Genomic DNA, 72089 nt, shown 5'->3' with positions numbered 1-72089 from the left:
AGGGGGCAGACTTCATTCACTGTGATAGAGTATACACCTGCACAAAGCTATGTGCTAATAGAGTATTTCCTAGTGCAAACAGTTTGTAAAGAGTAATGTAGACTATCACTCAAAACCAATGACCCATGACATGTAGGTTCAATACCATTTCCTTCATGTTTGCACTTTAAATTCATTTGTGTTGTTGTTTGAAGTTATGGGACTTTATAATACAATGCATGTAAACTAATGGGTTGGCAAAAATATAACACTTCCACACATGGCCCACTTAATTTCAAAGGCATGAGAGTATCTCTATAGTCATTAAACTAAACAGGTCTTTCATATTTTTCTTATTCCATCCTGAATGGCTAAGATTGGCTTCCAAAGTTTGCAGGAGTGCTTAGTTTTGAACAAAATGCCTCAAATCATGAACACAGCGTGCAATATTCATGAATGTTTGTTTATGGTTATGTCTGAGTCAAAATGACGTGGCCGTGGTCCTGCCTATATACTGTAGTAGGCCTATATGGGTATGTCTGAGTCAGAGTAGCCTCGATCTCCAGGCTTTTATTTTCCTTCGCGATTTGCTCAAAAAGAGTCAGAGTGACGTGGCTGTGGTCCGCCAGCCGCTGGCCCTCCCAGTAGCCAATTTTAAAGGTAGGCCTACATACGGTATAAGTGATATCTTTTGGTTAAAACAAAAAGCTTTATGTTAAAAGGTTAAAGCTCTATATTCTGATAGTAATCATTGCTATAGAGTGTTTGTTCAGTCACAGGGGTCTCCCTGTCTCTCCAGCTCTTTAATAAACAGAAAATGCATTTTCAGGTAGGTGAAAAGATTTCAGCCAATCAGGAGAGAGTACTCATTTATCAGCTTCATTTTGATAGTGATCCAGTTCCAATTTTGTCTGCTCATTTATGTGTGTCATCACTTCCAATTTCACTTGTTTAATCTGTATCCTGACTGAGTTCTCTATCCTGATTGGATCAAATTGGTGACGACTAAACGTCATTGGCTCACACGCCAATGACGAGATTGTGGTGTTTTCAATGGTTTATTATGATAGACATACATTTAAAGCATCCATGTGATGTATTTCTTTATTAGTTATTCTATTTATAGTGGCTCATAGGAATTTATAGACTACGTGACAACCAGGAATAGTTTGGTGACCACAGGAGAGACTGTTGACAGCCGGAATGTAGACGGCATCCCGGGAACAGTATGGGTTAGCGCCCCATGCTATGTCTTCCGTGAGGAAGAAGCCCAACAAACCCACGGTGAGGCCTTTAGGAGGGCCATTCCATTTCAGCGTACCGCAAGCGGAGCTAATACCATTAGACGGCCCAATCTAGTGGTACCGGCCCAAGGAACCATCACGCCAGAAGGAAATGTTTGGATCGGGGCGGTGCATCTGATCTGGCGCAGCGCTCAGGTCCTGGACCTGGTGAGACGAAGGAGGAGCCCGGCCAGGAGACAACCCACAGTGCCTAGTCCCTCCACGTGCCAGAGCCTCCCCGAGTCCCGGCAGAGTACTTCCGGAGAAGCGGACTGAGTGGCCCTGTCTTTCCCTATAGGACTGACCGTGGGTGCTACTGGGACGTAAGTCGGGGCTTGATCAACCCTGGCTGGGTCACCTGGGCGAGGGTGTATGTTGTATGTTGCGAGACCCGAAACACCCTATGACCCCAGGCTACAACACTGATGATGCGTCCCAGTTGCATCCATGTGATGTATTTCTTTATTATAAAGACAAACAATAATATATACAATAATATTTGTTTTTAAACCATCATATACAAGTATTAAGTGTACAGTTAACAGTGGGGGGGGTAATTTCCGGTGAGAAGCTTATCATTTCAGAATATGAGTCAACCGAAATGGTGTAATTATAACCAACAAACAATAACAGTGCAGTCTCTCCAGGTTTTTTTAAAAATATATATTTATGTATATAATTTATGCTATTTCAAAGGGACAAAACTACTTGTCCATCTAAAATATTATTTCAATGGTGTCTGTATTCATGTTACAGAGCAGCTTAGTTCTCAAAAAGCACACCTATTTGCTTCATTCATCGATAGCTAAAGATTGGCCAGGGAGACTTATGGCATTACTAGACTCATGTCTTGTTTCTTAATGGGTATTTCTCAGACTGTCAGTCTATCAGACACACTGACAGAGAAGAGAGTTAAATGATGGATCCCCAATGTCCCTCCTCTAATGCCAGTCAGTAGACCCCATGCAGTCTCCCTTCTACTATTTTGGCTTGCTCATGATTTCATGTTGTTGATTTCATGAACATTCACATTACACAACGACCAAAATGAAAAAGGGAGATGCAGAGTCATACCTGATTGTTTACCAAAATAGCTGATCACCTGTATCTACAGTACAGCTATTAATGGCAGATTGAAAGAAGTTTACTAGTCTTAGAGAGGCTTTCCATTCACCCATAACCACTTGCATCATACATCTCAGCAATAGGGCAATTGTAGTCCATTCATGATTACAGTACATGGTAACCGTGTCTTTCTTTTCAAAGTAAAGCTGTCCACCAGGCCTTCAAGCGAAATATGACCCTGCGTGCAATATCGACGTGGTTAATTGTTGTTTGTGAATAGACTTATGAATTAAGCCCTCACACAGTCAGCCACCCCGAAAGGTGTAGTGTGCATATCTGTTGTCCGTGTCCAGGAGACAGAAAACCATTGAACCTCTTAGCACAGGTCACGTCCTCTCCTAAAAGATAAATGTAATGATGGGCGTAGAGGAGAATTGATTCTATTCTTCATGACAACCAGCTCCCAGCGCCTCACTATATCCAAATACTAAATGATTCACCTAACGTGTAATTAGTTTGAGCTATGTGGCAGTGTGTTTTCTAGTGGTTAAGTATTCTCCTCTTACACACTTTGGACATTTCCCAATGGAGATGCAGCAGAGATACTTATCTTATTCCTTGAATGCCCCTATGTCTCGATTGTCGAGGCTTTTCCCCTAAAATTCAAACATGCAAACAAACACATGCATACAGGCACACCCACACACCCACGCACACGCACACGCACACGCACACACACACACACACACACACACACACACACACACACACACACACACACACACACACACACACACACACACACACACACAGTTATATTTACATAGTGACAGGTAATTGGATCTTGTTTATCTTGATACACGTATTCTTTTTAGCTCTTGCTCATTTGATTTCCCTATTTGTCTCATCTGTTTAAGAAAGTAGGTAGCTGATATATTGCACTTTTACCTTAGCGCTAGGTATACTCTTAGTTGCTTGTTTTAGAAGACAATGCACTTAAGACTTCTGGTGATTAGTAGTGTCCTTGCCTACCTATGTTGAATGCACTTAAGTCGCTTTGGATAAAAGCGTCTGCTAAATGGCTGTAATGTAATGTAATGTTCCTGTAAACCATGTTGTTGTTGATGATGGTGTTTACTTCACCAATAGCCACTGAAAATATGAAAAGCACGGTAAACTTGACATATGCATTGTTGATCCACAGCATCCTATGGTTAAGTGACAGCGTCCTTATTACAACATGCATGTTTGGAGTCACACTTGCGTTTAGATTTAAATTCATTTATAAAATTAAGATTTTTGAAATTGACTAATTGAAATGGACAAACTTGAAGAAAAATTGACGAATGTGCAGCCAGTTCCTAAAGAACTTAGACATCACATTGGCATAATGTGAAACTGAAATTATCCTTTCCAACTGCTACTCCATCATTTTATTTAGAATGTGAACACAACGGAATATGCCTTTAATACACCAATGTACTGTATATGCTGTTTTGCAGGTTTCTTCCCATAAAAAAGAAACATACATACAGATGCCTTGAGAAGGAAGGATTTCTGTCACCTGAGTTCTGCAGGTGCTTTGTGTCCTGTCCAAGAATTCTACATTCGGCGGGGGCCACAAAGAGGTAATTGTAGTCGGTGAGGCTTTATGGCTGGCAGAGAGAGAGGATTTGATTTCACATTGTGTTGAACAGAAACCAAGGGGCTCCCCCATACAATTACTTCTCAAGGCAGAGAAATCTCTCCCTACCCTCAGGAGCTAGCAAAGTCTTTATCCTATAACTTATTTTCGTAAATCTTTAATTGCTAGGTGTACAGTTTTGGTTAATCGTAGTCTAATCAACGGGTGTCAGCACTACAGTGTATTGTAACATAATATTGTGTTTTTGTTTGGTCTTCTTAACATTGCAATGATTCGAACTTTGCTCTGATTAGCTTATTTCTGTACCTTTTGAAAGTATAACTGCTCAAAAAAATAAAGGGAACACTTTGATCACTTAATTCTTTTTTTTCATGAACTGTGTACATACTGCTAACGAAAAAACTCAAAAGAATTAAGGGATCAAAGTGTTCCCTTTATTTTTTTGAGCAGTATATCATTTCACTAATTCAAATTCTTACAATAGATCTTCACCATTCATGTTCTCATAGGCACCCTGTCACGAAAACAGACATACTAGCGCAGTTAGCCATTATTATTTATCGTCTTGCACTTTGGCAGTGTAATAGTGAATATAATGTGATCTTCCAAGCCCCTGTGGACCCTTATGCATAGAGACAGCACTCAATACTTGTTTGACTACTTACATTATGTTTTATTTAAGTAGTCTAACATTACAGCTACATGTACTGTACACTGTGATGAATGAGTGGACCGATTCTGATATATGCCACATCATGAAAATCTAGCATTGTATGATGCAGTCACTGCTACTGTATAATTCATGTTAACCATGTTGAGAGTGTACGAATGAGAGTGTAGCCTACTAATGTAACCAAATGGACCATTATAGGTCCATTTGGTTCCATTTGTACACTCTCAGAGTTACATTATTTATTAATTAACTACATGAACCCTAGCGTCCCTCTTCTGGGGCTAACATTCAGCGAATGTACAAGCTTACAACACATCAAGTTATGACACTTTTTGAGCTTGTACATCGGCTATTTGTGATTAATAAGAAAAGATAGGGGACCAAGTATACACCGCTGGGGGACACCAGTCACTAAATTATATGGGGTTTAAGTGGTTAACTAATTATTTCCTCAGTTGAAGACTACATGGTTGAGCACAGCAGTTCTAATGACATCTCCCACAGAGCCACACAGCAACAGCAGGAATTGACAGTCTCCTCCTTTCCGACTGGGGATGCTTATGCAGGTGAGAGTTTCCAGTGGCTTGTCACTGGAGTGGAAAGGTAAGAAGGAGGTAGGCGGCAGAGCGAGCGCACAAGAGAAAGACTTGAAGAGACGGACCCTTCACTTCACCTACAGCTGACACAGACCCCAACAGGAGTCTCCTGGGAGCACAGCAACGGGTGAGTATGCCTTTATAGAAACTATTATGATTCACTGTAAATTATTGATATCGGGTGCAACTGCGTTACCATAGCCAGAGAGGATTAGTTCATCATCACTGTGTGAAGCAGCCTACCACATTTGTACATACAGAGTTAAGCTACACTCCAGATTTTGCAGTGTATCATAGTAGATTGATGACAAAGCAGTTGTTAAAAGTATTATATTTGAACTCTACAGTTTAAGGTATGAACCCCCCCCCCCCCTTTTTATGACAGCATCTATTTACTTTATGTTACTACTTCTTTGACAGTTTTGTTCTGAACTAACACCGTAGTGACTTAACAGCGCATCATGTTTAACTCTCTCAATACACAAACCAATTTTAGTTAGATACCATTGTTACCGTTTGTTTAAATAGTAGTGTGGCCTTTGGCTTAAAAATAAATAGTGTTACCATTAAAAAAATCAGTCACACACAAAAAAAAAAAGAAATAATTCAAGGTTTTGTTCTGAACACCTTTTAGTGTTTATTATGGATTTATTTAGTTTATTATGAAAATATTACACAGGTTGATCCTGCGGCTGGACATAATTTAAATGTTATAACTACATTCACTGAATGAACACCCTTCTTTTCATATCACCTCTTTTAAAGTTCTGAATAATCCCATGATACACCAAACATTTCTTTGGAATTGTTTGAATTTGTTTTATCATTTAAACCTTGATTTAGAGTTGAACAGTGCTTTGACTTTATATAGCCTATAATGATGATGATATAATGAGTTATATAATGACAAAAGAATGGTGTGAGTTACAGCGTGAAAACAGAACAGGAATGCAGCCTAGTATATTGAAATGTGATATATTCCAAAGAAATACCCACTCGCTTTAAAACATCACTCGATTTGGTGTTGAAGAGTGTGATGCTGGCCACTGTTGTCATTCAGTTACCAGGATGCAGAGCCCATAGAGGGCTGAGCCCTGGATCTAAGGGAGGGCGGAAAAAACAAGCCATGCTACTTAGCGGTGTCCCCCAGGGGTCCGTTCAAGGAACAAACACGTTTTAATTGTGTTCACCAGTAAGAGACCTTGGAATAATTGCTAATGTACAGGGGGGTTGACCATAGCAGGGATTTCTTCATCATTAGCAAATGTAGTCACCATTGCTAAACTCTCATCCTTAATCGTCATTTCAAATGGATTAATTTAGGGTTTCCTTTTTATTTGATATAGCATATCGTAGTAACAGTGCTTCCAAATCTTTCCTCTTTCCAGTTTTCCACTGTAGCCTCTGGTGATACTACCATGGTAGCTTGTCCAGACGATATACCCATCATCAGATCGGTTTCATCAGAACAATTAGAGAATTGTACACGGAGGAGATCACAGATGACACAGCTCCCATTGATCAAAGCAGCACCCCAGATGGGACATAATGAATGACCAGAGCCATTACCCAGACACCTATTACCATGCGTAATTAGAGTGTGATTGAGCCCACAGACCCTCATAGATAACTTATGACAACACGCAAATGAATGCAGCACATTATGGAGATCCGAGTTTTGATGTGGCAGATGATCTACAGTAGCAGCTATTGTCACTCAATGTGGATTGATGATGCTTAAACAGCGTAGTGGGGAAAATAAACAAATGGAACATCTCATTTTGCTTGCAGGCTGGACAAAGGACTCCTCTGCTTGAAGATGGCCTCCATTACTGCTATAAAAGGTCCAGGTAGGAGAGTGTGATTCACCATCACTTCACTGCTTACCATCGGCTATCTCATTTAAAGATATAAAACTGGAAAAATACTTTTCACTATCGTATAGAATAGCCATGATGACGATGGTGATTTGTAAGGGACATGTTGATATAGTCATTACATAATAATACCTTGGTAACTCCACTGTTCAATGTCCCTAATGAACAGAAAAGATGTCACTCTCTTATGAATAATAAGATGGTTGCATGGTAACTGTGCACTCACACCGCACAGGTCTACATAAAAACACACACACACACACACACACACACACACACACACACACACACACACACACACACACACACACACACACACACACACACACACACACACACACACACACTTTTCATTGTGTAATTGACCTCAGTCCGTCTAGCTAGCGCATAAGGAAAGTCTTGAGTTAAGTTTTTTTTTTAAATCATTCATCATTGGTTTCCTTAAAGTGGGGAAAGCATTTATGCATTGATGCTTAAGCGCATGGCATTGATGCTATGTGTAATGTGTTGTTGTAACCTTAATCCAAAGCAATGAGTACAGTACTTCTTGCGAGAGTGTGCAAGCTTACAGCCCCAGCACATATTTGTTTTATTGACTACTTTCACTGCTAAGTTAACCACCCATTTAGCAGAGTTGTAAAAAAAAAAAAAAAAAATCCCTATAATGAGCTGATCTTTGTGTCTGAACAATGAAACTATCTGTCTTTCTTCTGCCTGCACAGGGGTCCTCTACCCCTTCCTGGCAGGACTTCTTTTGTCACTGACACTTGTGTCCGGCCAGACAACCACATCAAGCCCCGCTAACTCCGCTAACTCCGCAACTCCAAATGGTACGAACACAACAACACATCGCTTTCATTCACCTCCACTGCGTCAGCCGCTGCTACAGCTGTGGCCCCTGCAGCCACTGTCAGCACAGCGACTACTGCCATGATGGTCTCACTATAAGCATCTTACTTTTTTTGAACAGGTACCACTTATTGGACTAGTAACTCCTGGACCTCAATGAGCATGGTGAGTGTTTACTTCACAGTTAGTTCATACCTTGTTCTACTCTCTATGTCCTTTGATCTTTGTTCTGTCCCTCTGAAACTCACAGATATCCTGCCCATCTTTCATCTGTAACTACTCAGATTGCAACGCTATGTACACCAGTCAGAATGCCAGCATGTGTTCAGGGGCCTACTGTGAGGTATGGAACTGACAGACAAAACATAATACATTATCATGCATTTAAAGGGGCATCACTGACAAATTACTGCTGGGTGGGAATGTACTGTATATGGTTTAGTAAAGGGACTTCATAACAAAGTATCCCAATCAATATCTCTGTATGGATTACAGACTGTGGTCCTCCTTGGAGAATCCATTACAGTGAAAGCTGTATGATTAGCGTATAAGTGAAATATCACTTTAACAAAACCATTTGAAATCACATGAATAAATATGATTTATTTGCAGCTAGTATAAGCAAGCATGGTCTGTTCAGGATTATGTGCTAGTTTTAAAATCTTTGATTAATGTTCGATACAATGAATATAAATGTGTGTGTGTGTGTGTGTGTGTGTGTGTGTGTGTGTGTGTGTGTGTGTGTGTGTGTGTGTGTGTGTGTGTGTGTGTGTGTGTGTGTGTGTGTGTGTGTGTGTGTGTGTGTGTGTGTGTGTGTGTGTGAATGTGTCATTCTCTCAGCTGATTAGACTCACGGATATATGCTACCAAGCCAACTGCACTGACGTTTGTTCATCAAATAAATGCATGAATGCAAATCAGACCGGCTGCTCTGTGGACTGCTGCAACTCCACCGACTGCCTCAATGCCACCTTTGCATCCATGATGCCGTCGGCGCCGATGCCGACAACCATAGGTAGACCATAGTGCTTCTTAAACCTTTTCAGGTCAAGGACCCCCAAATTAATACGTATTCACATTAACGACATGCCCGAAATAGAGACATCAGGGTTAAAGTGGTTGAAGTAATCTTTGGCTGACATTATAAGCATCTTACTTTTTTTAACAGGTCCTGCTATTACTGCCTGGAACTCATCATCAATGAGCAACTCATCATCAATGAACATCAGCTACAGCGTGAGTGTAGCTGATTTGTGGGAAGACACAAATAGATTTTACTTCACTGTTCATACCTTATTCTATATACTCTCTAAGTTCTTTGATCTTTGTTCTGTCCCTCTGCCACTCACAGATATCCTGCCCATCTTTCATCTGTAACTACTCCGATTGCAACACTATGTACACCAGTCAGAATGCCAGCATGTGTGCAGGGGCCTACTGTCAGGTATGGAACTGACAGACAAAACATAATACATTATCATCCATTTAATGGAGCATCACTGACAAATTACTGCTGGATGGGAAATGTATAGGCTTCAAACTGCTGAGTTGATCTATATAGTTTAGTAAAGGGACTTTGGTTTCAGAGAAAACAAAGTATTCCATTCAAATATCTCTGTATGGATTACAGACTGTGGTCCTTCTTGGAGAATCCATTACAGTGAATGCTGTATGATTATCGTATAAGTGAAATATCACCAAATATCAAATATCATCAAAAAAACATGTGAAATCACATGAATTAAAGCAAATTTTGTTTGCAGCTAGTATAAGCAAGCATGGTCTGTTCAGGATTATGTGCTTGTTTTAAAATCTTCGATTAATGTTAGATACAATGAATATAAATATGTGTGTGCATGCGTGTAACGCCTTTTGAATGTGTTATTCTCTCAGCTGATTAGACTCACGGATATAGGCTACAGTGCCAGCTGCACTGACTTTTGTGGAAATGCCTGCATCAATGCCTCGCAGACCGGCTGCTTTGTGGACTGCTGCAACTCCACCGACTGCCTCAATGCCACCTTTGCATCCATGATATCGTCAACGACGATAGCGACAACCATAGGAAGACAAACGGGTAGACCAGTGCTTCTCAAACCTTTTCATGTCAAGGACCCCCACATTTATATGTATTTGGCTGCAGAAAATACATCTATTTAGTGCCAGGGACCCCCGTGCAAGATTTGTGATTTTTTTTTTTAAAGGTGGGATTTGGGAACCCTGAGGTACACAACCATCAACGTATCCTATTGATGCTTTCCATTGTATTGTCAAATTGAAGTGACCTTTGTCACATTATTCTATAACGGTACATTGAATCCCTTGTGAATCATCATCATTTCTTCTTGCACCATCTCAGTGACTACACCATCATCTACCACTCGGACACCACCAGTGACCACTCGACCACCACCCACCACGACAACACCAGCTACCACTAAGCCTAAGCCTCAAATATACACAGTGGAAGAAATGGTTAGTAGAGGATTACGCTTGGCTACGTTTTTTTTCTGCAGGTCGCACGGCACTACATAATATAGAGTAACACGGTAGAACACACCACTGCTTGTGAGGGCCAAATGTCCCCACTCCCCAGTATAGCAGAATTTGAGAAATAGACATTGTGAGGACAATTTTCCTTTGAGCTTGCTTTGGCTTTAGGATTAGAATTAAAAAAAGAAGGCAAAGAAATTTGTAAAAATGGTATTCATAAGATTTTCCTCACATGTACAGTAATACAAATGTGGTTTGTGCATGCGTGCGTGCAATTCCTGATTTGATACTCATGTGACACCAAAGCAGTAAAAAAAACAACAGAAAATGTTATGTGATCTTGGTGTGAAGTGAGATTAACACAATCCTTTCCTTTTGTTGGTAGGGAAACAAATGCCACACAGCTACATGTGACGATACAGAATGCTATACGTCGTTTAGTGATGCACATGTTCAACCCTGTGCTCAATCCGAGATGCACTGTGAGGTAAGAACAACCTTAACATTCAGAATTATCATTTGACTCGGAGTTGTTAAATTAAGTTAAATGAACACTGAGGATCTTACTGTGTAGCTTCCCAAACCACACATACATAATTTAGATGCTCTAGACTAAATCCTATTATCCTATTAGTTCAGACTATAATAACACACCATGAGCATTTCACTTATTCTAAGAATGATCTTGATTTGTATCAATATACTCATTGCAAATTATGAATAGTAGCCACATGACAAATTGAATTGGGAAGGAAGATGTGACGAGTTTCATGTGTGTTTCATGTGTGTATGTCAGTCACACACACACACACACACACACACACACACACACACACACACACACACACACACACACACACACACACACACACTAGTTTCCCCACTCACCACTTTGTCATCTGTCCCTCATGCTTTTGTAGCTGAAGAGGAACAAGATGGGGGAGAGGGTGATGTGGACGGCCGGCTGCACCACTAGCTGTTCGAGTGGAACCTGGTGCCAATCCGATTCCAAACCCCCGTCCTGTCATCAAGAATGTTGCAATGCCACCACAACCTCATGTCTAAAGCTGGACGGCAAATTATACGTTCCCAACCTCGCCACAGGGGGTCCTCACTTCCACATCGAGCTGATAGGCTTTTTAATTTGCCTCCTCTGCTTCGGTTCACTGATGTAAAGTGGCCGTCCTGTGCCACTGTGCGTAGAAGTTCGAAACCCAGAGCCTTCATGTACTTACTTCTCTCTCCAGATAAAAGCTTAGCACTACACAGATTATCACTACACTACTGTTCAAATGTAACACATTGTTAAACCTTCCGCTTTGTGACTGCCTGTGTGTGTGTGTGTGTGTGTGTGTGTGTGTGTGTGTGTGTGTGTGTGTGTGTGTGTGTGTGTGTGTGTGTGTGTGTGTGTGTGTGTGTGTGTGCGTGTGTGTGAGAGAGAGAGTGTGTGTGTGTGTGTGTGTGTGTGTGTGTGTGTGTGTGTGTGTGTGTGTGTGTGTGTGTGTGTGCGTGCGCGCGCGCACGTGCGTGAGTGTCCAAGCAGGGTCTCATGATTGATGCATTGTGTATCTTGTCTAGATTTACAATGAGTTGCCCCCTTCAACTATGTTTAAGTTCATAACTGATGAGAAATGGCTTTAAACAGTATTTGTGGAAGATATGAACCTAACGCAGTAAAAAAAAATCCATCAGAGATCAGACCATGCCATCACATTTATAAGACAAAACACCCATGTTTTCTTTGTCATTGCAAGTCATTGCAGCTAGCTGGGTCATCCATTAAAACTCTTTATTGTATATATTTCTTTCTCTCTCCTTATGATTTAGAGACAATAATTTCCCCACTTTTTTATCCCAATTTAGTCATTATGCCAATTCCCCAGACACTTAGGTGCAGCAACAAAGATTGCCTTCACCACCTGGCTTCCCTCCTAAAGAACACGGGTAAAGCTGGAGGCACCACAGAGAATTCGAACCCATGGTCTATGGTGGTGGAGACGTACTTCACCCCTGTGCCACCCTAGTGCCCAATTACTTCATTGTATTAAAACATGTATCTGCTGAATATCTGATGAAGACAGCCTTCATCAGATATTCATCTGATTTAAGTAAGGTCGTTTTGGCCAAAACTTCATGTCTTTAATACAGTTTCTGCATTTTGAATAGAGAAATTGACAGCCTTACATTGCTTTTTCGATGGGATTTGAAGTCAGCATCTTGACTCTGACTATTTGAGTACAACATAACTAATGTCTGTATTAGTCATCCAAAATGTACTGTGTCCTTCCATAACAAATTGGTTGGGAATGTATTCTAACTTTACTTTAGCATTTAAGTACAACCTAAATAATGTCTGTGTTGGTTACCCAAAGATTTACTGCATGCCTGTCCATAACAAATTGGTTGGGAATGTATTCTAATTTTAGTTTTGCATTTGACTACAACCTAACGTCTGTGTTAGTTAAGCATTTATTGTGTGTCTGCAACAAATTGGTCGGGAATGTATTCTAATTTTAGTTTTGCATGAGTCTTGTTTGTAGCATAAACTTGGCATATATTTTCTGTTAGCAAAAAAGGAAAACATTTTCATAACTGAAAGCCATTGTGGGAATAATGCAGCAAGTGAATTTTCATAACTGAAAGCCATTGTGGGAATAATGCAGCAAGTGAATCTGTATGCACTTTATGAGAAACAAATCAGAGGGGCTGTTGTGCTTAATTTATACTATAAAGTATAAATCAGGCTTTACAGAGTGTTTTGAAGGTTTACTGAAGCATTTCTGTAAATGTGATCATAATGCACTGTAAAACAGTTTTTTTTTTACTGCAGTACAATAATACAACAATTCTGCTCTGTATAAAATGTGATAATTGCTTTTTAATTAAGATGAAACAACTATAATAAAATATCATGAAAATTAGACAGATTTGGGAACTCCCATGCAATTTGAAACACTGCTATGTGTTGAAAAAAGCGGCTTCACTTTTGTTTTTAATGTTATTTTCTTTAATAATTGTCTTTAGATATCCCTAGTTTCAAGTGTATAAAGTTTGAGCTAGATTGCAGCGGGCTGCCATGATACAAGATACATTTTATTTGTCACTGTAATTAGCCAGGGATATGATATAAAATAAAGCAACATTAAAAATAATGAAGAGAATGAGAAATAATGACATGACAATTCACAAGGGTTATGCTGTTCTAAAATAACTTGACTTAAGACGTGTAGTCTTCATGGTGGACATCATGGATACAACGGTGGCATTGAGGCAAACACACATTCGCATGGCACTCTCAATGCCCATTTGTGTGTATGCATGAATGCACATACTGTTTATCCCAAGCATGAACGCACACTTTGGACAAGAGGTCATCTATAATTCTGTTTATACAAAGAATTGTATTCATTTATTTACTTATGGGGTCAATAATGGTAACCATTGTATAATTTCTGATGGATATATTGAAGAGGATATTAGAAGATGGGGTAGGGGGATTGATAAGAGTAGATGTTATCAGATGGGTACCTTCCATCATTGATTGCTTGAAGGAGCACTTCACCCATTTTCAACCTTATCTTCATATAATTGGTCCTTACTAATAGTCATGGTGCCACTGCCATCATACAACTAGAAAGGTTTGCTCCTCTGACCACAGGTCTCCGCCAGGCATAAGCTGACAAATCATAATCTGCCAAATCTGACTGATACATCTTGATCACATGACCCGAGATAAATGTACTGATTCGTGTGAGTTTTGGATAAAAGCTGTAGTAGTAGCAAAAACACTGTTTTGAATAAAACACAACATGGCTAAAAAAGTCCGGAACAAATGGTCGGGCCTATGTGGGAGCTGATGTCACGATGATCCAAGGAATTCATGAAAAAAAAGGTTTTGATTGTATGACCTATGGTTCAAGAGTTATAGGCCAAACATGAAGTGGGTTGTTATAGCACCACCATGAGGCTAATTGAAAAGAAATGTGGGGTGGAGGACGAGGTTCTTCCTTGGCCTACTTGGAGTGTGCACAGTTCCAAGGAATCCAGGGGAAATACAGAGTTTTAGGCCAAAACGTAAAGGGCCCTGTTATAGCGCCACCATGAGACCAATTTAAAAAAGTTGCCTACTGGGAGTGTACGTGCAAAGTTTCACGCTGATCGGTCCAAAGGTGCTGGAGATAAGCTGCTCACAGACACACTGACGGACGGACTTACAGGGGCTGAACGGCCATCCGGCCGTCTGGCCTGACGGAGACAATACGATGACACCATTTTGTCTCAGAGGTGGGCCATCCTGTTTAGAACCAACGACAGAGCCTGCCTTCTTCACAAGCTTGTTCGGTCTGTTTCAGTCCATTTTGATGTAATCCCCAGTAGACAAATGCAAAAAGGACACTGGCAACAACAGCCTGATGCAGCCTCCTGTTGCACTCGCCAAAGGAGACTCCACAGGAATAACAGTTTGCTCTGGCCCTTCCTGTAGAGGGCATAAAGAAAAACAAGAACGATTAGTCATTTAGTCGACTGAAATTGGCCATTGCCTTGGGCTTAGTCGAGGTAGGCCTACATCTTAATCCAAATACAATTTCATTTACACATCAATAATAAATCAATAAAACAAAGTTTTCTCCCTTACATATAATACAACACAAGTTAAAAACAGTAGCAGACATTTGTGGGTACAATCAAAGTTTTAAATTGACCGTATGTTATAGGAGACCAGATCTTTAGTTTGAGCTGTAGGTCATTCCAAGCGGCTGGGGCACTAAAACAAAAGGCTGATTTTCCCGTTCAGTTTGTACTCATGGGACCTTCAGTGTGAGCCCTCTGAGTTGATTGAGTTGGTTGATTTGGTTGAGTTGGTTGAGTTGGTTGAGTTGGTTGCTGCACATTAGAACACTGTTCGATCAGGGGCAATAGTTTCCCCTGCTCATGAAGCTGCTTGGTGTCAGAGCCACCCCCAATGCAGCTGCCATTAATGAAGACTCTTGGTACCGTTCTAACACCGGTCATCCGAGCTAAAGCCTCTGCCAGCCTCCTCTCATCATTGTGCTCATCATCCAATTCAATCACTTTGTAAGTTGCACCAATTTCATTGAAAATATCCTTTGCCATTTGACAATGAGGGCATGTCGTCTTGGAGAATATTACAACACAGTTATGTGACACCACGGCCCGGGCATATAGCATCCATGGTGTAGATGCTGCTATAGATGACCAGAAATTCCCCATTCGTAAATTGATACCAAGTAGCCTGTTAATGAACATCTCAGTAGAATGTCAACATTACCTGTAAGCACACCGCTGACGTGTTTATATCACCAAATTCTCCCGAGTTGTTGCGTCACAGCTGCAAGCTGATTGGACAGACTATTTTGACAACATCAAGAGTCCTATGGTAACAGAGATCAAGCTGCACTAGGCTGTCTAGAAGAGGGTCTGTGAGTCTATGTATCTGCATTTGTGTGTGAGTTTGGGGCTAATCTCGCAAACCACTAGAGTCTAGTGACTAGACCGATCAGTGGTAGATGTCTTGTGCATGCATGCTGCCAGTAGGCCAAGGAAGTAAATCTGATTTCTTACGGCATGGCTCAAAGACCTCCAAGTTCCCAGGACCTAGGGCGGGTGGAAACCAAAAGTTGACATGTGACCAACTCGTACTGCAAGTTTGGTTCTACTAGCTCATGACTTGGCCAATGGGCTCGACTCACAGGCTCACGTATGGACGTAGTTTGTGATGTAGTAGGCGCATAATGGACACTAATCTGCATGCTGTATTCAATTCAAACCTTTATTTATTCTCTAAGGGACATTGAGGTTGCCCACATTTGCATGTGACGTCGAGATACATCTAAATCCAAATACAACTTAATTTACACATCAATAAAGAAATAAAACAAAGTTTATACAACAATACAACACAAGTAAAATACAGTAGCAGGCATTTGTGGGTAGGTCTGCAATCAAAGTTTTAAATTGAGCGTATGTTATAGGAGACCAGATCTTTGTTTGAGCTGTAGGTCATTCCAAGCGGCTGGGGCACTAAAACAAAAGGCAGTTTTTCCCAGTTCAGTTTGTACTCGGGGGATTCGGGGAACATTATTTGAGAGTGTCATACTGTATATGTTCCATGGTTCCAGTCTAGTAAAGATCTAACGTACAGTGGTAGTGTCCCGTCAACAGCCTCAAAAACAAACAGGTTACTTTGCCTGTCAGCCAAGGAAGGCCAACCCACTCTATCACACAGGATGCAGTGATGAGTCCCATAATGTTCACCAGACATAAAACCGAGAGAAGAATGATAAACGGGATCTAAGGGCTTGAGGATAGAGGGAGCAGCATTCTTATAAATGATTTCTGTAGGCTATAATAGTCTAACACAGAGATAAAGACCGCTTCTCTCTAGAGGCAGACTATCGCTTATATTACCCTTGCAGGGGTGGTAAGCACTGGGTGAGCAACCTTCAATGAAATGAGTGGGCGGCGGTTTGGAGTCATCACACATCAGATACAAGTTGACGTCACAGGCTGACCACATGAAGTCCACATTGGAGCCATGCTGTTCCCATGTGGATCCCGAGATGCATAATGATACATTTTTCCCACATTCTATATTGTTGCTGTCAGGTGGAAACGTTGTTTGTCCAAATCCGTTCCTTGTTTATTTTTTATTTTTTTAATGTTTTAGTGAAAATAGCCGATCTACAAGCTCACAACGAGTCACATCGCCATGCGTTGTGAGCTTGTAGATGTGCTATTTTCACTGCTTTCATGTGACACTCTTGAATGATGAAGTAGGGCATGAGAGTAACCCAAACCCCCTCCCCACAACCAGACAGTTAGGGAGATTTCTAACATCCTTTCTATAAAACAATTTTCATTGTATAGGTAATTTTTTAATGGTTCACACTCTTCCATTCTTCCATTGTAAATAGTGCATTTCTTATCAATTTGACAAGGTCTAATAACGGTGTGCCTTCCATGTGGATCTCTGACTTCATAGGGCTGTGACATCAGTCCTATCACCTATAATATGACGTCAGTACTATGATGTCATCTAAATGGGGCAGCTCACCAGTTTATCCCTTTGCCCGACCAGTATAGCCTACGTGTCGAAGTGTCCCAGAGCAAGACACTTAACCCCTGATAACGCCCGAGTGCTCATCACAACCGCCTGAGCAGCCATCAGCTGGGTGAAGCTAAAACTGAGTCTACTGGGATTGATAAAGGTCTAACATATCTCCATATTTGGGCAAGGCTTCAGACTGATTCGACCAGCATTATGAAATTTAAGTTTTGGAATCACAGACCCTCTACATGTCAAAAATAGTTTTCAGCCCTTTGGGCTTGACGCCTTAAAATAAAATAAAATAAAATAAAATAAAATAAAATAAAATAAAATAAAATAAAATAAAATAAAATAAAATAAAATAAAATAAAATAAAATAAAATAAAATAAAATAAAAGACAGGACAGGACAGGACAGGACAGGACAGGACAGGACAGGACAGGACAGGACAGGACAGGACAGGACAAGACAAGACAAGACAAGACAAGACAAGACAAGACAAGACAAGACAAGACAAGACAAGACAAGACAAGACAAGACAAGACAAAAATATAAATCTAATCACATCATAAGCCTATATCGTGGATACTTGAAAAGGTTATCCCGCCTTGAAGTCCAGGACAGACAGTGGTCTATTAGGTCTATTTAATCCTTTTGGGAGCAGCCAGGCCTAATCCAATAACGTTCTGCTGATGACAGCCCAAATCTGACGTCACACAGAGGTCCGAGAGAGGACCGGGGAGGACGGAGGAGTGTTACTCCACTATTGGTGACCTATTGAATTCTTTGACGCCAGAGGACAGTTAGAAAAAATAACTGCAGTCTGAAACGTTTTGGTTGCATTTTTCCCGTCAGCTCATTCATGTCATATCTTGACTTGATGGTTATTATTGTTACCAAGAATTGTGAAAAGCAGACAGGTAAGTCCAGTGGTGGTAAAAGTTACAACTCAAATGTTTTACTTATTAAAAGTAGCAATACCGCAATATATAGAAATGTTATAGTAAAAGTCTGGAATTCAAAATTAGTAGTGGTATCAAAATGTACTTAAAGTACCAACTGTAGAAAGTAGTCATTATGCAGAATGTCCATAAGTTTTCAAATGTATAAAATGTATAAACATATTTTGAAAATAGCAGATCTACAAGCTCACAATGCTTTGCAATGTGACACATTGAGCTTGTAGATCGGCTATTTACAAATGGCCGAAATGAAAATGTAATAGGTTATGTATGTTTTGCAATAATAATAAAAATCTACAAAGTAACTAGTAACTAAAGTTTTCAAATGATTGTAGTGGAGTAAAAAGTACAATATTTGCCTCTGAGATATAGTGGAGTAGAAGAGTAAAAGTATTGAAATTTGGAAATGCTCAAGTGAATTAAAAAATACCTCAAAATTGTACTGAAGTACAGAGTACTTCTTGAGTAAATGTACAGTTACTTTACACCACTGGGTATGCAGCTGTAGTAGAGATCGTGGAGGACTCCTAAACACACGACAGCGACCTCCTGCGTCTCAGAATTCTATAGGTCACCAATTCTGAAGTTACACCTGAATCAGTGCGTGGCAGTCCGGTTGTGGGAACAGAAAGGGAAGAAAAAGGGTCAACATCTGGAATCTTCTGGATCCAAAGTAAAGTCGGAATCATGTCGGAGTGCATGAGAGACCATGTCATGTCTGCTGCTTTGAAAAGGAATTTAACCTCGTAGAGAAATTGTTCCACTCAAGTCTAGGTTCAGGTTGTTTCAACTTTCTTGGACTTGCAGGAAAGTGTCTTTCTTGACAGAACAGAAGCTGTCACTTTATTGCTCAACGTCAACACGTTCTCAACATGGACCAATCCGTCGCAATTCAGGAGACTTTGGGAAAAGAGGAGAATTGTATTATAGTATCCTTTTCTTCGTTGATTTGTCTAGTATGTGACATTATCAGCTGCAGCAACAAGTTCACGTTTCACTAAGTTTGATTTCCGTTACACAGAGAGATTCCAGATTGTGGGTTAAATTACACTTATTACAGGGTCGTTGATGATGTGCCTATTTATCAAGGATTATATTTTTCTATATCGTACATCAATTCCAATTTACGAGCACATTTATGTTAGTATTACAGTGTTGAGTGTGATAACGTAATGTTAAAGTACTACCAAACCGCTTAGTCTGGCCACTCGGGTGCTCTATGCTCGGGTGTGACTTTCAAAGGCATTGATCCAAGTTCTGCAATTAGACTGTGAATCCACAAGATGGCAGCGTTTGACCAGCTTGATATTAGCTCGACGTTACATTATTGTTTGCATAATTGAATTAATCTATGTGTTAACGTGCACGATCCCATCAATAATAGCATGCAATCTGTTATTCATTCCTCTTTGGCATCGAGGGAAATTGCATTATTTATTCTTAACTTAATTGCAAATATGCTGTCCAATGTGTTATCCTTTTTGACAAGGACACTGAGAGCAGACTACTGGGCTTGGTTGAGTCCACAAAAGAACATGCGTGAGTACTGACTACTGACTGACCAGGCAGCACAGTTATCATGATTGGTTATGTTAACATGCAAATCTTGTATAATGCTTCCTGACGATTCTGTCCAGCAGGCTTTTTGTGTACAACCACAGGAGGATGGCCATCACTGCTGATGATGTGTCACTGGAGGACATCATTCCAATATCTTATGACTTTGCTGTTGTGGAAGGTAACCTTACATCTTCAGATTTTTTTTTTTTTTTTTAATCTATGCTAAAAATTAATTTAACAGTTTGAACAGAAGGTTTAATTTCTTTCCTTGAAATACTGTAACTAGTGGGCATTTTTTAATAACTACAATTGAAGTTATTAAAGTTTGGTGCGGATTGGAGTAATGGTGTGCATTTTTTTTTTTTTTTTTTTAAGTAGGTTTTTATGCCGGATACCTTGTTTTGGAATAAAAACTGTTATATTGTTGACACACCTTAATCTCTGTCTCTTGGTACAATCTCTTCAGTGTCATCACCGGATGAACTAGCAGTTGTGGGTGAGTTTCCTCTTTAACTCTTTATTACACTGCAAAACTGCACTTCTGGCAATGTTCCAGGGCCCATAAAGTAATGCATCAAACCTGCTCATGGTTGGAGCACCCAGACACTCAACTAAACAAATAGGCCTATATATATGTGCAAAGTTAAGCACCCACAGGCAAAATCAAACAGACTGATGCTTTCAATCTGAAAGCGATAAACCCCCACACACATTTGCGCACACCAACACACACACACACACACACACACACACACACACACACACACACACACACACACACACACACACACACACACACACACACACACACACACACACACACACACACACACACACACCCACACACCCACACCCACACCCACCCACACACACCCACACCCACACACACACACTTCTACATTATTCATTGCTTGTCCTAATGCATGATGATGTGTCTTCTGTATATTTGTCCATTTGGTTTGCTGCAACCAAATGCACTTTTTTTTTAAATGAAAGGACATAATTCATTTCAATATTTGTTTGTTTTTTAGATGAAATACATGTTTCAAATTGAGTTTGTATTTGATTGTGTTCTCTAGGAGCTGACACCAGGGTCAGAATAAGCTTCCAGGAGGAGGAGCTAGAGCTCACACTCCCCTTTGGTTCCCATTCACGCCTTTTTCTCAGCGAGGTCAACCGGGCCTGGAGTGGTACGTTCACGTTGGACTGTATGTCCTTGATTCTCAAACTTTTGTCATTTCAAGGACCCCCAGTTTGACAAATAGGTCACGGAACTTCATTTCATGTTTTTGAGGGTTTCTTTTTATCTCTGGGACCCCAATTTACATCATAAAATCTAGCCCTTAGAGTGTACAAATCGAACAAAATCAAACAAAATGTGTCTGCCTTCTTCTTCATGTTTTACATGTGTTTCGATTTTACTATTTGAGGAGATAAAGTTTTATGCACACCTGATTGGCTCAGAGACGGGTGCATAGGCAGGGATCAAACGTAGAGAATGAAATCAGGCCTGGACTGCTGGCGTAGCGGTCCAGGCACCTAGGCTCAGTGTACTCTGACAATGTGTCGCAGGTTCGAGTCCCGATCCTGATGGCCTTTGCTGCATGTCTCTCCCCTTTTCCTGATAAAGGCATAAAAAAGCCCAAAAATAAATCTTTAATAAAAAAATGTAATAAAATAAAATGACCCGCACACCGTCTGCACTTGCACAATAGCGACAATTTTATTGAGATGCCTGAAGAAGGTCTACGTGCTTAAATAAAATTGTCCCTGCAAGTGCAAATTGGTGCAAGTGCAGACGGTGTGTGGGTCATCATTTTAGGTTCACTGTTTGGAAATAGTATTTGTTCTGAAACAGCCTGTCTCAGACATTAGGTAATGCGTGAAGGCATGACAATAATCTGCACTCACTGCCTTTAGAAAAACCTGACAGACAGGGAAGCTACATTCGTCTTGCATACGTGGTTTTGTGGATATGTTGATTTGTACCCAGACATTATTTAATGAAGAAAAACAAATTTACACTGAAAAACCATGCAACCTGTGGTGTCACTTTGTCATTCAACAGGGAAATGTGACGTGTACTTGTCAGAGAGAGAGAGAGAGAGAGAGAGAGAGAGAGAGAGAGAGAGAGAGAGAGAGAGAGAGAGAGAGAGAGAGAGAGAATAGGGTGGAGTTTTTAATTATGCTGTTCGTGTAGCTTGTCATTTCTTTGCAAAGCATTTGCAACAATGGCTGGGGGGAGGAACTAAGTTTACTGCGATGCTTCACTCCAGATAAACCACTTCTCTCTTATTTGTTGGTTTTGCTGTTTCTTTTTTAATCGTGTCCTCTTCTGAAGAAAATAGTGTCACTTGAAAGAGTGGCTTAGAGATGCTGTCTCTTAGCCTCTTAGCCAGGATGTGTCACTTCTGGCACTGGCCTACTACTTTGGACAGTGGAAATCTCTCCTTGAAGATGGAGGGTGAATGACATGTGGTTCGAGTTACATTTTTGCAGTATTCTACGAGGAGCCACACAGGCTTGCTACCTTCTGAGGGATACATACCAGTGATGGAACGTTTAAGTGGCATGTCAGATGTTGTAGTTGATAGAAAGAATGTGAGAAACTCTAAGGGTGAGTAGACCAAATTGAGACTGCCATGATGTACAGCACAAATGTTAATGTGTGGTCTCATTGAAAGTAATCATGAAAGTTGTGTGGGTCACAGAGGATATGAGCTGCTTTGACAGGTGTCTCTTTTCCGCTGTGCACAAGAGAAGAGCCTGATTTCCTTTAGAGGGTTAAAAGAAAAAAACGGTTATACATTGCTTTGAAAATCACCTGCCTTTTTATGTTTAAGTCAAGTATTTAACTAAACTTCAGTTATTTTGCCTAAAACTAAAAATAAGCAGAACATTTAAATGGCCACAAACAAAATGTCACTTGTTTTTTGAAAGTATCTGTCTATTTCCATTTCAGTTTGATTTTTTGTAATTATTCTGATCTATTTATCTATCTCTTGTTTTTCTTTCTTCAGATGTCTGCAAGTCTCCCTCACAGGTGCCCAAGTTTGAGTGGCTCAACAAGTATAAGTCCAAATCGACCAGGGGCAAAGAAGTTGTTAAACAAGCCCTTGCTCCCCTCCCAGCAACTCTTACTAAAATCAGCAAACAGAAGAAAACAGGTTTGTCATCTTCTTATCTCTTGCAATGGAAAACCAGAAATGTCCTTCCTGTGACCAGCTATCAGTGCCATTCATATTCATGAATTCTGTAACAAAACTCCTGATGGTAGTATGACTTAGTTCAGTTGATCGTTAATGTTGAGCTTATTTCCAGCAGCACAGATCTTTTCATAATGGTTAGAAGCTTTTTAGGGGCCCAGGTCCTGAACAATTCCAGAAAATTTAATTGAAGTCTTGCAATACACCATTGAACCAAAACACAATGAAAGCATTTTTAGTAGCCCCTGTAGAGTTGCAGTTGCCTCCAGCTAAACACGGTGCCCTTACATTACCCTTTCCTGTGTCTGTCAAGCCAGACAACTCTTCAAATGCTACAGTACAGGAGTCTGTAATATCCCTGTGTCACAAAAGTTGTGACAGGAAGCTGACGTCTGTTTGTCATTTGAGGGCATCTTGTGTTGAAATAACCGTCCTATGGGTAGAGAGAATGTTCATCGGCATGTACTTTGACGGTGGAGATGTATGCTAAAATAGCCTGAGGAGAGCTTGAGAGCTTTCAATATGAACTCATACCTGAGTTGGCCCTCTTATCCTTCGGTTTTGGAGCGTACATTTCCTTTCACTGTCTCCTGTTCCTGTATGGCTGTGAGAGTGGACATCAGAGTAAGTACAGACTGTATTGAGGCTTTCCAAATGATCTAACTGACCAATTTTCTTGTACCATTTTTGTAACTTGTTCATCTTTATCATTACTATTAGTTACTGTTGCTACCTGTAGCTGTATCTCCTTTCCTTCTGTACTGCCTTTGGCAACTGAATTTCCCCTGCCGGATCAATAAAGCTCTATCTGTCTGTCAGCTTCCAGTCAGTGCAGGGGATTTTGGAGAGCCTCCTCGTCTTGTCTTGTCTCTCCAGGAGACTGTGTACAGTATGGGCGCTATGGGTCTATGTCTTGTCTTGCTAGGGGGGCTGGTTATTTAACTGAATGGATAATGCAGCTGCCTGGTATATGAGTGATCAGGTTTGCCTGCCAGCACTGACCACCTATTAGTCCTTGGGCCAGACGAGATATCGCTACCACTAAGTTGGCAAAACCTTACCTATACTAAATTGTTTTTTGGGCCAATATAAGTAAATAAAAATATGATAGACTTTCCATAGGAGCAGCTTTTTATATTTTTTGACATGTTATTTTTCTCTATAGGCGGATTTTCATTCATAGCCAACAACATATTAAAAGTTATATAACACACTTTTTGGACATCACACTGCTCCTTTTTTTTATAAATTAAACAAACCTGTGTCCAATTAAAGTAGTTGATGAAGTGGGTGTGGCCTATTTGGTGGTGGAGCAGTTTTTTCAGGAATCAAAGCTGAAGTAGGCCTAGTAGAGGCCCTAGGAGGGGTCCACGTGCGACTGCTTATTTTTTTTTCTAGTTTTGATTTTTGGCATCCATAGGACCTCTAATATTGGGATTTTGATGATCTCAAGAAAAAAAGTGGTCCCAAGTGTGTTTTTTTCAATGTTTTATTAACCCTATGAGACCTGCGGGATGGCTGGCTGGAACGCCGGCGAGACTGTCTTTCGGAGACTGTGGACCACTCAAATTTAGACGTAGCCCAAAGATAGAGATACCATTTGATTCCAGACAACCTCAGGTTTCCAATGGGACCAACCTTGTCATGCTACCTTGTCGGGAAGGGGGCTAAATACCTAATGATTCAAAGTTAAGACAACATTTTGGCGAGGGAAAAACGACCATCACCATTTTCCAAATGGTCCCTTGAGCTGTCACCTCAATATATGTGAATGAAAATGGGTTACATGGATACCTACAAGCCTCTCCTGTACAGACATGCCAAATGTATGCCTATCTCATGCAGTTCTGGGCAAGAACCATGCAGTGTTTTGCATGCAGTACAAATATGTAATTTCTGCCTATTGTAAAAAGGAGACCACTTCTAGGAGAGGAGACTGCATCTATAGCTGTATGAGACCACTGTACTGTATCTAGAAACCACTGTACTGTATCTAGACCACCACACTGTATCTATTGCTATATGAGACCACTTTAATGTATCTAGAGACCACTGTATTGTATATATACCACCGCACTGTATCTATTGCTATATGAGACCACTTTACTGTATCTAGAGACCACTGTATTGTATATATACCACTGTACTGCATCTATTGCTACATGAGACCACTGTACTGCATATATGAGACCACTGTATTGCATCTAGACCACTGTGCTGCATCTATATCCCACTGTACTGAATCTATAAACCACTGTGCTGCATCCAATCCCACTGTACTGAATCTATAAACTACTGTACTGCATGTATAGACCATTGTACTGCATCTATAGACCACATACATTGACCACTGTACTGTATCTATAGACCACTATACTGCATCTCAACTCAACACAGCTTTAAACATGTATATATAAAGCACATTTAACATGACTATGTCGCCACAAAGGCTCGGTAGATGCAGTACAGTGATCTACAGATGCAGTAGAGTGGTCTACAGATGCAGTATAGGGGTCTACAGATGCAGTATAGGGGTCTACAGATGCACTAGAGTGGTCTACAGATGCACTAGAGTGGTCTACAGATGCAGTAGAGGGGTCTACAGATGCACTACAGTGGTCTACAGATGCAGTAGAGTGGTCTACAGATGCAGTAGAGGGGTCTACAGATGCAGTATAGGGGTCTACAGATGCAGTAGAGGGGTCTACAGATGCAGTAGAGGGGTCTACATATGCAGTAGAGGGGTCTACAGATGCAGTAGAGTGGTCTACATATGCAGTAGAGGGGTCTACAGATGCAGTATAGGGGTCTACAGATGCAGTAGAGGGGTCTACAGATGCAGTAGAGGGGTCTACATATGCAGTAGAGGGGTCTACAGATGCAGTAGAGTGGTCTACAGATGCAGTAGAGGGGTCTACAGATGCAGTAGAGGGGTCTACAGATGCAGTAGAGTGGTCTACAGATGCAGTAGAGTGGTCTACATATGCAGTAGAGTGGTCTACATATGCAGTAGAGGGGTCTACAGATGCACTAGAGTGATATACAGATGCAGTATAGGGGTCTACAGATGCAGTAGAGGGGTCTACAGATGCAGTAGAGGGGTCTACAGATGCAGTAGAGGGGTCTACAGATGCACTAGAGTGATATACAGATGCAGTATAGTGGTCTACAGATGCACTAGAGTGGTCTACAGATGCAGTAGAGGGGTCTACAGATGCAGTATAGGTGTCCAGAGATGTCTACAGATCACGACAGTAGTCTACAGACATACTAGAGGGGTCTACAGACACACTAGAGGGGTCTACAGATCACGACAGGGGTCTACAGATGCACTACATGGTCTACAGATGCACTACAGTGGTCTATCGATACAGTACAGCAGTCTATAGATACAGTAGCTAGTCTATAGATGCAGTACAGTGGTCTTTAGATGCAGTACAATGGTCTATATATGCAGTACAGTGGTTTATAGATTCAGTACAGTGGGATATAGATGCAGCACAGTGGTCTAGATGCAATACAGTGGTCTCATATAGCTATAGATGCAGTACAGTGGTCTCATATAGCAATAGATGCAGTACAGTGGTATATATACACAATACAATGGTCTCTAGATACAGTAAAGTGGTCTCAGATAGCAATAGATACAGTGTGGTGGTCTAGATACAGTACAGTGCTTTCTAGATACAGTACAGTGGTCTCATACAGCTATAGATGCAGTCTCCTCTCCTAGAAGTGGTCTCCTTTTTGCAATAGGCAGAAATTACATATTTGTACTGCATGCAAAACACTGCATGGTTCTTGCCCAGAACTGCATGACCATCTTGGATGGCATCTTGAAAATTATGCCTTTCTGCTAAGTATATTTTCCTGGATATTTGGGACGTTCTCAAGCATGCCTAAAGGTACCAGAATCAATTGAAAACCCTTTTGTATCAATGTTTAGGGAGGTTTAGTGGTACTCTTTCTTATATGCCTATTGACCGGTCTATTTCTCATAAAAAGTGCTTGTTTAAGATAAGGCTGAAAATGACCACCCCAGAATGAAATACTATGGGTAAATTATACATTTCCTGAATCCTTAGGGTCATGTCAGTATTCCAGTTGTTGTGTTTTGTGTCTCTGATGTTTCTTGATGCCACAGAACTAAAAGAAAATATATGGTTTAGGCGGAAATTGTGAGAAAAAAAAGATTATTAAAGGTTTGAAGAGCTCCAGTGACCACTGTACTTATCATACATAGTCACCAAAGGGCTCGAATGAAAGCTCAAAGTGTCCCCTTAAAAATGATACCAAACATAAAATATAAAACATTGTAATATGCCCTGAACGTGAGCCAATACCAAGATATGCACATGTGTCTAAAATGCCATTTTTCAATGGGGGGTGGTAACTTTAGCAGCTGATAACCCCAATTTAGCTGGGCCTCAGGAAGGTCTATCATACAAAAATAATATCTAGGGATGTATAGGAATAAAAAAATCCCAAATAGAATTTGCCATCCCAGGTGGTAGCGATATGTGAGATTTTGGGGTTTGGCCCAAGGACTATATAGTTTCGCATCTGGTCTAAGGGATGGGGACAGCCGCCGGTCCCTATTCTGTGGCTTTACACTATTAATCCAAGGGGCTCCATGAGTCTACAATTTACAACAAATTAGCAAGTTACAGTCATTACAATTCTTAAAATTCTCCAGGATTTAATTGGGGACAAAGCCACAGCAGGCCATGATAACTTTGAGTGATGCACAATCCATCTCTCATTCAAAAGTTCCCCAAGAATTAAAAAAAGTAAGAGTTACTTCTCTAAAAAGGCAGTAAGTCATACATATTAATAGTAATTCATGACCCAAATTATAAATATTTTAACCAGTAAAATATTTTAATAAAGAAATAAGTCATGTGACTTTATTGTGAGATTATTGTGAGATTAGGTCCTATTATAGGCATAGCTGTGTGTGTATTGTATTTAAATGTTTCAAATTAAATTAGTCAATGTGAGATTAGGTCATATTATAGTCATATTGGTGCGTATTGTTTTTAAATGTTTCAAATGTATCAGTCAGTCAACATTACAATCAATCACCGTGACACCGTCCCTCTGAGTTCAGTGAGCTATGTTAGACTCAGTTTGAGAACTCAACTCCTCCTACTAGCCAGATGAGCAGCAGGCAGCGTTGCCATGTCGGCTTATTATAAGTGACTTTGGGCTTCTTTTTTTGTAAAGTTGCTTGTAAATATTGGTATTTACGGGTTGAAGTTTTTTTTTGGCTTGTTTCTAAAGTGTACTTGCTTATTTAGGCTAGCTTCCAAATGTTTTAATTATTATTTAAACCAGTATATATAACCATATTCCAAATATTCCACATTTTATTGCAAGTTTTTGAAAATAGCAGATCTACAAGCTCACAACGCGTCGCATATTTTCAAAAACTAAAAAGCGCTCGTGTGGCCTATAGTTGCTTCTTTTGGCCTTGTTTTCATAGACCAGTAGTTGCTTATTCCTCGCACTAAACCTGGCAACACCGGTAGCAGCAGGGTCCTCAGATAAATAGTGTATTTATTGCCGTGCACACAGGAGAATGCGTGGAAGCAGCGATACAAGGAGATGTCTAGGGTGATCAAAGACACCGGTATGTAAATGAATGGTCGTGACATTTGTTGCGATATGTAATAATAACGTTGGAATGAAACGCACTGGCATCGTCTGTCCAATGCAAGCTGCCTCTGCAGCCCAGCTCCAGTACTGCTAGCTAACGTTAGTTAGCCACTTCTTCACCTTTATGATATTATTGTCGATTCAATATCAGGGAAGCTAACTGTAGTCAGCAGCTAGAAGGCCACCGTTCGCTGGGCTAGGTGAACAAGTATTGGATACTGTCGCTGTATCTATAAGTATTTTACTACTTTATTGTTGCTGTGTTGAGATTTGTGAGGCTAATCATACATGTAGGTCTTGTGGACAGTGGTGGGGATGGTATGTCTGTCGCTGGTCTTGAATGCTGTGGACTTGCGGTGACTTGTTTGCGAGACATAACATGACAATACGCTGTTATTTGGTGGCCAGTGGTGGAAGAAGTTATCGGATATTTTAGTAAAAGTAGCAATACCACAATATAAAAAAAATCTGTTACAAGTAAAAGGCCTGTGCTCAAAATGTTACTTGAGTAAAAGTACAAAAGTATTGGCATCAAAATATACTTTAAGTACCAAAAGTAAAAGTACTAAAATATTTGAAAATAGCAGATCTGCAAGGTTGTAGATAGGCTATTTTCAAATGGCCTATGTATAAAATAGGGCTGGATGTTTTATAACATAATAATCTATGTCTGCAAAGTAACTAGCAACTAAAGTTTTGAAATAATTGTAGTGGAGTAAAAGTACAATATTTACCTCTGAGATATAGTGTAGTAGAAGTATAAAGTATTGAAAATTGGAAGTACTCCAGTAAAGTAAAAAAAAATAACCCAAAATTGTGTTTAAGTATAGTACTTGAGTAAATGTACTTAGTTACTTTACACCACTGTTTGGTGTAGTAATCATGTTAGCATAACTATGACATGGATACTGTAACATGAAAATAAACAGTTGTTTGCCAGAGTAACCAGTGAGCATTTTGGTGTCTCTGTTTGATTTTAAGCTGCCTTCTTCACACCCTCTATCTATCGTGCCAATGACTTTCTCTTTAAGAGAAACAGGATAGTAAAACCAAATTTGATTTTAATTTGACAATAAGCCTTTCATTCCGTTTGTTTGTTTAATTTGTCTGTAAACTTTCCACGTAAATGAAGCCGGGGTTTATCTCCTCCAGGCAAATTTAATGGAAATGGTTGGCTGTATTTGAAGGCATGTCAGAAAAGCCTTTCTGTAATATTGTCAGATGTAAAGGCGAGGAACTATAAGACCATAAGTGTGCTGTGAGTTACTCAAGAAGTTACACTGTCAAAGTTGAGCCCAATAATGCAGAGTTGTATTAACCCCCCTGTCTGCATCATAGATAATTAAGGTGTTATGCAACAATGTTGAACTTTGAAATGAGTGCCTTTGTGCACTTGTAGTAAGAGAAAGTATGACCTATATCTTGTATACCGTTGGAAGAGGCATGTTAGCATATGAGACATTACAGCTTGTTGTTGTCTGTTTCAACACAATGCTGGCACAGACACAAACACTGGCATGAAGGCATTTACTGCCACAGTCCATACATACGCAAATTGCATGCAGCTAGCCACTTTCCCAAGCTTTCCCCATGAAAGCAGACTGGTTAGTTTAGCATTAAGCCTATGTGTCTAAGCATCTTAATACCACGCAGAGGTATGTGTATGTGTTCCCCTCTTCCTCCTTATAGATCATACAGTATGTATGTGCTTAGCAGCATGAAAACAACATTACAAGAAAAATAGGCTGATGATAAAATGTAATCAAATGTGAAAATAAAAAGGCAAATAAGCAATTGAGGGAAAGCAAGCCTGTTTTCAGTATAGTGACTTAAAGGACTGTACGGTATTTGTTAACTGAATACTTGTGGGTAAGTTATGCCCATAGTTTTTGAGAGCCCTAATGGAACAAAGAATGCGATTTAGGGCAATTCAAAGTGGGTCGGGTACAATACTGTTGTCTTCAAATGTTTTCCTGTGATTCATGTCTGAACTTTGCAGCACTCATTATAGTCGTGTTGTTTTATTATGACCAACCCCACCCAGCCGTTGCACCAAGCAGTTTAAACAAGCGCCGTGATTTAAATACCGTTTCGACCTGGTCTGAGGAGCATAGGGTTGGGGAAATGCAGCAGTCTCTCTTGACTAAGCACCTAATAACCCTGTCTGCACTTGACCCCAGCCAGTAGGGCTCATTTTCATCTCTTGTTTCATGTTTTAAGTTTTAACAAGGCCAGTAGAATGCTGCAGGGATCGTGTCTATTTGTAGGCCAACCCAGAAGTTACTCAGGCCATGGGATCCCACCGCAGATTTCCAAAGGAATGTTTTGCATTGGGTTTTAGATAAGTGACAACAATAAGCTCTGCAGCAGGCAACGGCTTATAATTGTTATTAACAGATTTTGTTTCAACAATGTATTATAATCTTCACAAAGCAACAGTTTTTATGATTTAAAAAAAGCAGATAACAGTTTTATAATTCATGATATTAACGGGTGTATGTCACAGGACAAAATGTGAAACTCATAATCTTATGTTAAAGGAGAATTTTGGACTAAGTTTTTCTTACCTTTTCTATGATGTTATGATATCTTAGGATGAATGGTACAGTAGAAAAATGTCATGACTCCATCCTGGGTTCACCACAGCTTAAAACGTGCGCGGATAGGCTTTGCGTTAGATCACATATTTTAATAGCTTTTTTTTTTTGTGAGATCTGACGTTCATAGTGACAGAACACTATGCAAAAAAAAAAAAGGAAGTCTCACTAGACAAGATTTCAATCTCGTCTAGTGAGACTTCTGTTTTTTTTTACAGTGTTCTGCATAGATTGAAAACCCTTAGAAAAACAAAAGCATTGGAAATCTGGAAGAACCCATTGCAAAGTCACTTCTGTGTTTTGGGACTACAAACTGTAGCACTGTGATGTCAGTTTTACAGTTTGTAGCTGTTTTTACATTGTGGTGATGTAATGGCACATGTAAGTGAGGGCGGAGGGCCAGCTTTTGAAACTAAGCACTGTACTACAGGTCCACTCATTCCAAAGGCATTTCTCACCAGACTGGGAGTTGTCTTATCACAGTGGGGCAGTCCTCTTTCCATTTCCTGTTTGCGCGGAATGCGCGCACACGCATGAATTCTTTATTCAGAGCTACAGTTCAGATGGAGTGTTAGTAGTCTCTTGCACCACCATTGCGCAGACATCAGAAAATATACACTACGTAAAAAAACTGGTTAAAGACAGGTGTGCGTGCACAGCCTCTGTTGAGTCATAGACTAGTAGGAAGTCTCATGGTAGGCATGGAACCATTTGAACATTTCATGTCACGTTATCGTGGTGAAAGTAATTGCAAATCACTTTACATTTGGTTTTTGTGAACATCCTTGTTAGTTAAAAACAAACAAGGACAGATTCAGACTAAAAACATTAATACAAATAATCTATCGACCTGATATCCAAGCATTCATTCACATGGTTCAATTTGTGTTGAACAGTAAATTTATATTGTTAAACAGTTAAATATAAATTAACTGGAGTGGGAAAGAGCAGAAATGAAAGCAAAACAATCAAACAATTTTGAATAAGTTAATCATAAATGATGTGTGTATAGTATAGTATAGTAACAGTATACTTTGTTGACCCCGGGGGTCTGTACCTGGCCCCCCCCCCCTTTTTTCCCACTACATAAAATTATCTTCGCCGAAACTTTAGCCGATCTATCTTCTCTTATGACATGCTCAGAATAGGGATATTAGCGTTCATGTAGTCAATCAATGGTTTAGCTTATGAATAATACATCTCTGCTCAATGCCTATAATAAACCAGTCAGACCTTGCAATCCATCAGACATTGGTATCTCTTAATTGTACCTAGACTACAATCTGAATCTGGTAAAGGAGCATACATTAGTCCAATTCTGAACAAACTCCATGACATTTGATGAACGGTTGGCTATACAATATGTATCACTGTGTATCCTAATGTGGCACTGAAGTATATTGTGAACGTTAACATTTTTAAATGATATTCCTGTGGTGGAAGAATGGCAGGGTTTTATGGTTATAGAAATGGTTGTGAAATGTTTCTGCTTGGGTAATTGGTTGCATGTTACAGTCCTAAAGTTAATGATTCATAATGATTACGAACAGTCTGAAATTTGTGGGGTTTTACAGAGAGGGTCTGGTACAGTGACAGCATTTGAAAATAAGATAAATATGGGCCTTTGTCAGTCTTGTTTGATTCAAGAGCTGTAACACAGTACCACTACACAAGTCTTTTAAGTATGAGAACGTGATGTGATTAGAAACTGACTAATCCATAGGATTAGCCAATACACCACCACATCTTAACAATTAATCTATTGCACCGCCACAATAGAAGTCCACAAGACATATGAGTGTCTAGGTGGCCCAACAGAGACGCAGAGAAGTGCAGTTATACAAGGCCAGTTTGCTTCCTTGCAGAACATAATCTTGTCCTCTGTGAGTAATAAAACAAAGCCTTAAAACAAAGCTTTCCCTAACTACTTTAAATTAATTTTCTGTCTAGAGAAAGAAAGCTGCTTCTCTTATCCAGAGGAATCCTCTGCCAAGCTTCAGGAGACAGGGGCCATATTGTTTCACGCTTGACACTTCCTCATTAATTCCAACTACTTGAGATGCGTTAACTGTAACCAACTGCAGCAGGCAGCCTTGGTCGATTGACTACAGCAAGCTGAGTCCTGACTTGACACTTTTACTATTGACCCGAGTGTGTGTCTTCAGCATCAGTCATGATTAGCTCTTAAGTGATTCTCCACACACTAGTTATCAAGGCCTAAGGTGAAGGATTGTGAGTATGTCTGCTTATGCATGTTATTACAATGAGCTCTCACAGTCCAGGGTGATAGCACATATGCAGCACTTGTAGCAGACAGTGTGGAGAGAGATGGCTTCCCAGGCAACAAAGCAAGACGGTACTCTAGAAGATTCTTTTCCATGGCCAAAAGCGCTGACATTTTGGCAGTTCCTTAGCCACTGTTGTACAAGGAGGAGGCCCCTCCCCTGCTTATCACTGTGAGAATAAACTTAGAATTGAACACTGTTTGATTATTCGCTTCCTCCTCCCTCCACCTCCTTCCAAACAGGGAAATCATCGAGGACAGACAAAAAGGGATCGCTAGAGGAGGAGCACAGCGCTGACAGTGGAGCAGAGCAGTCCAGGCCGGGGAGGTGAGATTTTAAGCTTTTGTTTATGCTGGCGAGCTTTGCTGACCTAGCATCTTCAACAACCTGCTGCTTCCCCTGCATACCGTTCTTACCACAGTCTAGTGCTTAGTGCTTGTTGCAAAGCCAGTCGATGGGGCCATTTGGGGCCTAGCCCGACTTAAGGAGACATTGCTGTTGAGGCTAGGGGAATTCCGCTCTTTTGATCTTGCACGTCTCTTCACCGATTTAACCCTAGCGTTGCCTACTCTGGGGTGAAACGTTTTGTCGTAGATAGGTGTAGAGGGGGAAAAAGAAGCGGACCAATTATTGACCCCTGGGGGACTCCCGTCAATGAAGTATATAGCGTTGGGCGTCTGGCTGTACTTTTATTGTTGTAATTGCTGCACACTCGTAAAATGAATGTGTCTTGTACTTGTGAGGCGGAGCATACTGACAGTATTTTTCCTGGAAGGTTAAAGCTATATTGAATATCACTCTCACCCCTTTTGGCCTGTCCCGTATTGATGACACAGAAATAGAGCTCGACTGCATAGCCCAGGAGTCTGATGGAGCCGTGACGCACTGTGCTCCATTAGGATGCTGGGTGGCGTGGTAACTAGGGTAGAATCTAATGTTTCTGTCCAGACATGTATGGGATGGATATACGTTACACTTTCTTTTTTTGTGGTAACTGGCAACTTTGATACTTGATACTCGCCATTTGGTGGTTTTACAAAGATCATAATGCCTTGCATAATAACACTTGCTGGAATTAGAATCCGTAGCAGGTTCTGATTTAGTGAGAAATAATTTCTCAAAAAGTGTCTGCAAACTTCTTTTAATTACTTCACAAAAACATGATATATATACGTGTGTGTGTGTGTGTGTGTGTGTGTGTGTGTGTGTGTGTAATATATATACACACACACACACTACAGTATGTATATATGTATGTATGTATGTATGTATGTATACAGTATATTGGTATATCGTTGCTGTCGGGCAGAAAACTCTTATCACCATATTTTAACTTTTAGTTTTTTTTCGTAAATGAATGCCCTACATGATCATACTACAGTGTCACACAAAAGTAGCAGATCTTTGATCTGCTAAGTAACAGTTTTGAACATATGAGGTTTCCACCCGACAGAGGCGATCTACATACAGTATACATGTTCACAAGATGCTACGATAAACACCTCAATAAGCCTCAATTAAACACTAAAACTGGAAACTAACTGCTACAGATACTACTGTTGCTAGGCATTTGGTCTGTGCAAAGCCACTGAATGGCCTTATGTAAACACACATGTTGGCCTTGCTCCTGGAGGTAGTAGTGGTCTCGCCACTGAGGTTACACAGTAGTGGCAATCTAACCGTGCTTCTATTTTGGTACGTCTCCAATCCACCAACCCCTACCCCACCCCGGGTTCTCTTCTCTCCTGTGTTGTGCGCCACCAGCCCAGGCAAAGGGAGTCGCGAGGGCAGGGATGACATGGTGCGCTCGTCCAGCCACACTCCGTCCAACAAAGCCCAAATGCTGGCCATGCCGCAGTTTACCGGCCTGCGCGACAACCTCATCAAATGTGAGCTGCAGAAGAAAGAAGACCTCTACACCTACCTGGAGGACTTCAGGTACCACTTCATTCTCACGCATCACGATCCCTGGAAAGGGCCTTTTCTATGGCATGTGCCTCATTCCTGAGTGAGCAATGAGAAATGATATGCAAGCAAAACATTATTTTGTTTGAACAAACACATCTCCTGTGCTCAATAAATGTTGCATGTTTGTTATTAACGTGTCATAATAATCTGTAGACACAAAATATGCACATTTTGAATGTCGACTATTGTAATCCACTTTTTACCTAGTGTAAGTATTGTTACGAGCTATTGGATGTAATGACATTATGGTGTATTGTATGTAGGCCTACCTTTAGTTAAATGGTGTATCAGCGCCCTCTACAGGCTACTTGCTCTGAGAATGTAGTTTTGGCATCATAGTAAAACCTAGAGTGTTGTTTGTGCAATACTGTGAGTATTTATCATAGTGGCTTTACTGCTTCTCTAGCTGTTTTGGGTGTTTTTGTTACTCCGAGAGTGCATGGAAACAAATGGATGTTTGCCCTATAAACATAGTGTGGGGGCCGCCAAAAAGAATCCCCCATAAAATGGGGTCATGGCATAAAAAGTTTGAGAATCCCTGCTCTATAGTTTGAAATTGAGGAACACAGTTGCATTGTTGCAGTTGGTACACTTACTGTATGTCCTGAGCTGGCCTAGTTTTGAGTGTAAAATTGTCACTAAAACTGAAACAAGCAAGCAGTGTGGGCAGACATGTTGTAGATAATGAACTATTTCTCTGCCTGGATAGGTGCTTTACATTTTCTATTATTTATCATGTTATTATTGTTTGTGAGCACTAAAGTGAAGTGGTGATTCTGCTGAGTAGAGTTCTCAGTTTCAGCCCTGAGCCCAAAAAAAGCCTACGGGTAGGGTTGGGTTCAGGCAAACAATTTATTCTAATGGTTGGGGAGGGCTTGGGCTGCACTAAACCTGCTAGAAGTTGATTAGAAGCAACCAGCAATAACAAGCATTATTTGATGATCAGAACCATTCGATCTCGAAACATTTTTCTCAAAACTGCCTAAACCCCCCCCCCCCCCCCTCGGTCTCCGGTATTGTATGTGACGATCGGGGTTTTGATCGGGCTTCAACTTGGTTCTGTTCGAGTTTAAATTTTCAGGCCCGTTGAGAAGTCTGATGCTGAGGTGTTTTCAGAAAAAGTGCTGAGCAGTCTTCTGCTGGCCTAGTTGTGCATCCGCAACATTACTGAAGCTGTGCTAAAAAGACAATGTGGGCAGGAAATGGAATGAAGTGAGGCTACAGAATGACTATGAGCATGCTTTTGGAGCCTGGGAGTCAACTTGATGTGGCATGTATTTCCACACACTGAGCTCAACGCTACATTAAGCCGCACTCTTTTAACCACAGTCGAGTGCATCAGCTTACAGGGTTCACACATTTTGCTGGGAGGACTGTCAGTTGTAGACGTGAAGAACAAACTTCCTGTCCATCTGGCTGATGTGGTTGTTGATGTTGATGTTGTACTTGCATTCAGAATGTTGAATACTGTACTTCCCTTAAACTACGTTTTACTGTTGAAGCTTACTTAGCAGCTTATTTAGGACAGAGTTTTTACTATTTGTAGAATTTCTTGTCTGGAGTGTTGAAGAAATACATTATTTTTTAAGGACATGCCCACTAAAAGTGGCAGTTCAACTTATTTGTAGAGCACACCGCCCTCTGCTGGTACTTGTGCACATGCATTTTCAATCTCCTAAAAATGTATATATATTCTTTTATTTCATGACTCAGCATTGAGCATACACAGAAGGCTTTGTTTTAACACCTTCAAAGTAAAACAAATATTCCTTAGTCCTAGCCTTTTCTTAGTGTTATTTCCTAATAAAGTAGTTTTTCTCGTTGTTTTCTCTTCCTCCCCCCATGTAAAGCGGCTTTGGGTACTTAGAAAAGCGCTTTATAAATTTGAGACATTATTATTAAGAAGGAAAACCCACAAAGAACTGTTGCAGATTGGTCAGGAGAAAAATAATAAAAATCCCAATATCTCCCTCATTTCTCATCTTGATCTTACTCTTTGTGTCTTTTAGTTTCTTCCTCGGTACGTACAATGTGAACGGTCAAGCACCAAAGGAAAGCCTCCGTCCTTGGCTCAGCTGTACCGACACCCCTCCTGACATATACTGCGTGGGGTAAGTCACATCCACCCTGCTGGGGAATAGCCTTGCAGATGTCAGCTCTACTTGCCAAAAGTATGGCATATTCTATACCCACATGACCACCCAGGATTTAAAATGGCATTTTAACTCTGTTTATTCCATCCTCTTCTGCAGTTTCCAGGAGCTGGACCTGAGCAAAGAGGCTTTCTTTTTCAACGATACGCCCAGAGAGCCCGAGTGGATGTCAGCGGTATCCGAGGCCCTGCATCCAGAAGCCAAGTATGCTTTAGTAAGGACCTTGCCTTTCTCTAACCCCCGTTGTCTGCCATAATTGCTTTGAACGTGTGTCTTCCTTGACCAGCAATACGTATTGCAAGTGATGCGAAGGTGTACGTTTTAAGAGAGACCTGAAATCGCTGTGTTGCACGTGTGCTGTTCAGGTGATGCTGGTGCGCCCGCCTGGTTGGCACAATGCTTTGGAACCCCCTAAATTAGTGCAACGTTTCAGATGTTTAAATTTGACTTCAACTTGCTGTGAATAATTTAACAGTTTGCTTCAGTCTGTCTGGCTTGTTTAGCTTTCATCTTTGATGTGCCGTAATCACTTAAGCAAAAATAATCTGTCTGATATATCCATTCAGTACAGTTGCCACAAGAGTTATCTGTTCTTTTGCCCTCATAATATTTGTTTCACACCATAGTACTATAGTAATCTTTTAAGGATTCCGCGATGAAAGTGATTGGAAAGTAGCCTCAGCAGTCTGAAGGACTTAGGACCCATATGGTAGTTCCTTTGAGAATTCCCTTTCTTCCCCTTATTTGCTTTGATCTACTTCCCTTCTTTTGAAAAGTGCTGACTGGAAGCAGCTGGTTTCCTCTTTCTTGGGTGTCATTCTGGTCTCTACAAAGTCTTTTGGAGCTTTGTACACATTAAGCATTCTAGTCACAGAGATGGTATAATAGCCTGCCATTTCTCAGTCACCTGTCACCCTGTGAGCAGAGCACACTTGGCTGCTCCCTAATTGACACAGGACAGCTCAGCAGGCTGAAAAATAAATGTTTTTACATCAATATGTAAATGTTGAGTCGTGTTAAGGCTGATAGACCTGATGGCTGCACTTGTGCAATAGTGGATGACATTCTGTCACGAGCTTATGGTTTAATGGTTTACTGTTTCTGTTTTCATCTGGAGTCCATTGAGAAATAAATGGCAAGAGGGAAGATCCTAATTGGCTTTATTTATTATGATCAGATGTACAACTTATGATAAAGCGTCTTAAACGTTTAAGTACCAGTTTGCAAATTTGGTCGTAATATATTTATTAAATTTATTTATTCATTTCAGCCATGTAAAAGCTGCTCGTTTGTCTCACATTGTTGTGTGCCATATGCTTTGATTGTTTCAGGTGTGAATAACTGTTTTGAAAACAAAGATCTGAGTATGGTGCTGGAGCTTCTCTCACAAAAGTTCTTTCTATGATTAATATCAAATTAGTGTGACCGCTCCCCTGATCTTTTTCTAAAAACACACACAAAATAAAAAGTGTGAGCTTCGCTCAGGGATGAACGTACACCAAAGCTGTTTGAACCTCCCTGCTGTGACCTCCTTCATGACCTTTCACAGATGGAATGTTTGATCCACATAGCATACAGAATGATTCTAACTCTGCCAGGGCAATAATGGGTCTGACATCCACTGGAGCCGCCAATGGTGAAGATGGGACTTAACAATAAAGATCACCTTAACTTAAAAAATTGACGCATTTATGTTATGTCTTTGTACAGGAGCATGAGAGTAAAATGTATTTTGTTCGGCTCCTCAGACATTGTAGCAACATTAGGGGAAAAAAGCAACGTCTATACAATATATAGACATTATAGAGAGAGATATTAGTGTATTAGCTTTACTTTAGCTTTCTCGTTTATGTGTCAGATTGTCCAGAGGAAAAGCTCTTCTGCAATCTATTGCCTGTGGCCTTGTGACTGCTATGCCACTTTCCATGTGGCATTACCTGAAAACAGTCTTCTGCGAAATGTGCTGATTTTAGGTTAATTTGTGTGTGTTTTTTACTGTAGACAGGTAGTCTACTGCAAATGCCAGTGTCGTACTTATGGCGCACCTGGTTATTTGTGTATAACTTCTTATGCCCTCTGTGTGCACGTGTGTTGTACAGGTGAAGCATATGCGTCTGGTTGGTATCATGCTGCTGTTCTACGTGAAGAAGGAACATGCAAAGTTTATCTCTGACGTAGAGGCTGAGACCGTGGGCACCGGCATCATGGGACGAATGGTGAGAAGGAACGCACACGCGCACACACTATATAGCAGAAGGAAAAGACCACCGCTCCCATTTGCCAGATAGGAGCATGTTTAAGCTGCGATAAATGTAATAATTCGAACCCTGTGCAAGGGCTAAAATTTCATATCTTCTCTGTACACTCACTTTCTCTCTCCCTCTCTGTCGGTCTGTGTTTTGCTTGCTCTCGCTGTTCCACAGGGCAACAAGGGCGCCGTGGCCATACGTTTTCGTTTTCACAACTCCGACATCTGTGTGGTCAACTCGCATCTAGCCGCCCACATTGAGGAGTATGAGAGACGCAACCAAGACTACAAGGACATTTGCAGCCGTCTCCAATTTCGCCACCTGGACACCTCACTTGCCCCCCTCCCCATCTTGAAGCACAAGTATGAAACCATTCACATAGCATTCAGATATCTTAACCCATTTTAGACCTGAGGCCGATTCTAAAAATGCCTTCTAAATCGTTAGTTAACAGGTCTAAATGGTTTAAGTAACCCCGTCCAAGATTTTGTCCTTTGTCTGTCCCAATGCTTATTGCCAGCTTCGACTTATGTCAAATCTCAAATCTTAAAAAGTGATGGATTAATGCCCATTGTTAAATGCCATGACTGAATGCACTATAATATGCCCCATCACTGAATTAGGTGTGTTGGGGGGGGGTTATAAAACAAAGGATGTTCTCAAAACAAGAAGTGTCCTATAATACAATAATATAAATCATTAAGAAACTATACTGTAAATATTATGAATTTTAAGGATATCTTGATGATTATCAGGATAATATTAAAAATTGCAATTATTTTGTCCAGAAGAAATGTGACATGACATTTGTATATAGCACCCCATGCCTAATATAGATTGAATCATACATATTGCTGTTTCTGTAGACTATGGTTATCAACAATTAATTGAAATTCACATCAGAAGCATGAAAAGATCTGTTCTCTGGCATGTCGTTGTGTGACAGCGTGGTCCTGTGGATTGGAGACCTCAACTACCGGATCAGTGACCTTGATGTTGAACGTGTGAAGGATCTAATCACCAAGAAGGACTTTGAAAAGCTGCACAACTATGACCAGGTTAATGTCCAACCCTCTGTTCTGTCTGTCTTTGTCTCCAGCATTGCGTCGCTGGTGGGCAGAAACCTTGTAACTCCATATTTCAACTTTTTCGTTTTTTCGGAAATGGAAACTTTGTCACACTAGTGTCACACAAAAGTAGCAAAATTAGCCAATCTACAAGATCACAACGACACGTTGTGAGCGTGTAGAGCTATTTTTTAAATGTTTTAAAGTGAAAGTGGTTAAGTGTCTCGGTGGGTTTTATAAATATTGTAAATATTGTTTTAACAAGAGATTGTGACTAAATAACTACTTGGATCCATTTGGAACACAGGTTCTATTTTCCATTTCATGAAAAGTCACAGTTTTGGACATACAAGACTTCGTCCTGACAGCGACGATTAGTTATAAGAATGAGGGAAATGGAAAAAAGAATAGTACGGACTACAAAAGCCTCATTGATAAATGCTTTTGATTCACTGTGATTACAGAAGGCCTTTGATTACCGAATCAATTACACTTATTGACTCTTGAGGGTCAAAACACACTGGACATGTATTGTGACTGAAATGCTCGCTTTTAGTGTGTTACTGACGGCTTCCTGTGGTTCTCAGCTGAAGAGGCAGATTGACGAGGAGGCCGTATTTGTCGGTTTCGTGGAGGGTGTAATTGACTTCCAGCCCACCTACAAATACGACACAGGCTCTGACCAGTGGGACACAAGGTAAACTCACAGGTCTATCAGGGTTCATACACACAGTGGAGAAATAGATGACCTAAATGGAAGATGGACTACAAAGAAATCACTAATCACGTAAATAAATCATTAAGCTAATGATAGCTATCATTAGCTTAATGATTTATAACCAATTAAGCCTTATATACTTAATTGTATGATAAATAGCCAATCTACAAGCTTACAGTTCGTCACATCAGAATGCATTGTCAGCTTGAAATTCTATTCTATTTTTTGGTATTTTCTTTTCATTTGACATGCCCAATAGGGATGCCATAGCCTGGTAAACCATCCCGGTCGTGTGAATTCACATTATCGTGTTCTGCAGAACAGCCTGGCCCCAAACGCTGGGTGGGCGTTTTGCAGACACCAAAAAAGTGGAAGAATTCACACAACCGGGATGGTTTACCAGGCTATGGGATGCCAGGTTGAAAGTGGTCAAATATATTCTGTAGGTTTAATTATATTTAATTGTTTTATTTTTAAATTACCGTAGTGTTTTATTTCATTGTTACTTGTGCGTTTAGTGAAAAATGTCGGGCGCCTGCCTGGTGCGATCGGATCCTGTGGCGAGGAAAGAACATCAGACAGATCCACTACCAGAGTCACATGACACTGAAAACCAGTGATCACAAGCCAGTCAGCTCCCTGCTTGAGATCGGGGTGAGATGAGAATACATTCTGTCATTGAGTTGGTGCCACCTCTCCTCCCTCACATTTCTATTCAGCATCCTAAAATGTTTATAAAATAGGCTCTAAAGAGCGTGCCATTAGTCTGCCTTACTCATATTAAACTAGGTATGTGACAATACATACATTTTTGGTTCGACTTTTGACTGTTAATAGTGCTCTAATCGTGTCTAAGAATCTTTTTCGTTTCTTTCTTATCACAATGCAGGAAATCCTGCTGTAGCAAATTTGCTTAAGGGGGTCATCTGTGTTGTGCTTTCCCGATTTAATTTCAGCTGCTTTTCCAAAAAATATACCCATTCATTCCCTCTTTTTTTTTTTAAATCACATGTCCGGGACAAGTGCCATGGCCTCAATTAAGGGTTCTTTCAAATGAAATATTTACAAGCACGAGTTCTGTCCTGTTTTCTTCTCTTTTCTTTCTGACACTGATGTACTTTGTTCCATGTGCTCTTGCAGATCAAGGTAGTGGACGAGGAGGCCCACAAGAAAACCTTTGAAGAGATTGTGCGCTCCATAGACAAGATGGAGAACGAGTGCATTCCGTCCGTAACCTTGTCCAAGCGAGAGGTGAGGGCTTGTATCCCTTAATGGCCAAATTATGATAAAGCAAACCATAATGCCCCCTAACACACAGCAGTCTCCAACTGACCCTGACGTATCATATATATCTTAAAAAATCCATCTCTCTTTGTCTCAGCATTGTATTGTAATGCACTATCCGACTGTTGAACGCTTAGACTTCATCATCACCCCCATCCTGAACTGTAATCAGGTTATTTGTTCTAATTTTGGTCAGATTACTGATTTATCTATCCATTCATTATTTTAAAGATGCCGTTCAGTTTCAGTGTGGGTGCTGGTGAATACAATAATGTTTTTGCAGTAGCCTACAGTATATCTAACATTGTAAGGATGTAAAGTGCCACCGAGTGAGTGAAGTGCCACTGGCTCTATCAGGGTAATGGATAGTCATCCTTCTCTGTATCTATTATGAGCATTTTGTCTTTATCACATTGCATTAACCTTAGGGTTTGAACTTTAACTTGAATTTCATCCCTTGCCTGTCGTCCCCCAGTTCCACTTTAAGGATGTGAAATACATGCAGCACCAGGCAGAGACGCTGAGCCTATACAACGACGGACAGGTCCCGTGTCAGTTTGAGTTTATCCAGAAGCTAGATGAGCCCACCTACTGTAAGCCCTGGCTCACTGCCAGCCCGCCTAAGGGCTTCATCGCTCAGGGTGAGTAGTAGCAGTCACTGTTAACGTCAAGCGGCCATGGTTATCAGTTTGATGAAGCAACGTGGCGAGGACCATGACATATGAAGCGTGATGATGTCCTGGCTGAAAGATTGCTTTGATTTTGACTTAAGCCATCAGTTGACACACACACTCACTCTCCCATCGCAACATTTAATGGTGGCAAGGCAATTTCAGGTATACCCAGTGCAAGAGCCCTCTAAATGATAGAGGGATACTAGGGCTCATGATAGGAGGAAAGGAGTGATAGTGTGTAAGACAGAGTGATTGTGTTGGAGGTGTCTCAGCGCTTCCTCTTTCCTTTTGTTATGGGTCTCGCTGAATCACTGTGTGTTTTAGCAAGTCCTTGCTGTTGGGCTGAAACCTTTTATTGCATGTCCGTATTACAACTTTTTATGTTTTTGTAAATTAAAACCTTACTTCGTTGTACAAGAGTGTCACACAAAAGTTGTAAAAATTGCTGTGATAGACAAGATCACAAGGTCACATTTGTTTGTATTTTGAAAGTGAAAGTGTATCTTTTGGTTTTGTACATCTTTAACCAATGAAAAGTATTAATAAGGGGTTGTGACTAAATAATAACTACAATGGAGCCACTGGAACACAGGTTATTTTTTTCTATTTCCTCAAAATAATCTGTTTTGACATACTGTTCAAGGTTTCTTCCAGACAGCAATGAAGTGTATGTTTTTAATCACTTTGACAATGCCTCGGCAAAGTAAATTGTAACCTCAAGTGTTTTTGCTGGCCCAAAAATAATTTTGTTGACCCACATGTGCAAATTATAACAACATTTGTTGGACCATTGTGCATCAGCACTTGATCTATCAAAGTCCAGCCATACCCCATTGATCTTACACTATCTATCTCTCTTTTCCTCTCTCTGTCTGTATGTCTATCTCTCTCTCAACACCCAGGCGGTCGCGTGGATATCGACCTGGAGGTGTTCGCCAACCGTTTTACGGCTCCCGACCTGAACTCAGGCCGGCAGGAGATTGAGGACATCTTAGTGCTCCACTTGGAGAGGGGGAAGGACTACTTCATCTCTGTGACCGGCAACTACCTGCCCAGTTGCTTCGGCAGCTCCATCCACACGCTGTGCCAGCTGAGGGAGCCCATCCAGGACATGCCTCGGGAGACCATCCGTGAACTGGTTAGTGCCCCCGCCAGGTGCAAAGAGCAGGAACACCTTCTTCAGCCTCTGGGTTCTCACTAGGGCTGCTGATTATTTTCTTAAAGATTATTCTATCTATTACTTTTTGGATTAATCCAATGAGTTTTTTTAATTAGCATTATTTTATACTTTGTCATGGTGTTGCACCAAAAAATGCTGATTTAGCTTGCATGCTGTAGATATACTATATTTTCTGTATTTTTGAAAATCTTTGAAAACATTTGGAAAGAAAAAAAAGATTACATTATTGAAATGGATTGTTTCATAATCAATTAAATTGATCAGTTGAGTAACTGTTGCACCCATAGTTCTGACAGTAGAGGAAGCCAGCAATGTACAATATCTCGTGATGAGGAAGTGCTTAATGCTGAGGAAGCAAAAGTGTCCGACTGGGTGTTTAAAAAATTAGTAATTCAAAGTTGTTGTTGTGTACAACCAGCAAGGCCAATTCAGCAAGGAATGCCACTTTGTGATAATGCTGTTATGTAAACTAGCTTAAGGGAAATCAACAACGCTAATGGTCAAATTGTTTATTATCTTTTCTTAAGCTTTTCTGCTATTTGTGCAGATTGAAGTCTGAATCAAACTGAAGGCTGCTTTTTCTTAATTTTCCCAGAGAAAAGGGTCCACGGAGTGCAATGTGTATAGGAACACGTTCCACAGCTTGTTGCCAAGCTATTGTAGCACCCTTTGGCCAGGAACTTGTTAGGGAAAGGGCAGCCCATAGGGCAATTAGCATTACAAAAATGCCTTCCGTACTTCCAAACGTGTTCCAAAATGCGGTCTCAAAGCAAGACTGTTCCACATTAGCTTCTTTCACCAAAACTGATCATTATTTGAGAGCTTCGTAAACGCTATAAAACTGGCGACTCCCACAAAATTAAAGAACTACACATCAGAGTGACAAACAATCACTGATGACCATTTCCATATCAGTGACTCCTTCCCTCCCCATCCACAAATCTGCCATTTTTTCATTTAGACGAGTGACTCTCTTTGTTGGGCCAGCATTTTCCTATATCCAGGTCCCTTACCACACCGCACACCCAATTAAAGTCTGCTCTGAAAATTAATGTTTATTTATTATTCTTTGTTGCTTATATAACTTAGAAAAAATCTAAATGAATGCCAAATGACAGATTTAATATTAAACTGGACTGTTAGAATATGATTATTAGCCTACTTCCCAGGGAGAAAAGAAATGCACACTGGTGTCTGAAAAGGAATCCATTGCATTTGTCAACAAACTATCGATATCGATTTTATGAAAGTTGGGATTGAATGAATCAAGATTGAAACTGGCCAGCCATATCAGATTACCAGCTACTTATTTACCATAATTATACCAATAGACGTACAACTTTGTCTTATATGGTCTATTGCATGTACAGATCCGTGGGTTCTGGGGCTTCCCGACCATAAATCGTTTGACTCTTAACTACTCACCATCACAGCCGAGAATGATCACACCAGCAACATTTTATTCATCAGTTTCTTCTATTAGCCTTTGATTGGCTTACTACTGGCTTAGACAAAAAGAAAAGTACCCGAGGGAGGACTTACTTGCCGACCCCTGTTCTATATGGTCTTTGACATATGAAAACGTTAATTTCCTCTCTAACATCAGCCGGCTTCAGCCATACTGAGATTGGGAATTGGGACATGATTGCAGTTTTTCTATTCAACATTCAAAGTTTTGTCTTATCTGTACTGGCCCTTAGAAACTTTATATAATGTTTGCTGTACATGTATACATCTTATCTTATCTGCGTGTTTACATTTGTTGCAAACCCGGTACATACAGGCCTATGCACTACACACACATTGTCCTCTGTTTGCTCCTGATTGAGATGTCCAGTATGGAATCTCTTTGACTGGACTGCAGTATGCTCATTATTTGTTCTGTTTATATCCTCAACAGAGTGAAACCCCAGTGGACGAGAGCACGATCACGTCAGTGGACGATAGCACAATCACTGAAAAGCCTCTAGACATTCCTAAAGAAATCTGGATGATGGTGGATCATTTATTCCGTAATGCCATCAAACAGGTCAGGAAATAACACTGTGAACCCTCTTTATATTGAATTGCATCAAAGAACGCAATACACATCTCCTTGTTTGTACTTGGCCAGATTTTGGTTTACAACAGTTTCATACCCTTACAGAATTCTGAGTGAATTGTGTAACTTTTGGACTCCTCCCAGCTGTGTGCGCCTTTCTTACAAGGACAGATATATTAAGCTCTCTGCTCTCCACAGCAACCCTGCAGAGTGAAAAGTTGGAATGTTTTAAGCTTTCTTCTAGTTTCTCGCAGCCATTAAGAAACTGGGGTGACTGCAGAAATGGTTTTGCTCGAGGGCTTGACTGACTTTGTGTAGCTTCTGGGTTCTTGCTAATGAAGTAACTTAATGTTAATTTAAAGAGCCCCGCAGAAAGTATAATATGTGTTGTATTTTAAATGCTCTAATTCCAATAAATCTTTTCTGAGGCTCAAAGCTGAAGGGCAATCAGGTCAGTCGAGGTCAGTCAACATATATAATAGTGCCGCATTAGCTGGTTAGATTTGTCTAATGTTCTCTGAGTAAACATGCTGAAAAAGTTTTATCATCATTTTCTTTCTTTGTAATTTACAGGAGGACCTCTTTCAGCAGCCTGGGCTCCGAAGTGAATTTCAGGAAATAAGGGATTGCCTTGATACAGGCATGCCAGATTCTCTCCGTATCCTTTAACACTTTCATTATAATAACCAACCACCTGGATGAGATAGTCCTATCTTATCCACATGTACCCTATTGTCCCTATTATTTCTGAGCATGTCATAATAGGTGAACATTGGGCGAAAATAGGTAAAGATATTGGGTTTCTCATTTTTATGCCTCATTAAGCTTTGAATATCTGTAGGTTACATTTTGGGGACATGAATGATTTATAAACGTAATCCTTTTTTATTGATTTTTTGGATCTCTTATTTGGATCTCTTTTAGCCCATCGGCCAATCTTCCAAGAGTCCAGTCCACATAAAAACATTACAGCATACAATAATGATATTAAACAGCAACCAAGTATTACAGCATAGACATCGATGAAGCTGATGCCAACTGACAGAGAGCCAGGGATAGAGTTCTGCAATGTGACGTTGAAGTTGCAGCACAGCCTCTCTAATAACTGTGCCCACTACCTGAAGTGGTTGGGCAGACACAGATCCAGATTCAAGGATATGCCCTTGACTATGCATTAACTACCAGCTGGCAGTAACCACTCAGTGGCAGAAGCCTTGCTTCTCCTCCTAGATGCCCTCCCGGAGCCTGTGGTGCCCTACTCTCTCTACCAGCAGTGCCTAGAGTGCTGCTCAAACGCCAGTCAGTGTAAGAAGGTCAGTCAGGAAGGAGCCCTTAACAAATCACACCATGCTTAATATCATTAATATTCATAGACTGTTGATGTTAATATAGCGGGTGGCTTTTCTTCTACTTTTCAGGTTATCTCCATGCTACCTCGATGCCATAAAAATGTGTTCAACTATCTAGCTGCCTTTCTCCGCGAGCTGTTGAAAAATGCTGCATTCAATCGACTCGACATCAACATTTTGGGTAAGAAATGGAGTGTAAATGTTTTGACTTTTTTCTGCCATTCGTTGCTACTGTTTTTTTTAGCTTAAGTCAACACATCAAGTAAGGAAAGAGCAAAATTAAATCAGTGACAAATCAAGTCAGTGACAAATTGGATGACATCCCATGAAATTTGGCATTTTAAATCCTTAGTTGATCATAATATCCATAGTTTCATGGCTTGATTTATGGTTCATTATTTTCACATAATATAATCCATATAATCAGGCAAACTGACATATTTCATGTCAGTTCAGTTGCTTATATCAGGGGTTTTCAACCAGTGGTCCGTGGACCATAATTACTGTAATCCTTAATCATATTCCATCATATTCAAACGAAATCACTGTATTTTATTAGATATTTTAGCTATTTTCTCCAGCTCCCTGCGGTGCATGCCATGAACCCCCCACCACTATTGTGTGGGGTGGGTCTATGATGGACCCACCACGCACAATAGTGGTGGTCCCCAGGTTGCTCTTAGTCAGGATGGTGGTCCCTGGGTCAAAATCAGTTGAAAACCCCTGGCTTATATGAATTAGCTTTATAATAATTCAATGAGCACCCCATCCAGCATAACCAGTAGCATGTTCTGGGGAATAAAGATGAAGACGATTGCCTTCTTATCAACATGTCTATCTTCTCCTTTTTGTTTTCTTTCTGCATAGCCACCATTTTTGCTGCCTTGCTCCTGAGGTCCCCTACAAAGCAGGACCTGGCGGAAAAGAGAAAAACACAGGAGTTCTTTCACCACTTCTTGATTCAGGATCTCTCCTAAATCGAAGCGTAGGCTCCCTCTTGTCCACCATGAAGAATAGTGAACACGTAAATAGAATTGCCATGTAAAGCTCAGTATTTGAAATACATTGTAATGATTTCCTCTATATTCCTAGATGGATCTTTGTATAGGCCAGTGGTGTAGTCAAGTCGCGATTTTTTTTTTTGTTGTAAAGTCAAGATGCATTGCTGCAGTCAGCCATGCTGACTCTGAGGCATGGACTGGGATGACAAATATAATACATGAATTGTAGCCATACATAAAGCTTAACTTATACTCCATCGTACGACGGTGTCCCAAGCAACACTGTAATATGACAGAGTATAAATCAGACTTAATGAAAAACGTAGCCGTAATTCAACCGAAATCCCATGGTTCTGATGTGAGATCAATAATCTAGTGTTGCAAAACAGACCCTGTATGTCTTGCGTGTATTTCTCCAAAATGATGAAACGATGATGGGAAAGACGTCATTTCATGTCATCGAACGGTCCATCATATGAAACGTTGTGTTTTGAGGCCATTGTTTCAACATTTTGCAAAGAAATACACAGAAGACATAGGCTATTTGTTTCCATACTATATTATGGATCTCCTCACATAGGAACAATGGGATTTAGGTTGAAAATCGGCAAAGTTTCATTTAACTTTTCATCGGTTTGACACCTCTCCTGTACACCTTTCCTTTACCATGTGTTTACGTTCTCGCCTGTTCAGTTTCCGTCTTTCTACTGATGGCACTCACTGTTGTACAGAAAAGTCTAGAGGGCATATAATGCCTGTATTTCAGTTAGACTACACCACTGATAAGATTGTATGATTGATCGTCTTATTTGATTTAAATAATTATGTTTTACAGCGATGTTTGTGAGCTGTACAGCTTTTATTGTATATCACAGAGCAGCTGTGGAGAGCTGGTTATTTTTAATGTATATATTAACGTTTATTTAAAAAAGAGAGATAATTTGTATTTTGATGTTTCAAGTCGCCCAGCAGCTGATTGTTCTTTTTATATATATAAAAAGTGCTGAAAACAGAAGCAGTGTCTCATTTTTGTTTGATGCATGTTTTTCAAACCATCTAAAACCGGATGTACAGTGGATGTATGTGATCATGTAACTGAATTAATATGCACTTATAACACTTGTTCTAGTAAACTACTCTGCATGATGCAATAACATGAATAAGTAAAAACACTGCATGACAGCTGTGGTATTACCACACAGTAAAATATTGCTTTAATGCTGAGTGTAAATGGTACCAAAGTTAACCATTTGTATTTGTACACTGACTACACTCTCAGAGTTATGATATAGCATAATATTCAAGAGCCAGTCCCACTTATAGCCAACGGGGATATTATGTTTATGAGCTTCAGGCAGTACTACTCGTCAAGCAGTAACCGTATAGGTGTCCTACCCAACACCAGGGTATATAAATGTATCAATGGAAGAGTACTAGGGAGACCACTGCAAATGTGCTAGTTTTATTGTATTAATGGACTCCGGTTATCCATATGGGGTTTAAGTGGTTAAATTAACACTTGTGATTTTACTTTGCACAAAATAAACAAATAAAGTGGTATTTTTCAGTTTTCTCCACGCATGCGTCACACCCAGGATAATCTCGCGTTAGCAGGGGGTCTGGCTAACGCGAGATCAATATCATGCAGCGTTGCCATGTCTGCTTATTATAAGGGTCTTTGGGTTTTTTTCTGTAAAGTTGCCTGTAAAAATTGGTGGTTTCGTTTTTTTGTGCTTGTTTCTAAAGTGTAGTTGCTTATTTAGGCTTGCTTCCAAATGTTTCAATTTTTATTTAAACCAGTGGTTCAGATATTTTCATGAATATATTTTGTGAAACTGTTCCCATGGGAGCATTTGTGTCGTTAGTATGTTTAAAAAAAAATCCACATTTTATTGCAGGTGTTTTTGAAAACAGCAGATCTACGAGCTCGTAGATTGGCTATTTTCAAATAGCCGTTAAAGTGCTCGTGTGGCCTAAAAGTCGCTTCTTTTGGGCTTCTTTTCCTAGACCTGGTTGCTTATTCCTCTCACAACATTTGGCAACAGTGATATCATGGTGTCCAAAGGGAGGGGATGGGAAGCAGAAAGTGCTAAGCAACCAAAACCATAAAGATAAGGAATAATAATTCATCTACACAAGGTAAATATCACAATGTCATCCTCTTTCAGGTCACTGGCTCGGCTTTAGCGACGTCCCGCGCCTGGTTAAATGGCCAAATGAAACTTTATTCCGCTCCTTAATGCGAGGAAGATGAAGCGAATTCATCCGTCGACAGTAGAGCAGCTAATGGCATCATAGGCTAGCAGGTTAGCACAGCTATGTATATGTATGTGTGTGTGTGTGTGTGTGTGTGTGTGTGTGTGTGTGTGTGTGTGTGTGTGTGTGTGTGTGTGTGTATGTTATGGAGACGCTAGCAGTGGTGGAAAGTAACTAAGTACATTTACTCAAATACTGTACTTAAGTACAATGTTGAGGTATTTTTTATTTTACTGGAGTATTTCCAATTCTCAGTACTTTTACTTCTGCGCCACTGCATCTCGGAGGCAAATAGTGTACTTTTTATTCCACTTAAATTATTTGAAAACTTTAGTTACTAGTTACTTTGTAGATTTTGATTATTGTTAGAAAACATACATTAACCACTTCAGCCCCTATACAAGTTCGTCTATTTGAAAATAGCAGATCATTGTGAGCTTGTAGATCTGCTATTTTCATCCATTTGAAAACTTGGTAAAATGGGCCATATCTGTATAGTAAGTACTTTTACTTTTGTATTTTAAGTATATTTTGATACCAATACTTTTGCACTTGTACTCAAGTAAATTATGAATTCCGGACTTTTACTTGTAACCAAGTATTTCTACATTACAGTATTGATTCCTTTACTTAAGTAAAAAAAAAAAAAGTGAGTACTTTTTTCCACCACTGATGCTAGTGTTGTCAAACGGCTGCTAGCTGCTATGCTAACGTTAGTGTGACCGGCCACAGTGTGTGAATAATACAGCATGTATAGTTTAATGACATTGATATATGGCAGTGGTTCTCAAACTTTCATGTCAAGGACGCCCAAATTGACACTTATTAGCCCGCGGACCCCCCATTTCAAAAGATATACCAGGGACCCCCATAAGAGAATATTTTTTACGGCTCTAGCAGTGATTCTCAACCATTTTAATTTCAAGGACCCCCAGTTTGACATGCATTAGGGCTAGACCCCCATTTAATGGCATTTCTATCACTTGGACCGCAATTTATATTGTAATATCTATGTCAATTTAACTCTGAGAGTGTACAAATGGAACGGGTCCATTTGGTTCCATTTGTACACTCTCAGAGTTACAGACCCATAAGGGTCCATTTGGTGCCTAATGACCCCACTTTGAGAACCAATGATATATGGAATACATCACAATAATATATATATGCTGTAACGTTGGTCGTTTGGGCGACAAAACAAACAGAGACATGGTTCTTGGTTCCCTCTCTGATGTTTGCCTCAGCACTTTAACCTGGAGGTGTTGCTAACATTATTAGCACATACTATTTCAATATGTAACGTCAGTGCGTTTAAAAAAATAAATACATATGTATTTATATAATTAATATCTGCTGTAGAATTGTGTGTTTGGTGAACAATATCCTTGTGTGTTTTTCCCAAAGCAAACATTATCAGTAGATGATAAATAATGCAATGTAATGTTGACATGAGTGAGCAGCTTTCATTGCATTTCGTTATGTTGACATTTGCGAGCAAGTCAAGTGTCACTTGCCCAAAAAATAAAAAAGCAAATTATTATTATAATATTGTTATGTAAAATTTGATAAAAAGTGAAAAAACGTCATTTTTGTGTGTGTACCACCAGCAAAACTAACGATTGACTGTTGTTTCCATTGCTAGCAGCAACCAACAACAGTCCCTTGACTGCATGGCTGTCAATGAAAGGAGAAAGTTCTAGAGATCATGGTGTTAGTTTAACCTCAGTGTGGAACCCTTAAGCCTCATTTATACTTATAGTTGCATGCTGGTGTCGTGCTCAGTAAATAGCAGATCTACAACCTCGTAGATCTGCTATTTACTGCATGCCACACCAGCATGCAACTAAGTATAAACCAGGCTTTAAGGGTCAATTTGTACTCTTGACTCTCAGGGTTACAAATAGGTCAGGGTCCATTTGGTTCCCCTTCTACATTCTAAAATGAATGGTGTGGGACATCTGTCAGCAAACGGCAAGCTTACTCATCAGTCATCACCAGCTTTATACTCTTAAATAAGGGTTTAAGCAGGCTTTTCACTACACATAACGTTGGTGAGTAGAAAATAATAGAATATCCATCTTTATTGAAGTCCACCAGGGTACAAATGTGTCTTTGGCAGACCAAAAACAACAGCATAAAAAGCAGCGCAAGCATTCAGCAAAACACCTTCCCCCTCCTCTCTTCTGTAAAAGTATCAAAAATACATTTTGCTCAGTCAGATCAGACCCACTTGCTGCCATTTTCCAAGTTCAGACCCACTTAGGCATCTAGTACCATAATTGATGTTTGAATGTGAAGCTGAAAAAGCCTTTCGTGATGATGATCAAATGCTGCCTGCAGATTCGGTCAGTGCTGGGGAAGCTTTCAAAGGGGTCTGCTTGTAGAACAAATAAAAGCAAACGTGTTGGCAAAGTCTTTGAAAACTTGTTTGATCTAATATGTGCATTCATTCAGTAGGCCTAATAGGTAATAATCAGGCAATAATAATGTGCTGTATCTGCATCTCCACCCAGAATCACAATTACTATATAACAGGTGTGAGGTAAACCCTACTGGAAACGTGTATTGTAATGATAGCGGTATCGATTGATTTGACCATGCAAGTGATGTCTTATTGGATATCGCCCAAAATGTAAGCGTAGTGCATCACCCAGTTTGATGAATTGTTGTATCTTGTTATCTGAGACTTTCATAGAGTACAGAAGTCCTGACGTCACTCGTTCATCCCCCGGTTCGTAGAGTCATTTCTCTATGGAGAATAACATTGGGTCATCTTAGAATCGTCTCATATAAGAATTGTGGTCCATAAATAAACAAACTGTCTCGGCGATATTGTCAGGGAGGTGGTTCTATATCGTTTATTATAGTCAGTCACTTATATTCGATACAGTCTGTTTCGGGAGAAAATGTAACTAATTCGGCGGAAGTAACAATAGCGTTTTAACGTCAGTTGATGCTTCATATCCATAAGAGTCAAACCGCCAGGGTCATTTGTTTATTTTTGGAACACAGTTCTTATTTAACGCGATATTAAATACGTCTATGGGGATTCAGAACGAGGGCGGAAAACCGCAAACCAGGTAGGATGTGTAAATAAATTGCGTCGGACTTCGGTGCTCTATAAAGCAGGTTTTTGTATTTTAAGAGTTACATTTGACTCAGCCTTTCAGTATTATCACTATAACAGCCAGTGGATCTTTCTGCTCATGCGCTCACATAACAATGTTATTCAGTTCTCCATAATGGGCCGTCTTGCTGTGCCAAAATCTTACTGTATGATTTTTAAGAGAATATAATCAGATGATCAACTTTTTGTTGTTCCCTGTTACTGTCTTATGACTACATCGTGTGCACCTCCTCTGTTAAAGGTAGAGATCGTGTGAGTGTGCCAGCCTCTGCACCCAAGAGGAGGCCGGGACCATGAGCGAGAAGGGCCCTCGTACGGAGGCGTCCATGTACTTTGAGGTGGAGGTGGAAGGGCTGGGGCCCGACGACGAGGAGGAGGATAAGATCCACTTTGACAACGACGATGACCTGATCGCAGAGCCCTCGTCGTCGTCCGGCCGCGTGTACGACCGCACCACGGTGCTCATCGAACAGGACCCCATCCGGCTGGACGAGGAGGGCGAGGAGGATGTCCACTGCGGAGGGGATGAAGACGGGATCACCTTCCTGACCGAGGGGGAGGGCGATGGAGATGACGACGACGGCTTCATGGCCGATCCGGACGGCATGTCACAGGGTTATGTGCACCACACCATCTCTGCGGACCAGATCCAGTTCATAATCAACCCAGGCTCCACCCCTATGCCACGCAACATAGAGGGGGCCACACTCACCCTCAGCACTCAGTGCCCAGAGACCAAGATGAGAGAGGTGAGGCCTGAATGAACATTTCTTTAAAAAAAAAAAAGATTACATTTTTGGGCTTTTATGCCTTTATTGATAGGACAGTAGACTGACAGGAAATGGGGAGAAAGATGGGGAGTGACACGCAGCAAAGGTCGTCGGGATCGGGATTCGAACCCACGGCACGCTGTCAGGCTGGCATTGCAGCCTAGGTGCCCGGACTGCCACGCCGGCGGCCCGGGCCATGAACTTAATTTCTATAGTATGTATGTTTGGCTGTATTGTGATACAGGGTTACAAAATGATTCCTCCTAATAATATGTTGATATTGTTTTCTGGAGATCTTGTCAATTCTTGGTGATTCTGTGTATTTCTAACTACGACTACCACTAACTTCAATCTTGTGGCCCTCAGCCACTAGCCTGACATGGCTGCTTGTTAACTTCTGGGCTTAGCGAGCTATAGATAACTAACTAAATAAATAATCTAACTAACTACTACTAGCCAATGGAGCATTTTGTGGTGTCATACCTGTCATATCATTGTGGGCTATCTTGTTCTCCAAATAGACATAGTTCCATTTACTGAATAACACATCTTGCTTGTTTATTATTAAAGAATAGATCTTATGGGTAAAAGATAAACAGAGAGCACAGGTGCAGAGCAAACCTGGATGTGAACTGAAATGATTGAATTAAATGCTTTCATTTGCATAATCCCGCTGCTATTGTTCTCTATGAAATTCAGCCTCACTTCCCCTGAAGTTAGTGCATTGAGCACAACCAGTGAGTTCATGGCCAAAGAATGCAAATTATAATTGTGTGTCTCATGCTAAACTAAATACTAATTGATGGGTTTAATCAATGGCTAGTTCTTGGCCAGACAGCTCTCTATCTTCTCAAATCCCTCCCAACATACTGATCAAAGAGTTGCATTGTATTCAGTAGTAGCCAGCTTCAGAGGGTGCTACTATTCAGATCTGTGTACTAACTACTGCTAGTAACAGACTACCTCAGATCACCTCAGCCATAAGGGCTTCCGAATCCGAAACTATCTGGCTCATTACGTCCAGGCTGAGCCAAACATTGCACCCTCGGTGCAGCTCAGACTACAGTTCCTGGTTGTTGTCCATGTTGTCCATGTTGCCCTGTTGTCACCATGTTGTCAGCCAGTGGCACTGAGGCCCACTGTGTTGATGTTGTTGTAAAGCCTGAGTTGTACTGCGCGAGTGTCGCACACCGAAAATAGCCGATTTGCAAGTTCACAATGCATCGTGCTGCGATGGCATTGTTGATCTGCTCTTTTCGGTGTCACGCAACTAAGTATGAATGAGGCTTTAGTGCTCTGTTGGATTCCATGCAGTCCTCCTCGCTATATCATGCACCTCCATTATCTCACTATTGAAGGGGATTGTTTGTTGTGACCAACTTTGAATAAAAAGAAGAAAGAAAACTAGGACATACTCAAAGCCAAAGGTGTAATATTACTGAGTAATTGTTGAGACACATCCACAGCTGTTCCCTCAATGCGTTCCCTCTATGTCCCCCACATGCAGACTTTGTTTTATTCCGTTCTCTCTGCTGTCCATCTAGGCTAAGTCTTTGATATTTTATATGTTGCATATTCTCAGGCAGGCTACCGATCTGAGCTGTCTAAATAGAAAAAAAATCTTCTTCCCAAATTAACATTCTGACTGTTAATCTTTTCTGTTGGTCACTTTCCAGACCACAGTAAGAGCAGCAGTATAGTAGTACTGTAAGTACTGCTGCTCTTACTGTGGTCCTTTATTATTCACACATTCATATATAAGAGCTGTACTTAACCTTGGGGGCATTGCTGTTCATTTCGCTCTGGCTGTGTGAACCTGAATAATAAGACATGCTGTACATTTTTCCATCATAGATGTTAGCAGTGAAAGGAATGTCTGTCGAAGCAACCTTTATTTATACCTTTATTCTATAGGCATTTATTTATACTCCGAACGGATACGTCTGTACATACATACATATATGTTCAGGACCGCAAGGGGCATTGTTCACATACTTCGATCCGTATTTAATGTCTAAATGCAGGTTCAATTATGTCATGATCAGCAAGAGGACAGGATAAGGCAACATTTTCTACCGACCTACACAATCCCCAATGCAACGTGATGGTGATTCTCTGCTGACTGTGGAGGAAGTGATGTGAATCTATCTTCATCTCCCTTCTACCTTCTTTGCTGTTCTGTTTGCTGTGTCCGTCTTGCAGGGGATCATTGTTTCTTGCGGGATTGCACCTTATTGATGCGTATATTTAGCATCCGTACACTTTCAGACAACATGCAGAAAGACAAATTAAATGAACGCAGCATAAACTATGGACAGAGCCTAAAGTTTAATATAAATGGGCCTGTAGGGGGTGATCACAGCTAGACACGTAGCTACAAGGCAAGCACAGCTGCTTAAAAAACGCCTTGGAAAAGCATGTCAGGCAAAACAGCATAGTGTGCATAGTGCTGCTTGTGTATCTGGGTGATGTGATCAAATATCAATTAACGGACACAACAGCTGGAGTTGGTCAAGTTGCTGAGTGCTTGGTTAGATATACTGGGTGTTGTGGGTCAAATTTAATTAAACCAGTCTGTACTATTAAATAACACTGTTATTAATAGGGAATTCCAAAATTTGACATGGGCCTCATTTCCCTATCTTTTCCAACCCTAACGGTAGCTGTTAATCTAATCATATGCTTCAGTTTATAGTGCTGACAATCTCTGTTGTTCGTACTTGGTAGCTTGAAATGCATTCTGGTGGGGCAAGTATGGATGGGTAAATGGACGAATTTCATGAATGTATATAGCCCAAAATAAGTAAAGGGGACCAATTAGCCCATTCAATCCGGGAAAGCATGTGTCATTTTATATTTATTTATTTATATATATATATGTGTGTGTGTGTGTGTGTGTGTGTGTGTGTGTGTGTGTGTGTGTATATATATATATATATATATGTATGTCAAGACATCACAAGACACCTTGTTTTGCTTTGGTTACTGTCAAGTACGTAATTTGTCAGTAACCTCTGAATTAGCTTTTTCAGAGGTTGGGTGGATGTTTCTTTGTGGAGGAGAGGGCTCTATCCGGAGCTTCCACCTCCCTGGCTTTGTGCTCTGACAATGCAAGCATGCGTTTTTCTGAGAAGAGAAGAGGCTGCTTTTATTCCTGTGGCCTCAGGGCCTTTGTATGTGAACATAGGAGGAGACTGCCTCACTGCAGTCGAGCTGGGCACTATGAAACCAAATCAGCTGGAGGCCTTGCACAGGCGAGGGGGGGGGTAAAGTCACTGCTGTCACCGCTCCATGTGCTGACAGGTGGTGAGTCACCGAGTTTGTTCCTCCACGAAAGGTCACGCTGACTCAGTGGCTTGCCCCCTTATTAATTAGCTAAATCCGACTGTACGAGATGAGGGTTTCTCCCTCATCTCCCGGGATTTGTGAAGTTCTGATAAAGCTTGGCCGGATATTGGCAAAGACGGACAGTATATGGCTAACCCACAATGATGCCCTTTTGGACATACATGTAACAAACCTGAAACTGAATGTCTCGTCCTCAAATAGCAGTATTGCATGATGCTAGCTGCAGTCTTTTTGTTTGTTAGAACATAAAACACCATTGTTAGTTACTCACTTCATACCTCTTCCTCCTCTTCTCTTATGTGTTCCTTTCTCTCAGGTGAAGCGTTACCAGTGCATGTTTGAGGGGTGCACGCGGACTTACAGCACGGCTGGCAATCTGCGGACGCACCAGAAGACTCACCGGGGCGAGTACACGTTCGTGTGCAATCAGCAGGGCTGCGGCAAGGCCTTCCTCACCTCTTACAGCCTCAAGATCCACGTGCGCGTCCACACCAAGGAGAAGCCCTTCGAGTGTGATGTGCAGGGCTGCGAGAAGGCCTTCAACACGCTCTACAGGTTAGGTTTTGTTTCCTTGTGCTCTAGCACATTGAGATTCATGAAACACATTTCTTTTAGATCTGCACTGATGCAGCAAACGATTGTTGTCACATGTGGTGTGTACTGTAAGAGAATGACTGAGCCATTTGTGAGACATTTCCAAATCTAGAGAGAACCTCAACCGCAATGAGTGGTCCCTGTGTGTCATTTAAAGTGCTTCTGGCGTGCTTTCAAATGTTCCCTTTTTTGTCTGTCCAACAATGTAGATTCTGTCTTTTTTTATAAGATGTGAGCTAGATAAGGATGTGTTGTTTTAAGATCCGCCAGCATGCAGCTATTATAAGGCAATGTTTGAGCTGGTTGCAGCTTGTCATGAATCATGTGCTTGTTGTATTATTTTTCTTCATCTGAATTCTCATGGAAGCTGTCTGTGTTTAGCACAGAATGACAAAACTAATATGTATTTTATTATAAATAACCATTCAATTGCTACCTTAATGTAACCAGCCAGTGGCCAACTTGTTCTTAGTTTGTCGTATTGAGTCGTTTTATGTCTGCCATCGCAAGCAGAGGTGATATAAGGTGAACTGTAGCATTGCCCCTGGGGAGGCAGTATTGGTTCAGTTGCTACGACATCCTGCCTGAGGCTTGATAAAGTGGTGCCTTTGTCATTGACTCCCTTTCAGGGTGATTTCTAATGCCAGCCAACCAATGCTACACTGCTTTCCTCTCCTGTCCAAGAGCACCACGGAGACATTGCCGATGCCTGTGTCATTTTGGCACCAAAGTCGTGGTTTTGAGTAGTCGTGGTTTTCAAGTACGCAACTTTTGAGTTGCGTACTTGCCAAATGTGTCAAAAAACGTATGTGTAAAGGTTATTGTGAAAAATATACCAGTGAAAGATTATATCAAAAATAACTTGTTTAATTGAAAAAACTAACAGTCTTCTTAGATGGTTTTCTCTCTGTCCTGTTCTCTCTGTTCCCCTCTGTGGTTTAATAAAGCACACTTGCTTCTCCCCACAGACTGAAAGCACACCAGAGGCTTCACACGGGCAAGACGTTCAACTGTGAATCAGAGGGATGCACCAAGTACTTTACCACCCTCAGCGACCTGAGGAAGCACATTCGCACTCACACTGGAGAGAAGCCATTCCGGTGAGCAATGCCAAGCTCATGCTGAGTTTTTAATATCTCACAAGGGAGAGGAGCGCATCTGTTGTAGAGTTTCATTACTTTATTACTCTATTCTGTTCTAGTTAGGACAAAATTATTGCTAGGCTATGGTGATACAATTTAACCTCTGTTATGTGATGCAGCATTCAGTAGGTTTGTTCTATATACTGATGTAATTGTCCCGTTAATTGAAAGTTGCAATCTGGATTTTGTTTTGTGTGTGAATAAAAGTTTATTTTGACCAATTTGTATGGTAGAGTATGTTAAAGTAAGTGATATGTTTTGGTTTAAACAAAAAGTTGTTTGTTCAATTCAATTCATTTTTATTATGGTGCCAAATCCCACTAGCACTACCCCTCCACTAGCACCACACGTTGTTTGCCTGTATGCCATAAATGAGCTTTCATCACATGATAAACTATGTGATATCAGATCGGTGCATAGACTTGCGTACTCACCAATACTCAATCCAGCATTTTAGGCTGTATCGGAATCCAATAGTGGTATCATAACAACTCTAGAAATGTCTCTCTGCTTGCATTGAGGATTACATGTCTCTGATGCGATTGGTGTTTTACACCCCCAGGTGTGACCATGATGGCTGTGGCAAAGCTTTTGCTGCTAGCCATCACCTAAAAACGCATGTAAGGACACACACAGGTATGTTAATGGTTAATTTCTCTTCTTTAAACTTAATGGCACAAAATTGATTGATAACTTCCTATATAGCCATTTTGTTTTCACATTAAATACGTAACACTCGATTTTTAGCCCGAGATGTTGAGATTGTTCAGAAGTGTACATTGACTGAGGTTTTGTGCCTCAGGTTCAAGGTGATCCTTAACCCTTCACCCGCCCTCTCCGTCTGATTGTCTCTCTCACACTCTTTCTCTCTCTCTCACTCACCCCCCCCCCATGTGGCTCTGTTCTCCCCATAGGTGAGAAGCCGTTCCACTGCCCAAGTGAAGCATGTGAGAAGGCATTTAGTAGCCAGTACAGTCTGAAGAGTCACGTCCGAGGCCATGACAAGGGCCTTACTGTCCACCTCACCACTCCGCTGTCTGAAGTGAGTCACAGCACTCCCACAACCCACCAGAAGATTTGTCCCCCTGATTGCTAACTTCACAGACCCTGTTTTGCATACAGTAACAGCTCTACTGAACCTGGGGTTTAGAGGCCTCTACAGACTAGGGCTGCAATAGTTAATCAAACTATTCAATTAAATTGAATATAGAAATTGATCGATTTTAAGAAAATTGATCTTGGAAAAAGAGGTGTATTTGTATTGTTTTGCTGTTGAAAGTTGCAACAGTGCATATGGTGTGTGATAAGGAATAGCATATCATATAAACAATTATTTAGTTAACATAATATGTTCATGGGCTTCTAGAGAAACAAAGGGACAGCCCATTATTATAAAAAAGAAGAGTCTGCACACTGGTGAAGTTGCTAAAACTTCACCAGTGTACAGACTCTATTCTTTTTCATGATACTTTGTTTGTATTTCACCTGGGCCACGGATGTGCGTGCACTACCATTTTCATACAGCCCATTATTAAACATGGGGGATTTATGTTGTGTGTTCCTGATTTGATTAGTTATCAGCCGGTAATTGTTCTTGGTGCCATTAATTTAGGTTTGGAAATTGTATGGCTCTGTTTTCCATCTCAATCAGACTTTGTGATCGAATTCTTGTCTCTCAAGACGTGGCTGGACTAATTTTGGCCCGTTAATTTTTTATTACAGGATGCAAATCACTCACTGTGCCTCAGTGACTTGAGCCTCATCTCCACTGACTCTGAGCTCCGAGAGAACATCCATAATGTAAGTCTAACTGTTGCCTTACCGCTGTCAAATTAACATTTGAGCAGGATTTCTGATTAGATCAAACTTGATACAGGACGTTTTTTTTTGTTGAAGCTTGACAGCTAACCACTTAACCACATGAATCCTAGCGTCCCTATTCTGGGGCAAACATTCTGCAAAAATAGCAGATCTTCAAGCTCACAACGCAACGCATTGTGAGCCCTATTCATCATTTCAGAAACATCCAAATCTAAAATCTAATGTAATCTAAAACTCATTGTGAGCTTGTAGATCTGACATTTTTAATGTTCGCCTATGACATGCCCAAAATTGTGATGTCTGGGTGAAAGTGGCTAAAGCCTACTTTGTCCTTTGTTGTGCACTGGTGTTGCATGCCAGAAATAGCCACCACGACACATAGTGAGCTTGTAGATCTGCTATTTTCGGGCAAAGGGATTTTGTGAAGAGGGAAAAGAGGGACGGACCAAATAAGGTCCACCAAAGCGTTTTTTCCCCCAGCTGAATGCGCTCATCCAAACAGCCAAATTTGAAAATATTCCAACCCTCTGCGACATGAATGTGCAGCACAGAATAGATGCTCAGTGCCTCGTAACGCTGCTGGCATTTCCATTACAGCGTAAATACGTGGCGCTCCCATTGAAAACAATTCAAAACATACGCTGTGCTCAGGAAAAAAAACACCTTGGTGGACACAACCCATAACCACTTGAACACTAGCATCTCTGTTCTTGTAAGGCATTGAGCTTGTAGATCGGCTATTTTATTCTCTAATGATCAAACTTCTAAGGTTTTATTGTGTTGCTAATAATAATTGTATTCCAGTCTCAGAATTTGGACCTGAATAATGTGACTCCTGTGAAGATCTTTGAGCTGATGTTCCAGAGTCCAGAAAACAGTGTCAGTCAAGATGATGCTCATCCCAATGGCAAGTGCTTTTCAAACCCTTTCATCTCGAGTTGAAATTGAATATGATCTTTCCCTACTGACAGCAGCTTGTTCTCCTCCTTCAGAGAGCCTCGTTGAACACTTCAGCCTGGAGACCACTGCTCAGCCAGGAGTGACCAATGCCTCACCGCTCATCTCCTTCTCCTTCAATCTCAATCCTTCAACCTCCTCGTCCTGTTGTTCTTCCCACGCCGCCCCAGTCTTGGAAGCTCCATCCCAACACAGCCAGACCTCTTCAGCTTCTCAGACCTCCACCTCTACTGCCGTCATCAGCAAAGCAGTTGCCTCCACCCAGCCTCCAGCCGCCTTTGTACCCATAACAGCCCAAGCCAGCTCTCAGACAACGCCAGATATGCCTGCCCAGCCATCAGTCCAGGCCCCAACCCAGGCTACACCCCAGCAGCATTACGTGGCATTGCCACCGCCCACGTTCCTGCAGCCAGGCACCACCACTCAGACTGCTCCTCTCACGTCCCCTGTCGTCTCTGCTCCTGCTCCTGAGGTGCCGGTGCTGAAGAACGTGGCGCCGGGCACTGCTGCTGTTACTGCTGTTGTAGCCACATCTACGGATACTCTGCCTGCTGTGGCTCACCCCGTGCCTTTGGCCACCACCAACCCTGCCCCTGTCCCCGCCCCTGTCTCCGCCCCTGCCCCTGCCCCTGCCCCCGCCCCCAGTCTGACTCCCACTCCCACCACCATCACCATTGCACCCACACAGAACCTGCTGCATGACCAGGCTGGGCGCCTGGTCATGTCCGACCAGAGCCTGCAATGGATCCTCAGCAGTGCCGCTAACAGCCAGCAGAACCCAGACCAGGTGGTGAGTAGTGCTAAGAGATTTGGTGTAGAGGGAAAAAAGGAGTGGGCCAAGGATAGACTCCTGGGGAACCCCGGTCAACAAAGCATATTGGGTTTAAGTGGTTAAGTATGGGTTGCTAGAAATGCAGGGAATTATCAATAGACTTTATTTGTCCTAATCTTAGTTGAGTTCACACCAAGAACGATAACTATAAATATATTGTTTTACAATGTGTTCTTACTCAATTGGATGGCAGAGTCCACACCACAAGTGTATTGACAACGATAGTGGCACTGGTGAACGATATCGTTTGGTTCACTTTGAGAGCGATTTGATGAACAATAGAAACACTGATCAAAATCCACCAGAAGGACATCTGGGATGCAATCGGTCTCACCCTCGGAATCAGTTATCGTGCTTGGTGTGAACAGCCCATACATTTAAGGGTTTATGAGGTTTGGTTTCTGTGACTGTGGTGACCCAGGTTATTAAATGTTTGTTCACAGCAGCGTCAAGGAGCTCCAAAAGTAGAGAAGGTTTTCTTCACCACGGCCATACCAGTGGGAGGAAATTCAGGTAAGATGAATGTATTCCTCGTTGTGGTGTGGCCTCCAGCCAAAAGGTTGTTAAATTGTAAATTCATCCTGACTGACAGGGTAGTACTTAGCTTTACTTGGATTGGTTTCAGTGGCCCAGATTTATACCCAGGGGTTGGAGTCGTTGAGTTTCTGTTAGTAACACATCACTATGAAATGATAAAAGAAAAACGGGTCTGACAGTTGATATTTCTTCATTTCTTATTTGCGTTTGTAGTTTTATAATTTATATGAATACTGTTTAAAGACATATTTCAAAGTATTTGGACTGTGTGGCTCTGAGTCTGCTTTATTTCAATGTAATTATGGTGAGTAATACGAGTTGGAATATATTGCTATTATCCAAACCCTGTTTCAGTCGCATGGATATTCAGAAGTCATAATGAAGCAGTGTCAATTAATTTTATTTGAACTGAATAACTTGCTTCATGTTATGCTTTTTTTAACTAACACATTTTCATCTTCGTCTTTTGGAATGATGACAAACTGCATTCCCAGGCAGCTCAGTGCAGCAGATTGGTCTCAGTTTGCCGGTCATCATCATAAAACAGGAGGAGTCCTGCCAGTGTCACTGTGCCTGTAGGGACTCCGCTAAGGACAAGAGCTCAAATAGCTCTGCCTCCACGGCTCCAGTTGTAGTGCAACAACAGCAGCAACAACAACCTCCAGACCCCCCTCCTCCACCGCTGCCGACCCCCGAAACCCCACAGCTCCCCGCGGCCCCCTCGTCGCCCTCGAGCTGCCTAACCCAGTCTTCCTCCAAAGTGGGTGAGGTGGTAGGACTGGGAACGACCCCCTCTTCCTCAACCTCTTCTTCCACGTCAACTCAGACTATGCCGGTGGTGATCGGAGGTGCCGCTGCCAACCCTCCCCCTCCATGTGATGGATTATCCAACATGGACGTGTCTGACTTCCTCTCCCTGCAAAGCCCCGAGACGGCCGCCAACATCGAGGCTCTGCTGCTCGTCGCCGACAACTTCAGCATGGTCACCGACGGCACTGGCAACCCTTGACGGGAGACGCCTTTTCAGGGCCGTTGGGCTTCCCACTCTTCATCTGCTTGTCTTGTCTGTTGCGCCCACGCTCCGCTAGGGTTGGGAACCGGAACCGGAACCGGTTCCTTTGAGGAACCGGTTCCAACATTGAGGAACCGAAACCGCTCCATCACATTTACATTAACGGTCCCCCGCTAACAATTCCCAAATTTTCAGCTGCTCTTTAAAAGTAAATTCTTTCTTCATTAGCGCCTATTTGGCTGTGGGCAAGTGACTGAAGCTGTGAGGTCACCTGCAGTGAGTGAGCGGATCGGCAGAGTGTGAAATGCACTCAGATCTCAGAGCGAGTGTTGAACAGAGAAAATAAATCAAAAGTGTTGTTGCACTTCAGTTAAGCGGGGCTAAGACAAGCGCATGACATGTTTGTAGATCGGTTACTTTTTGCTAGAGACACAGTTGTCCTAAAACGATGTATAAATCAGGCTGATTAAACATCTCTTTATGCACCATGCCATGACTATACGAGCAGCACAGGACACAGGAAGCAGCTGCAGTCCTCCAGCAGCCTAGTAGTAAGATCATCTTCTGTGTGAACTACTACATACAATAGCTTGAAATGTTGTTTCTCTATGCCCCCAGGGCTCAACATTTCGGTATGGTTACAACAGTGGTTTATTGCATTCCTAATTAATAACTGTTAGACCACTACTGTTAACCACGTTTTTCTTTCTTCATAGGACAGCCATTAGGATAAGCTGAAAATGTGAGCCATAAATTAACATCAATCGAAATCATCAAACTGGAATTAGGAAGGAAATAAACAGCAGTTGTAGCCTGAGGATTTTACTGTGTACTGTTAGGTTACTTGCAGGTGTGCTTGGGAATAACGTTAATACATGTATCGTTTATTAATGTAACATAACATTAATCTCACGTTATATTTTTCTATATATAGAAAGTAGTTCACAAAAACTCCAACAACCATGCCCATTTTCTTACAATGGACATGTTAACTTGAGGGATTAACTCAAACAGCATAAAAGTCATTAGACTAGAGATTTTGTTGGAAACATGCTGTAATGTCCATTTATTTCAATACCTGTGTCTCTTTTACACAGATGTTTGTTCATATTTCAAAATGAATAGGTAGAGCAGTATTCCAAAAGCTTTTCGAGCAACGAGAATGTTACAACAATTCGTTACAATCCTATAGGTTCCCAACCCTACGCTCCGCCACAGGCCTCTCTAATCCACTCAAACTCTTGAGTGGTTCTCTCTCTGTGAATGCCCTCTGCAGTGTTCCTGTGTTTACTTGGTGCACTGGTCACCCTCTATCTGCAGTGCATTCTGTTCCGTCTGACATTGTGTAGAAAATATGAGGGCTCTTATCTGAATCCATTCGCTCCTTGATTCCAAGTTGTTTTGTTTTTAGCTCCCATTAGCATATTGCCTATGAGGATTAGCTTAACTTAATACTAACTGAAACAGGAGAAATGGCAACTGGTCATGCATTCCTGCGACACTCAAAGCAAGGCAACAAGCTATACACAATACCACTGGTGTATTCTGAATTGACTTTGGCATTGATGTAAGCGCTGAAATTTTGAGGAAGATTCCATTTTGACCTGGCTTGAAGCTCACATACACATGAGCAAGGAAACAAAAGTAAAACTTGAGTCTGTCTATCCTTGTACTGTACTAAGGGTCCTATCAAATGCTTAAAGCTGGTATGCAACTGACCAGAATGCACTGTATGCAAAATTAATTTGTATGGTTATATCAAGTACAGTTCCCAGCAGGAATTAGCTGGGTCTGTCTGTCCATTCCCTTGAATGTCCTCCATACAATGCCAATATATGAAGTAATTTCCTCAGTATTTTGTTTTTCTAGGAAGACTTGTGTACTCCAGAAAATGTGATTTCTTTAGTGTTTGTGCTATTTCATTTCTTTGCGTGTATGTTCATATAAGCAGAAAGGAACCTGTGAGCAAATCTGCTTGCCTTTTTAAATTAAGGTAGTACATCAATAAGTTGCCTATAACTTAAACTAATATTTAATTTGTACATGTTAATTTATTCAAATTCTTTATCCTTTCATTATGCTGTATTCAATGTTTTTCCTAAAAATCGCAGGAACAAAATCGTTAGTTATTAATTTATTCAAATTACTTTTCTTAGCTTGTTTTGTTCTTAGTTGTGCTTTCTGTGTCATGTTACTGATTTCTTTTCCTCCTAGAAGCCTGATAGGTATTGTTGCTAAAAGCAAGTTTCATATGAAGAAACAAAGCACCTAGAGTTCACAATATAGCAGGTAGCCCTCTGGGGTCCAAAATTGACTCATTACACAGCAAAGTCCTGAGTGTTAATTAATTGAAAGTGTAAAAATGGAGTGGTAAAAAATAATCTACACTCAGGATCTTGCTGTATAGGCAATTGCTGTCAATACACCATGTTTTTTCTTAGAATGATAAACCCACTCAGGGATGCATTAAGTCATAACTGATTTTCTTTCCCTTGATTTTGTTACTCATTCAACATGCACATTCTCACCAGTCTGACGCCCCCCTTAGCAGTAGCCCTACTTTTTGCTGCACTCTTCCCTGCTTATTGCACAATAACTTGTTTAGTAAGGAACCTGGCGACTCGTCAGTTGAGCTGTGGCACCACTACATACTTTGTGTACGACTGCTATAAAGGCGCGTTTAAACTGGGGGGTGGGGGGTACGGTGTCCCGATGACAGTGTAAATATAGTACATTTGGTAGTGTTGAGCATCTTTTAAAAACATGTAGATTGTTTTAGAATTTGTATTTTTGTATAGAATTTTGAATTATGTCTGAGGTGGCGGCTGATGTAAGAATACCCTCTTTCCCTTGCATTATTCCCCCTAAGCAGGCAGTCATGTTTTATGCAGAAAAGAGATGTTTTTGCCATGGTTAGTTGAAAAGCTTTGCAAGCCTATGGGATTCTGTACAGTCAGTACTGTATATTAATTGTACACAACACATAGCCTCCTATTGAAAGAATAATATAACATTGTATCACATGATGGGACACAATGCAATGATGATGATATGAAAGATACGGCATAATGCCCTATATTTGACATGTAGAGCTATTTGGCCTTACACCGCGTTAACTCCTGTTTTACGAACCTCCTTGCCTTTACGGTCTGCCTCAAGACTTGCCATTCTTATACCCCTATGCTCAATCATATTAATTTAGTCTCAGTCAATGCCATATAGTGGAAAACCCACTGAGATATTGGCAAGAAACAAAAGTGTAGACGCCCTAGAGAATTGTTATTTTTTTCCCCCACTCAGCTATCATAATACGATCTCCCAAACAACTCCACAGATGAGTTATTTTGGAAGACCTTTGATAATTATCACTGCTGAGAAAAGTATAGCTGACAGTTCCAGGCAGACTATAATACATTTCACCAATCACCTCTAATCTTCTGTATCAAACAAAATTGGTACATAAATGTTAATACTCTGGAGTTATGTCTAGCATCAACTGGACGTGCTTTTGTTTCAGTGTGCAGGAGTACACATGAGCAGAACTTTTCCCTTGTATGCATCAAGGCTGTTAGCAGACATTACTCTTGATAATTGCTATATGCATTTGGTCCTTTTATTTGGTTTTAGATATGCCGCACTTAAAGTTGATTCCAGTTAAATCCCCATTCATGCAATCACAATTTACTGTTTGAATGTTTTCTTTAAGACTGATCATTCAGTCAAATTATTACCATGAAGCACTCTTACTGCCGTTATGCTCATCAACTCATGCATACTGAGGAAAAGAACTATGCAATTTTGACTGGCATTTAATGACATGTAAACATCAAACTCCACGACACAATTTTCAAAAATAAATACTTGTAAATGTACTTTTCCCCCTACAGTTTGCCAGTCTGTCACAAGCAAGTCTGAATTCAATGAATGGCATTTGATAGATCACATGTGGAGTAGGGTTAATCTGGGCATTGTTTATTTTTATCGAGTGCTTTCTCATGACTATTGAACCACGACTTATCCTTTTTTAATTTTTTGCCTCTGTGAGATAACTGGTTTAAAACCAACTGGATTTGCTTGGAAATGAGAACTTGGTAAATGAATGATTCTGTTTTAAGAATTATTTTTGGTCAAATGTAAGCATTTTTACATTATGGGTAAAAACAAACATTTGGACGTTTTCAGTTGGTCACAAATAATGTTATTTGTATACTTGAGTCAACTTATTTTACAGTATCAAAATTGATGCACAGCAAAATCCTTATTTTACCACTTAATCTCTATGTACGTACTTCGTCATGTGAGGGATAGCGAAAATAGCCTATCTACAAGCTCACAACTCATGAGCTTTTAGGTCTTGCAAAGGAAAAACAAAAAAATTGGGATAAAAAATAATAATTGGGATAATTCGGACGCCACGGTTAATGTGGGTAATTAAGTGTGCATTTTTACAATTAGTTAACACGATTTTGCTGTGTACTAATGTACTCAAAGTAAACCTATCTTACCCATTTAAAGTTGAATTGCTCTAAATCAAACACTGGTTTTGCCTTCATGGGGTATGACAGAAAGCTGACTTTTTTGTTGTAATTATAAGCAAAGACATTTGTTTGTTTGTTTTTGTATTTGTATTGGAGCCTTCAATTTGTCTTTCTTGGAAGTATACCGGAAATGTTCCATGAGCAAAAAAAAACTGATGGTGGCATTTGTTTGGAAGCAGAATGTTTCAAGAAAACGTGTCAAAATGAATAATGTATTCTGGAAATCTGTATATAGGAGAAGAAATATCTCCCATTTCCAACATATTCAAAGGGTAATTTTAGCAAAGAGAAAAATAAACAAGATGCTTCCAAATCAATGTCTTAACACCCAAAGAGTGAGGAATTGTAAAGGACTTGTATTTTTTAAAAAGAATGTATAATGTGAAAATGTTTGCTTATGCTTGTTTTGTATAAAGTAATGTTGTATTATGATAAAGTAATAACTTTTTGAATTGAGAGCAATATAATACTAATAAAAAAAAGTATCCATGTCACAGTGCTCTTCTTTAAAAAGTAAAACAAACTGAGGAATGGCGATGCAGATTAATTCAATTTATTAAATTTGTAATATTGACATAATTTGAAAAGTTCACTTCAGGTCACTCCTGAGTTGGTCTCGCCACATCCTGTAGACCTTTCTTCTGTAGAACACAAATACAAGAGTTTAAGTAAAGTTTAAGTTAAAGCAATCAGTTTTAAATGTTTTATATATTAATGAATTGATTAATGGTGCAATGGTGTCATGCAACAATAGTTCAAATAGCAGATCTACAAGCTCACAACGCTGATGCACTGAGCTTGTCAGCTATTTGAACAATTGACATTTATTGAAACTTCTTGCCTATAAAGACATGCCCAAAAGGAAGGATAGATTTCTAATCAATTATTGGATTTAATTATCAATTTGTTTTAATCAACTAGTTCAATTAACTGTTGCACCCCTAGTTTAAAGCAAGGTGCAGGTTGGACAAACTCACCACCAGAATGCCCTGCAGAGCATGGCAGTCCTTCAAGACTCTTTCACATAGTTTCCGCTTGTCTTCCAGGTCTTGCAATTGGCTCTCCATGTCTCCCAAGAGCTGTGTTGGACAAAACATAATGGGTCACTCATGTGTTTTAATAGGTGCAAAATTACACATAGAATTCATGACAAATATGCAATATCTTATTGATCAACATGGGCAATTTCATGGACTTAAATGTAACGGTGACCTTTGTTGTTGAGCCATCTTGTTCAGCATTTTGACCAGCCTGTGTGCCTTGCTGTTTATCATCTGAAGATCATAACAAAATATTATAAGACACAATGACATTGCAGCAATTGAGCGCCTAACAAAGCATTTGTGTTTTGTTACCTGAGATAGAAGCCATGAGTTTATAGTCCACTTCTCCTGCTTGGCTGCTCTAGTACTGTGTTTTTTTTCTACCTTTTTTCTAGTGCACAGGTGGAGCCTGTTTATCAATCAGTCATCCCAGGCAATATGAGGGACTCACCCTAAAAATCAGTGGTTGTCAAATTGGGATGGACTCCCAGCCAGGGGTCCTTGAAGGGGTTCCAGGGGGTTCCCAGTAAAATCACAAACTATTATTTCATCAACTACTAGAAAGTTGGCCTAGTGAGAGAATGTATAAGAATGACTATTCAGAATCAGATCGAGGTCTCACTCTCTCTAA

General features: G+C 40.7%; 2 protein-coding genes across 6 annotated transcripts; both read left to right on the top strand.

Annotated features, from left to right (window-relative positions):
* Positions 1–19088: 19088 nt before the first annotated feature.
* inpp5b (inositol polyphosphate-5-phosphatase B) lies at positions 19089–50496 on the top strand. Of its 4 annotated transcripts, none has more exons than XM_084053804.1 (23): positions 19089–19421; positions 19952–20030; positions 20132–20229; positions 20518–20547; positions 21131–21241; positions 23072–23218; positions 34040–34124; positions 35562–35735; positions 37775–37876; positions 38018–38132; positions 40018–40134; positions 40342–40529; positions 41114–41225; positions 41822–41931; positions 42471–42606; positions 43093–43203; positions 43712–43877; positions 44813–45048; positions 46991–47119; positions 47705–47789; positions 48317–48444; positions 48550–48661; positions 49348–50496. In XM_084053804.1, the coding sequence occupies exons 1-23, from the start codon at positions 19364–19366 to the stop codon at positions 49455–49457; spliced, it is 2739 nt and encodes a 912-aa protein (XP_083909930.1). In that variant the 5' UTR covers positions 19089–19363; the 3' UTR covers positions 49458–50496. The 4 variants fall into 4 exon arrangements, with proteins under 4 accessions (XP_083909930.1, XP_083909931.1, XP_083909932.1 ...); XM_084053805.1 differs by having other exon boundaries at positions 19089–19447; positions 19981–20030; XM_084053806.1 differs by lacking the exons at positions 19089–19421; positions 19952–20030; positions 20132–20229; positions 20518–20547; positions 21131–21241 and adding an exon at positions 22233–22668.
* A 1027-nt stretch (positions 50497–51523) lies between these two features.
* On the top strand, positions 51524–67028 carry mtf1 (metal-regulatory transcription factor 1). 2 transcript variants are annotated; one of them, XM_084052842.1, is made up of 11 exons: positions 51524–51620; positions 55106–55613; positions 59299–59537; positions 60545–60676; positions 61281–61354; positions 61633–61760; positions 62441–62518; positions 63344–63446; positions 63532–64286; positions 64772–64841; positions 65360–67028. In XM_084052842.1, the coding sequence occupies exons 2-11, from the start codon at positions 55158–55160 to the stop codon at positions 65872–65874; spliced, it is 2550 nt and encodes an 849-aa protein (XP_083908968.1). In that variant the 5' UTR covers positions 51524–51620; positions 55106–55157; the 3' UTR covers positions 65875–67028. The 2 variants fall into 2 exon arrangements, with proteins under 2 accessions (XP_083908968.1, XP_083908967.1); XM_084052841.1 differs by having other exon boundaries at positions 63344–63450; positions 63536–64286.
* The last annotated feature ends 5061 nt before the right edge of the window (positions 67029–72089 follow it).

The sequence above is a fragment of the Gymnoscopelus microlampas genome (genome assembly GCF_963454915.1).
Source record: "Gymnoscopelus microlampas genome assembly, chromosome: 3".
NCBI lineage: Eukaryota > Metazoa > Chordata > Actinopteri > Myctophiformes > Myctophidae > Gymnoscopelus > Gymnoscopelus microlampas.
Note: the sequence above shows the minus strand (reverse complement) of the source record. Positions and strands in the feature narration are given on the sequence as shown.

Bases quoted from the DNA above. Each gene is read 5' to 3' on its own strand.
- mtf1 (XM_084052842.1), top strand. From the start codon at position 55,158: ATGAGCGAGAAGGGCCCTCGTACGGAGGCGTCCATGTACTTTGAGGTG. The intron at 61,761-62,440 runs GTGAGTCACAGC...TTTTTATTACAG, and splicing joins TCACCACTCCGCTGTCTGAA to GATGCAAATCACTCACTGTG. The intron at 63,447-63,531 runs GCAAGTGCTTTT...CTCCTCCTTCAG, and splicing joins AGATGATGCTCATCCCAATG to AGAGCCTCGTTGAACACTTC.
- inpp5b (XM_084053804.1), top strand. From the start codon at position 19,364: ATGGACCAATCCGTCGCAATTCAGGAGACTTTGGGAAAAGAGGAGAAT. The intron at 35,736-37,774 runs GTACCACTTCAT...TGTGTCTTTTAG, and splicing joins ACCTACCTGGAGGACTTCAG to TTTCTTCCTCGGTACGTACA. The intron at 48,445-48,549 runs GTCAGTCAGGAA...TCTACTTTTCAG, and splicing joins ACGCCAGTCAGTGTAAGAAG to GTTATCTCCATGCTACCTCG.